The sequence below is a fragment of the Leuresthes tenuis genome, unplaced genomic scaffold (genome assembly GCF_036924035.1).
Source record: "Leuresthes tenuis unplaced genomic scaffold, fLeuTen1.0.hap1 SCAF_8, whole genome shotgun sequence".
Lineage (NCBI taxonomy): Eukaryota > Metazoa > Chordata > Actinopteri > Atheriniformes > Atherinopsidae > Leuresthes > Leuresthes tenuis.
The window spans coordinates 12,760,625-12,822,873 of record NW_027325362.1 but is presented as its reverse complement, the minus strand read 5'-3'; the positions used below and the strand labels follow the sequence as shown (position 1 = coordinate 12,822,873).

Sequence of the window (62,249 nt, the reverse complement as noted above, 5' to 3'; positions counted from 1 at the left end):
TGTGTCAGTGAAACCAACTTTACGTTTGGCTTTTTAATGACAGAAGTATAACAATAGCCCAAGGCTTTTACATATTTACAGAGCAGGGCTTTATGAGAGGATGTAAACTGGAGTTAGAGAAAATGCTCAATGATAGGATTTGCAGTGGAAAGAGAATCAGTGCGAGTGAAAGCAAAAGAAGACAGAGTGATGTAAAGATGTGGAGGAGTGAGAAAGACGGAGAGTGATGTGTTCAATTTAATCTTGGTCTGCGTTGACATGTGGTCCATGATAGATCGAGCTTGTGTGTCCACCTGAGCTAGCTCTGCTTTCTGTCACGCCTCACAGCACAATAAGCCCAACATAACCTCCTGTTGTCCCCTAGCTCCCTGCTATCTTCTCCTCCAGCTGCCCTGATGGAAGTAATAGATCTGCACAACACAGTGGGAGCCAAGTCTGCTTGCGGAATAGCTGCAATTAAATCTCACCTCCACTGTGAGCTGCTCTGAATATCTGAACCGGAGGACTTTACATTAGCACATGTCCTGAATCTTAAATTAAAATGCATTATTTGATGCACAAATTACGGTCCTCATCGTAATCATTTTCCTTTAATTCATGCACATGCACAGCCAACATGCTGAATTTTATAGGGATATTTAAAAAAACATACATCTATTTTTCTATGTAGTGCTTTGTAAAGTGCTGTATTTATGAGTAGTCACTGTCTTAACTGTTATCTCGCACTCAGTTTGGAGAAGCAGGAAGAAGAGCAGATGGACAATCCAAGCCAACAGATACTCAGAACGAAGACTCAAGGAAAATGAATTTTTGTCAAGGAAAAAAAACTCAGATCAACTATTTCAAAGTGAAGGCTATTCCGTGGATTTTTACACAGTAAGACTATATTCATTGGCTTTAATTCAGTTCAGAAGTGTTGCCTCTTCTGCCAGTGTAAATTATGTGTGACTGTGTGTGTCTATTTGTTAGGCAGAGAAAAAATGGCAGAGATAATGTAAATTAAAAGAATAAAATAAAATAATTATTTTTCAGTGTGACAAAACACTGCAATAAACTGGCCTTGTAAAATGCAGCTTGATAAAGTCTTAGTAAGAGTAAAAATGTTCATTCTGGTGTCATCAGGAGAAAATAACACAAAGCATACAGCTGAACTTAGAGAGACAGGCACAGCGAAGGAGAGGCAGAGAACAAAAACAGTTTTTGTTGATTTTGTATCAGTTTTATGAAATATGGAGTCCTTTGACATTCAGAAATGTAAAATCTCAAACATGAGACATCTCAGGTGGATGGGAGCAGTGAATGATGGAAACTGCTGAAGCAACAGTGTTCCCCTCAACATTTGCTCTTGAGATATTTTCTCTTTATTAAATTCCATTGAAATAGATATTACACTGCAAAATATACTCCTAGAATCCTACAAGCTTGAATTGAAAGCAACAAAAGAGTGACAGAAACTCTGACAAGAACGTCACAGAGCTTCTGGATGGCAATAAACATCTAAATTGCCACAGGTTCTGAATCCAAGTGGTGCCAATATCTGTATAAAGGGTACTGTTATGCCTCGTTTCAAAGATGTTTTCTTTATACTTTTAATCACACATATGTATATATTCATTTTCAGCACACTGGACAGGTAATTGAATCATTAGAGTTACACAAAGTTCATTTATTTGCATTTACTGCCCAAGATATTTTGAATTATCTGTATCAAATTCATTTGTACCAGTTACACTGAGCGGTAGGTTTCCCTCTAGTTTTCGAGTGATTTATCTGACTCATCCTAGTTATTCACCATCTGCTCTCGTATCCAGAAGACCATAGCTGAAGTGAAATTGCATGGTGTAATCACATTTTAGCCCTCTGTTATTATGCCTGGTGTTGTCTGAGGGGTTTGATGTCAGCCTACCTATGAAGGCTGGCATCTTATCTTTCAGAACCAGAGCATTAGCTTTCCAAGTTGTATGGGCGAGTAGAAAGTGAGAGACAGAGTGAGAGACACACAAAAAGAGGCAGAGCAACAAAGTGAATGAAACAATCAGATGTGATGCCCCTGACACTATCTGCACTGCAATCAATGCGGATATACTGTAATAACCACAATCCCCCACTCACTCAGAGACACACAACAACAGCTGTCACCCGAAAGAACAGTCGAGTGTAGAACTGTTTTTGAACTATAGCTTAACTACACAGAGGGATAAGGAAGGCATTAAGCTTTTGTCTTTTTTTATATATTTGCTGTACTACACTCTTACAAAATTACACACTGTTATATGTTCACATGCTTTTGTTCCGTTTGCAGCCCAGTAAGTTTACTCTGTCCCTCTCAGTGAAGGTTTGCATGGTATATATACTCAGCATCAATATTAGTCTAGAGAAGTGACATCTATCTTCAGTTATAAGCTATTCATGAACAATGTATGTAAAACACCAAAAAGTATGTTTTAATGTATAAGATTTGATCTAATTTCAACAATGCAGACAACTTATGTGTAGGATAGAAGACAAGTGTCTTTTCTCTCTCGTCTGGTTGAAAGGTTGGTGGCAAAGGCTTCAAAGACTTTGTCATATATAAGTATCTATCTATATATATATTTATATTTTTGATCAGAGTGTATTAATGTATGTATGCATGTGTGCCCATTTTTTGATTATCTTCTGAGTATCAGCTTGTAGCTGCTGGTTTAATCTCTCTTGCTCTCAGACACACTGACAAGCAGCCTACTTCTACTCCTGCCTCAGGCAAGTATGAAAAATTTAAGATTCATATTTCTCAGCTCCTCCCCCGACACTGCTGCAGATACAGGTCCACGCACTTGAACAATTCCGCAAATTTTATGGTGTCTCTGGACACTCAATCCATAACAGAGGTTGTCTAATTATCAATTTCCAAAGGTCTCAGAGCTTGAAAAAAAACAATTACTCTATTTATATTTGAGAACAACCATTTCCCAATGACCTCTTGAGCCAACATATTACATCAGATGATTAAATTACAGGAGAAAAGATTTCAAAGGGTACAATTTAAAATGGAATGATACCGTCATTTGAAATCAGTTTCTACCCAAATGAAGAATCTTCAATTTTTGAAAGTTTATATCTTCACTAATTTCACTCTCTTGCAACCATATTTTGGTTCTGTGCAGATTGATATTGTTGAAAGGTATTTACAAGATATTTTTGTGATACATTTAAAAAATAACTTTTTCAGACCTAGCTAAGCAACTTCAGAGCTGAGATAAAAAAAGGAATATTTCAATTATTTTTTCACTATTGGAGAAATGAGAGAGTGAGTAAGAACTGGACTGCATTTCATTTAAAGTGCACCTAAGGTTTAGCACCTCCGCCGATATTTTCATCTGAAATGCCTCTCTCGGTAGCTCTTTTCATATCTAATAACGGAACTGACCTGCTGTCAGTTAATTAGCTGCTACATGTTCCTCTACGTGTTTCTTTATAGTATCACATACTTTTCTAGCCTTATTATTACCCCATCAGAACTTTTTTGAGACACACTGCTTTTCAGAGGTGAGTCAAATATTGATTATTTGCTAATTGTTTCATTGTGACTTTATTGACATCTTAGGCAGCCTCACAACTCCTTTGAAAATGGGGTTGGAGATAGAAGTGCCAGTAAACGGTCTCACTGCAGATTTCACCACTGCATTAATATACTTGATGGGGCAACCTTGTTCTATTTTTGAAGGAGAGGTTGGGTGAGGTGACTCTGACTCTAAAGTCAGATATCTATCTAAAGTTCAAACTTGCTTAACTTGCCAAGTTATCTGTTTGTGGCCAGAAAATAACTTTTGGAACAATCAGTGGCCTGTGCTGGCAGCTACTGGCAGCTACTGGCTACAGACTGCATCTATTGCCTGTTAGATATTTGTCCAGATTTATTTAAAAAACTAATTCTGATACAATTTGGAGAGTTTTTAGTGATTGCAGTACTGTTTGGTATGTTCTAAAGCTTTACGTTTCATCACTTAACATAATGCATTTTTATTATAAGACCTACATACAGTGCAATTCAACCATATTATAGATAACTTATGTAAAGCTTTAATATTTCATTCATACCAAAATAGATCACAATTTCTTAAGAAAAGAAAAAAAAAGAACTCACTCACTTTCTAAAAGAAGAGGAAGCTGTAATTTTTCTTAATGTGTTTTTCTTGCATAAATGATGCAAAACATATTGCTGAAAGCAACAGTTAGAATAAGTGTCGATTCATAATGCTCTGCAGTGAAGAATTATGGGCTGATGGAGAACAGAAGGGCGCTGCTTGGCCCAGTAAAGCTAAGCTACAGAGTGGCACGAGTGTGGGAGGACATCTGCAGGGAGCAAGGAAATAATGATTAGTAATGTGCATCCACTTATAGAAAATGTACCTTCATTATTTTTTCCAAGACATCTATGAAAACTGATTCACATGCTAATGTGCTTCCTTGTTGCAACACATTCCAGATGATTTGAGTGAATATGCACATCACAGTATGTTATGATGATAGATTAGCATCACTTATACAGAGGCATAATGGCATCACAGAGACGAATGCTTTAAGTACAAAACCAAGATAAAAGAACATAATGCATATTTTATATAGCTTTACTTATTCTCCTCCATGGAGATGTGATTTGATTAATTTGCCTCATTAATTTTATGCAGTACTGAATATTTGAATCCCATGTATTAATAAGATGAGAAGTACAATTTGGTTAATCTTTGCTCTTGCTCAAGATCTTTTTGGTTTAGTTATAAAGTATGGAACCATATAATAACAGAAAATTAATAAATAAATGTTCTCAGTTCACTTGGCATCTTAATTCAAGCCGGGCAATGAGCTGTCTCATTAGGTGACCACTGTCAAGTCCCCACAGTGGAACAGAAAAGGTTTTAGTAGCAGCAACTCTCAAATGCTGCACAAAGCACTCGTGCTCCTTTTCATAGGAACTCGGTTCTCCCTTTTGCTGTGTACTTTCTCAGACATGCACATCACTGTTACATTACATGGCAGCAGCCCTGTAACCCACGCCTCAACCTATGGGAAGTAAGAGGAGGGTAGTGGAGGTGGTTTACTTTAATGAGAAACCCTTTGGAAGAGCACTTCCTTTGCTGTTGCCATCTGCTCACTTCCAAAGGGCCAATTACAGTCCAGGAGGGCTATCCTTACTTTTCACTGGAGAGAAGGTCATAGCAGATGTATTTCAGGTGACAGAACTGTAGGCTGAGAAGTTGCCTGTGTTGTAGAATTGTGTTATACAAATCTTCTTATTGGAGGATGAAGATGGTGGCATGTCTTAGAAAAGGTCAACATAAGAAACACTAGTCCTCTGGGCTACAATGTGGAGGGTTTCTATTTCGGATGGGACCATCTCCGGAGAGCACTATTTATCAATTAAATTGCTATCAACACTGAGGAATTCTCCAAGGTTCTGAAAAGTGTCCCCGAGCTCATCCGGGAGAGGAAAAGAGCGATGCACACCCGCCAGTGCCCATTGGTACAACGTCATACGCACGAGACTACCCGAAGAAGGTAAATGAATTACAGATGAGATGAGGAGGAGGAGAGATGGAAAGCTGAGGATGCAGCTTGGGTCCACAACACACAACCGCCCCACTCGAAGCACTCTGTAAGAGCGGCTTCATCTCGATAAAATATACTGTAACTTCCAGTGGTCTCATCAGCTGACGACGAAGAGATGCGTTGATCCGACTCCTTTACCTCCTCCACCTCTTCCTCCTCCTCCCATTTCTTACGAGGAGAATCCCGCACACTGTTTTACTCCGACGGACAGGCAGACAAGAGGACTGACACAAGCCAGACACGATGCGTGGATATCCCCGCCATGGGACAGCCGTGGGATTTATAGTGTTGTTGAACGCGCTGCTTTTTGCAACGCTGGCGGCAGAAGGAGTCTTAACGGACCATCTTTTGGTTCAGTTGCATGAGGACGCACAGGATGAGGCGCACCAACTTGCAGCACAACATGGGTTTCAGAGTGCACGAAAGGTATGGATGCTCTTATAAAACTGTCACGCAGACCTTGCAGTGAAACCTTAATTTGTCTCTTGGGTAAATCGGTCATGACTCAGAATGTATTCAAGGCTGTTTTGGAGGGTTCGGATTATTTTGTCTCCCTTAGAATAGTCTGACATAACAAACGTATTTGGCAAAGCAAGCCGTCCTTTGAAAAAATATTCAGAGGAGCTTCCTCAGGTTTTTCTTGGGGGTTAACTTGATTTCACTTACTCTTAATTTGATGTCGTCATTACCACTAAAATGCAGGCCCGGGGTAGTGGGTTCTCCACTGGCCTATGGGATGAATTAAAATAGCCCAGTCTAAATTTTGAGAATCTCTGCTCTTCACAGGAAGAAACACATGAAGCCATCTGTGAAAAAGAGAATCGGGTAAAACATCAGATTTGCAAGGTTCTTCTCACTACATGAAGCTGTAGTGGGATCTCATCCTTACCATATTATTTGTTCAACTAGTCCCATAACTCCATTGTAGGGTACAAATAGCTAAGTTTTTTTTTTTTTGAAAACCAGCTGCTTTTGAAAAAAAGAGTTGCACCTTTTAAGATTACATATTTTTAAAAACGTTAAAAAAAAACTTTTCTTGCAGACAGAGTGCATCCTGTATGTCTTCCCCTGCAAATGAACCAGCCTTATACTGTACATCTTATTAAAACGTTTGATAAATTCATGGCATCTCCCACAACATATCAAAAGGTTTAACAAGCCGCTTATGACAGACCAATGGAAATAATTCCCTGACAGTGTGTGTTCCTTGTCACATGTCAAAATAAATGTGTGGGTGAAATTGGCTGGAGCCTTAGTCAGTGAGGCGTAGCAGTGAACAGAGCAGTGTCTGAGCTGCTCTGAATGAGGATTTTTCTCTCTGTGTTTTTCTTTTGCCTCCACAATAAATACTGTTTCAATTTATAAATCAGTATAATATGATATCTGTGTAGTAGTTGTGCAGCATCACCTGCCCTGAGATCTTGTAGTTCATCTTCGACACTTATTCCCTCCCAGGTTATGTAATCTACAGCTATATTTGCCTTAATGGGATGTGCGCCATTAAACAGTGTCTGTGCAATTTAAATTGCCCTCTTGTACTGCTTAATTAACTAAACTTGGACACCATACTGGCAAACACTTGCAAATGTCAACACAATGAAATCTGGGATCAGTCATTAGTCACAAAGTTTAATTACAAACAGGAGGATTCATCAGAAGTGCAATATTTCACACATTTTTGCATACAAATTACATACACAGCTTTTATCTAGAGCAGTTGAGCTAAAAGGCTAAAGTAGATAAGAATAATCTGCATTTCTTTCACAAATATTATATTGGCACATTAGATCTGACAGGCACATCTGAATGCATTTATTTTGTGGATTGACCTGCACCCTGACTGTTACCAAAGCATAAGTAGGTCTTTAATCTCTGCACAGCGCTAGAGGGAAAGCTCTGGATGATGCATCTCATTTTCCTGCCCATGTGATTTATCATGGTTGATTCTAGCACTGTTCCCCTGTGTCTTAAAATAGACCCTTTCTGAATGTCGGGGAATCAGTCCCCTTGTTCTGGATCTGACCTGCTGTCCTTTTTCTGCCTTCATGGTCTATTGTATTTTGATTTGCTATTCACACTTTATGAGTCCTGCTCCTGTGCTTGTTCTCATATCTATTTCTGCTCCTGATACAGTCTTCTCTCTCACTCTTTTTTTTTTTCAAACTCAGCTTCCCTTTGGAGATGGCCTCTTTCACTTCTATCCTCAGGACACTTCAAAGAGGCGTAGCAAACGCAGCACTCACATCAAACAACGGCTCCAGAAAGACAGAAGGGTAAGCGCAAATGCTGAGATGTCTGCATGTGCCTACAGCAGTAAGACTTCCCACTCAGTTTGCATGACAGTTATTATTTTGAGACTTGTATCTATGTAGAATAACGTCCTTCAACTTTAAGACAGCTGAGCATACCTACTCCAGCTTCCAAAAGTCAGGATGTTTCATGCAGCTTCTGATACACAGAAAATGCAAAAGGTACGCACAAAGCAAACAAAACTCTCATGGTAAAGGACACATTAGACCAAAATGCCCTTTGATTGCTACAGAAGGAAATAATTCTTATTAGTAAAAAGGTACACAATGTTCCCTATCAAACTGAAACTACTGCTGAATTATTGGAGCTGTTGCAGTGGCAAAATCATTGGTCTCCACATCTAGTTTGGTGCTGTATTGTGTTTAATTACAGTGGTTAAAACAGTGGCTGTCAACAAAAAAATCTAAGCTGTAGTTGTGATAAGTTGCATCACAGTGGAGCATCATTAATGTTTTCTAACTGCCTTTCTGTCTAGTACTAAGGACAAAAGTGACAGTGTTTATCCCAACGGGGGAATTCGAGACCCTGTGAAATGTCACCAATTCTATATCAAGCTCCAAATGATCATCAACTAACTTTTTCTTTGTAGCTATGTCTTTTTGTCATGGTTTTGGAATTTGTCTTAATATGGCTTAGAATGTGCTTCCTAATTATGTTCCATTTTTGTATATTAATGCACAAAATAGACCCAGTCATTATAGTAGTAAGTGCAGCAGTGGTACTGTATTTGTGATTTAAATGATGAGTTACAAATTTTACCCTTTTTTGTAAATAAATCTTTGTTCGAGCAATATTTTTGTAAAAAAAAAAAAAATCTAAGTTCAATGACATTTTTTCATGTGAATTGTAATGATATTTGTATGTTGTAATCAATGCTTTCATATGTACTTGGAATGAAAAATTGTTACAAGTGAATTATGCTTTTCTACTGGCAACTCTAGCATTTGGTCTAATGCACCATTTTTTTTTTTTTTTTATTTGACCAACAACCCTAAATAATGGAAGCAAATTTGAGTCAACAGAAACCCAAACTATTTGCCTTTTTTGCTTGAAAAATACATGATAAGATGATTAAAAACAAATAACAGTTCATCAGTCTTGTGTCATTTGACTCAGGGATATGTCTACGGATATTTATCTGTTTTCTGTATTATGAAATATAGATCTGCTGAGTTTTCAATCTCCTTACACAACAGTTGGGCTGTATGCGGAGCTCTATGTGTTTAGGCTAAAACACCCTCCACCTTCACATTTCTCATACGATAGACTCGAAAACCTGTTCAAATAATTATTCAGTGACTATTGTTCATCTAGTCTTGGTTTACTAAGATTGTTTGCCACATGTCTATGTCCATTATGGTTGTAATGGAGGTATTGTTGTGTTGAAGCATTGGTCTGTTTGCACAATGAAAGGCTGTGATTGAATCTATTTGTTCCAGTCCGCTTTTGTCTTCTGTAACTCGGTGTTTAGCTCTGTCCGCTGTTGGGGGCGGTTAAAGTAGAGGTCCTGCTGCAGACAATCATCTGACCTCTCTAATTGCAGTTGTGAGAGGTGCTAATGAAAATAAATGCGAGCCACTCCACCGAGCTAATACAGCTACTGGAAATGAGATAGCACAGACATAGACAGGTCTACTCCCCAAATGCTGGGTTCTAATCCGATTCTTGAAGTTTATATGTTGCACTAAAATTTTAGATATCTGTCTATATGTTGACATTATGCATGCAGCTGGTGTGATTGATTGTTGCCTGTTTTTAATTACGTCCTGACTTTTAATATAGTATACTGTGGAAGTCAGTTCTGCACTGTAAAAAGCCACTCTTTGTTTTCATTTCAAGATAGTTGTAGTCAGCAGTGCCTTACAAATGTGATTATTTGCACCTAGTTTGATTAATTAGTTAAAATTTGATTCTAACAGACAAGCTTGCTTCCCTTTTTTTCAGTTTAGATTATCAGTTTCTTAATTGATATGGGGAGGTTACAGCAACCGAGGCCATTTTCTTTTTTTATTACAAAGACAACCTGTGAGCCTGCTTACAAAGACATTAGGCTTGATTAGTGCACATTTGTTAGGTGAAATGATGTTTCAAATTTCCAAAATTAGAGGCTTCAGCAAGTTTGAGGCTTGATGAGCTGCTTGTTATTCAAACACGCTCCACTGTGGCAACCGTACGGCTATAGTAAGCTACACTGCTATGTCAGAGAAGCCTGAGGCTTAAACAGAGGAGTTCGGCAGAGTTCTATTTATTGTTAACTTGCTGTCATAGCATCTGCAAGTGTGTACACAGCTCAAATATAAGAAATTATTCACAGGGATGCTTTGCATGGGAAACATCTTGACCAACAGTTTGGAGTAGTCATACTGACCTTTGAGATATTCGCAGCTATTATTCTCAGCAGTCCAAACTGAATTACAGACATCTCTCAGTGCCATTTGGAGTAGCCAGAATGATATCAAAGACTGCAATGGTTCTTAGGGAAGAAGGACCTAGGACACCAAAACAGATGAAAGTTTCCAAATGAAAAAAAAGATATATTCACATCCTTGTCAGAGTGGCTGTTAGTGAAAGGTGAATTGAATAAATAACAAAATAAGACTGAATAATTCCATTTTTTTTCCAAAAGAAATGACAAAAAGGCAAAAAGGTTTGAACATGAAACAGACCAGAATAATAAAGTAACACAAAGAAAAACTACAAAGACAATCTGACGGTGAACAAATTGAACACAAGCCTGTAACATTGAATCTCTGGTAGTTTGTTATTATTCTTGTTTTGTTTCCTGTAGAATCAATGAAATATATTCAACTTCTAATTTTATGTCAAAATTGCCCCTAGTTAGAAGAACTTAGAGGAGGGGCATTTGTCGCTGAATCAAAACTGCATATAGAGTATATTTAGATTAAGTTAAATTGAACAGATAACTAAGTTTGACTGAATTTGGAATGACTCTAAAAATCCGATTTAGTAGTAGTCTATTAAAAATTCAAATGAAATGTTACACACTCTTATAACCTGTTTAAAAATACCCCATTATCCCAGAGGACCTGTTCTTTTATGGATTATTAGTAGAGCATGTTGACCCACTTCTGACTCGCCCAATTACCTTCTTGTGTCACTCCTTTGCATCTTTCTTTGTGCTTACTTGACATTGCCCTGTCTTGTCTTTTTACTGTACAACACATCTACTCGTCCACCCTACCATCCATCCATTGTCCCTTCTTCTCATGTAAGAATTTTTCGCCCACAATTCATACTCAGGACAAACTAGGAAGTGGGAGTGAAGTGCACAAAAGTGAAAAGTAGAAAATGTAATAAATAGCTGTGAATGAGCGGCATCTTCTGACCATGAAAGAAAGACCCATGAGAAAGCAGAGAGGGAAATGAGGACAAAGAGATTGGAGAGGCAGCGCAGCTCTTCGATTGAAAGTGAAATGAAGCATTGCGAGCAGCCACTTGGCGAAGGTGCACAGTGATGGTGGTTCATGGGCACTGTTGGATGTACTGAGTGGGCAGTATGACATGACACCTCAAGGGAAACACCAACTCTTCAGCCAAGTGATGGAATAAATGTGTGATTGATAGAAAAATGGCAAAGGGAGAATACAGGGGTGATGTGGAACTCTGAATGTAAAGGGAGTTAGTTGACATGACATGTAATATGTCAACTGTAGGACCCTACAATTATTTCCACAATTTAATAATGATCAAAATCAACAGATCTACTCTAAATGCAAATATAGCTGTTTTATTCCGAGGGATAACCTGTCTTTTAAAAGACTTAGTGTGCTGATTTACAGTGTGTGTGTGCCCTCTGATTGCTTTGAATATACCATAAAAGAGGCATTTGGATGAATAGGCTTTGGGCATTTTAGAGGGACGTCTTAAGTGCTGCTCTCTTATCAGGGGAGGTAAACATACTGGACAATGCCTGTTTTCTGAGTCACACTAGAATGAATTTGTTGAGGGTAGAAGAGCACTTCGCCAGCAACCTGTTTTCAAAATGAGGCTTTCAAACATTTTGTCTCATTGTCAGCATCCATGATTCATAGGAATTAAGTTGAGTTAATATTTGTGAATGAGGCTTTTACAGTATAGATTCATTTGATGTGTTGATGGTTCTGTGTAAGGAAATTCCAGTCTCTGTATAGTTACAGCAACACACAAACAAACACACATAAAGCAACTTTGATCAAACTCATTCTCTGTGAGACAGCGTTGACAAGCAGAATGTAGGAACTAAATCGAAAATTGAGAGCTTTATGTCAGGCTTGCAGTTCTCAAACAGATTTAGTGACTTGCCTTTCCTTTGCCTCTCTTTTTTAATCTGTTAAGTTTGTAAGGGTGTCTGTTTGTTAAAATGTACAAAAATCATATAGGATGCATTGATAAAATTTCTAATTAAAGTACCTAAATCAGTGGTCTACTGCTTTTCCCTCTTGTTATTCCAACTACAGACAAAGGATATTGATATGGGATATTGAGTTTTTTTTATTTAGTGTTTTATCTGATAATCACTTATTGTCTCTCTAATGTTATCTTCTAGTGCTTTATAATAGTATTGTGGCAGCTTTCACTAAGTATTTCTAATCCAAAACACAGCTGTTCATCCACCTGGGTTTCTTTGATGATTCGGGAAAACACAAGTGTGTCTGTGTGTGTAATTGGTTTGGCTTTTAAGCAGACTGGAAAGAAAAGAAGCTGTGGCTTTGTGGCAGGTGAGATTAGAAGCCTTGGCTCCAGCTGCAACCCCTCTTACAACAAGAGAAATAATTGTCACATTGATTGACACAGCTCAGTTTCCTAATTCCCTGTGCACAAAGCGACATACAGCAACACCTCAGCCATCATGAAAAAAAAAAGGAAATCCTGTTTTCCTGTTTTTACTCAAATATGCCAGCACAGGGACTAGGTACACATTTGGTGTGCTCTTTATCGGCTTTTTTTTATGAAAATGCTTTCTGAGATCAATATTGACTTTAGATTGACATCAACCTCTCATTTCTCTGCTTTCTTCCCAAGGTAAAGAATGTTGTTGAACAAGAGGGTTTTAGTCGTCAGAAGCGAGGCTACAGAAATATCAATGACATAGAAGTCAACATGAGCGATCCTCTATTCACCAAACAGTGGTACCTGGTGAGTAATCAGCCAGCTAGCTGCTGCATGCTGCCTGACCTTTTGCAACAGCCAACGTTCTTCCACCTTAATCACTAAGGAGCCAGGCATTTTCTATGCTACTTTCTGAATCAACATTGTTATTCATTCTTAGATTAGCCTGGCCAATACCAAGACATCTAATCTTTGCATCCCCTCTGCTTTGTTGCCTCCCCTCTTGTTTACTCTAAATGGCAAGCATGACTTTTGCGCAGTGGCAAGCTTGGCGTTATTCAACGTGTGTGTCATATGAATACGGCGTATTGCTGACATTTACTTTCCCTTTCTTTACCCTTCACTCTCCCACCCCCAAGCAGTCCTTATCCGTAACTTCTCCTTCCCGCACATACACATATCCTATGTGTCAACTAATATCCTAATGGTGGCTCACTTGGGTGCCATGAGTCATGGATGCTCTCCATATTGTTTATGTGATTAGATAAACACAGGGCAGGCAGATGGGACCCCTGGGCTGGATCTTAATGTGGCTGAAGCTTGGCAACTGGGCTACACCGGTAAAGGAGTTACCATCGCAATAATGGATGATGGTGAGTAAGTCCCCCATATGATTTAGTTAATTCCTGTTAACTTAACAGTTAAATAATTTAACAAAATATTGAAACATAGCAAGATGTTGCTTTCCAGAATATGTATGGTTACCACTGATATCTTGTTACAAAGAAAATTCATATTTATTTGGATCAATTAGACATAGTCTATTGAAGATGATTATCTATAACAAAGTATCACCAGAAAAAAATCCCCTCTACATTCCTCAAAAATTGAAATCACCAAATAATGACTTAACAATACATTGTATTGGATTTTCATTGTACCCAATGAGACAAATTGTTGGGGATAAGCAGGAACTATGATTTATTAATGTATGAAATGGCTATCATAATATCAAAGGTAGCAAAGTTCAAAGATGTTCATTTTACAGTGGTAACAGGTATCAGAAGGCATTGAGGTATTTGCCTTCAATTTTTTAGGAATTTGGCAGCTGCAAGTATTTCTCTGTCAGCCATCTCATCAATCATCTACTTAAATATACTTATTTGGAGCTTAATATTACAAATAGATATGACAAATTACCAAACCAGTGAGCTGAAAAAAAAAAGAAGGCACAGAACAGACTGGCCCGATCTGGCCCAATCACAATTTATTTCCAATCTGATTTACAGGTGGGTTGTAACCTTTCAGGTAAACAAATCAGCAACAAAATGTAAAAGCTTAATCTGAAAGTCTGAATGATTGGAAAAAATCTTAATTTACAGCATATTGTTCGTCCACATGAAGATAATATAAGGTGTTTTAACATGATACTGCAAGGGGCTGAAACATGGCGGTCAGCTCCGCCTGCACAATATACATATCTCTCCATTAATGGTCATATGTTGATGAATGCCCGTTGTGATATTTAGTTGATGTAACTCTCTCCCTCTCTTTTGCTGTTGTACTATGTATCATCTACGTTCTTTAGTGGAGGACGCAGCTTCAAGTCTATAAATTACAGGAGGAGTATGTGCTGCTGAGATTGTAGCTTAAAATAGAAAGAACAGCAAAAACACACAATTATTGATCCAGAGGAACCATGTAGGTCCATAATGGCAGATCTTCTTTAACTGAATTAAATAATTAGGTTGCACTGTAAATAAAGAGTAGGTGCTCATGTACGCGCATCTTATCTGCTCACTTTATTTCAATAGCATATCAGAATTTATTTTTCATATAACAGCAACTACTGCTTCAGCACTATTTCACACCAGCTGTTAATTTGTATGTTTATGTCAGAATAAAATCATTAATTGGTTTCAGAATCATTCAGAACAAACACAAAACAGGAACAGTGAGCTGACATCTATTATGTGCTTCTTCTCAAGCTTCATTATATCACTAATTAATGTCACAATCACATTTCAGGTATTGACTATCTACACCCAGACTTGGCATCAAATTATGTGAGTAACTGAGTTTTTGTTGAATGTCCTAATTTCTTTCATTCCTTTGAAGTGCTGTTAATACGTTAAGCTGGGTTCAGGTGCTAGATTTCAGGGGCTTCTTGTGACTTCTCATTGGCAGTGACAGGTGCTCTCCAAGTTGCCTTCATGGCTGCCGAATCTCCTTGTATCCCTGGAGGACGCAGAGACAGGCAGGCGGCCAGCCAAGCTGTTTAATGTTAATGCACATTGCGCCGTGGCAGGCACAATGGCAGGCCGATCTGTCACAAGCAGAGATAATGCCAGGGTAGTTGGCGCTGCATAATGTGATGTTTTATCTCTAGAATACTGATAAAACTTTAAAGGACAAGAGCGATTGTTAAATGGAACACAGGGATGAAGAAGGTTTAGTTTGATTGTGCCATATTGTTTGTATTTTGTGTGATTGCATTGTGCTGGTTTTTTTGTGCTTTGTTGATTCCACAACATCCCCTCTTGATAATTAATGTAATGCTGTGTAGTCTTGGTCATTTCTTTATATATTGATGGTCCTGAAATCTGATTATTTCTGTACTGCTGCTCTGCTTCTGCTCATTGTGTTAAATTCAAATGAGGATTGCATCATTGTTTTTATTTCTGTGTGTATGTATCTGTACACTTGCCACTATGTCTGCCTGTCTTTGCATGTGCCTGCCTGTGAACAGAGATGAGCCGTGGCCCAAAAATAACACTTAAACTCGGCTGTGGTGATGCAGGAGCATGCTCCACTGGATTGATGGATCATGCTGTGCATGGACCTTAAGTGTCTGTTTGTGTGAGTGAAAATGTGTGAGGAAGAGAATGAAACTGCGTGTGTAATCCTGTTTTGTTACTGTTGTCATGGTGTTTTGCAGACCTCCTACTATCAGCTGAATACAAAATTACATCTTATATCATTTTGGGTTCATCACATCTTTTATATCAGGTTGAATTGAATGCGTGACAGATGTCTCTCTGTTTATATGCTCTGAACTACCAAATTTTTAGTCGATGCCATGGCGCTGGGTTGTGTTTGTTTTCCGAGATTTCCCATTTGGTTTCAACAGCTCATAAGGTACATTTTGAAATGGTGAATTAATTGTGAAACTGTGTGTTTTGAGATGAGAAATTTCTAGCGTGGCTGTTCAATTTCATGGCACATTCATCTGCAAATGCCAATAGTCAAAGTACTTTAAATGTTTTTTTACATAAAATAGATATATCTCTTCAGAAACTAGTAACACACAAATGTAACAGAGGATACACTGACATATTCTATACCATGAACAGACCAGGGCCTGTTAGAGTTTGACTTGTTTTCTGCACAGGTGTGTGTTGTTGCTCTTTTTATCTATGTTCTATATCAACACCTGATCAATACTAGTGCTGTTTTCTGGTTCTACAGACTTGGGTTATTTCTAAGTAAAAGTAGGATTGATCAGTGGGTGACCATTTTTTCTGTTATTTTTTCTTCCAAAGGCATAGTGTGAAAGATGAAAATGTGTATTTTTTAGTTTTATGTCCCCCCTGAGAAATACGTTATTTCAAACCGTCCTTTTGTATAAACTCGGAAGTTACCATCACAGCATGTTGTGATTTTACATTATTATGAAGTGTCATACGAATGATGTTCACAAAAATTAAAAAAATAATGATGGACCTTCAGTAACTACTTTAAAACTTAGACTTAGACCCTGTGTTTTAGTTCCTCACATTTTGATTTAATTTCAAAGCATTTAGAAAATTACATGAAAGCAAGGTCACATAAAGAAAGTGTGCATTAGCTCTCCTAGATAATATATCACGTTATTAAAGCCTGACAGACCATTTAATTGTCATGACACATGACAAACGGCTCTAATGGGGGAAAACAAAGGCACATTCGGTTCTTGTTCATCTCCCTTCATTTGTTTCATTCCCATAAATTGCAACAGTTACATTTTAGGAATGAAACTAATGTAAAACATGAAGAGAAATGACAGGGTACTTGCTATACCCTGTCATATATATATATACCTTCTCTGTTTTAAAAATGAACCAGTTTAATGAGGGATTATTGTCTCTGTGGAACAATGTGAAATGTGCCAAGGAACATGACAATACACTCACTGTTTTTATATAGTAAAGATTCAAAGTTTGCATATTTCCCTGTGCAATGAAAAACTTACTTTGCTGTCTACAAGAATGCCAGTCAGAGTAAAATATGCTATATAGAAATACAAATAAAACAACAAAAAATTTGGGAAGTACAAAATTGTAACTGTCATGTTACAAATACATCAAAATTTTAACTGTGTACCGCTCTTTGGCAATTGTTCTTAGTATTAAATTTTCTCAGAAACAAGTACCTACCTAACTCTGCATTATTTAGTGTTGGCACATGATGTGCTGGAATTAAATGCTGGCATCATAGAAACTTCGCCACTGGAAAGACAAAATTGGCTTTTGGCCAAAAGACTGAATTGAAATCTCATTCTGTTGCTTGACACTTAAGTGTACTCTTAATTTTTTTGCAATTATTCATCTTTGTTGCTTTGTTGATATTTATGCATTATGTGCCTCTACCTGCACGTTGAAGACATGTAATAGTTTTCGAGCACTTTTATTTTCCACAGCAATTAAAACAGTTTCAGTTTGATAGCATCAGTGTGATAACAATGTTCTCCTTTTGATATTTCTGAATTTTAAACACATACACTCTGGTCTCACTGTAGTAAGTTTGAGTCATTGCTCTTTTAAGTGCCATTTCCTCTGCGGAGGGTGAACAGCCAAGGGTTGCTGGGGAAAGGTTAGGCGGCTGAGCCCCAGCACAATCAATTACTCTGTACCTGGTTGAACACAGGACAGCATTGAAGAAGTAGAGTCTGATTGATAGAAAAAGATATGAGCTGGAGAAGTACAGTAAGGGATCAATGGACCCAAGCCAGTGTTATTTATTGTTAGGGCTCAGCACCTTTCACTTCATTTAATGAAAAGCAAACAAAACAAAACAAAAAAACTCACTTACTCACATCTCTTCTGACGTGCGTAAAAAAACCTGTTGGGACTATCTCATAAAAGATATTCTGCACTGAGTAATGGTCATACCATTTTAAAGGCAACGCTTATATTTTGTTTTACCTTTTAAAACAGTTTCACCGCTTTTTGTGGTAGCATGTGTTAAAAGTCTCTGGTTTCCCACTGTCTTTGACTTTTTCATGTCTTGGCAACAGATAATCAGAAAGATGATGCTAAAGATAATTACATATCAATGAATATGTTCATTTGACATTTTGAACGGGTTCAATTCCCCTTATTTAACACTCATTCTTTTTAAACAACACAAAGCCATGATTACTTCTGCATGTAACCCCTGTCGCTGTGAGGACTTCTACTTTCCTATAGTTACTCCCTCCACACTTCCATAATTACAATGTTTCTCCATTGGGCCAATAACCTTGTTTTTTGTTTGCCTTCTCCTTTAGCTGACTGAGTCATTCCCCCTAAATGTCAGCCTGCAGAGCTGTTAGGCAGCACCAAAGAAACAGTGTCTCCAACACTGATCTGATGTGTTTAGGTCTACAGCTGATGAACAAGGCTGTGGCTTCTCTGTTCTCTTGACCACACAGGCCACCTGTTGCTGGATAAGCAGAACAAAACAGATAGCACTCCCACTGACCCGAGAGACAGATAAAAGAGATATTTTATCAGAGTGCTTCATTAACGAGTCCCTGGCAGATGTGTCTCCTGTGCCTTTTTTCTCTTGTTTTTCTGCTCTCTGCATACTATTACTTTTGGCCATGTGGAATTAAATAATGGGCCATCCCTGCTGTGACCACACATTATTGCTGCAGAGTAAATATTTGTAATTAAGTATCGCATCAAGGTAGTCAAGCTAATGTTAATGTGGATGTTCTAAACTGTCAGTTTATTAGGAACATCCAGGCATAATGATTGCAGCGTTGTCCAACAATAAATCTGTCCTTCATGAGAGAACAGAGAAAAGCAAAAGGAAAGAAAGACAGAGAGAAATAAAGAAAATGACACAAAGAGACAAAATTGCAAGAAAGAGAGGAAATATCACAAAATGTAATGGTTTCCCAGCAACATTAGTCTTAATAACAATGTGTATGATATTGTATGGTTATAGATGAATGAGTTTGATACATTCAAACATTTCAGCAGAAAAACTGATTTTGTGGACACTACAAAAATGCGACACAAAGCAACCATGAAGACTCAGACGATGGCTACTATGAGATGTGAAATGACCTAAAATAAAAAGTACACTTCTGCAGTGAGTTGCAAAAATCATCAGTATGAAACTCGATATACCTTAAAGAGAAACATGATTATGCAAAACAGCTGCAAGAAAAGGCGTTTTAGTAATAAGCCACCACAACTCTTATTTGTACAATTTAAGGTTCTTTAGGATAGACTCATAATAGCATTGTATCTATACACTTATACTGAACTGCCAAAATTGATTGAATTAGCTTGTATGTAATAGGACTTGAACTGAACTTGTTTGCAGTCTTTGTATTGTATAATTCATCTGTATAACTGCCTTGGTTGAAGTCTGAATGTTAAAAACACCTCCCAGTATCACACAACAAAGTACAACAACACTTCACATAAGTATAGTATAATTTTTTTGTCTTTGGCAGTGCAGACTAGTTGCGTCCTGCTGTATATTGTCTTCATTCTAAACCAACTTCAGCTGCTCCCTGACAACTCAAGAATAATCATATTTTTCAAAATGTCCAGCTATTAAAGTGGGGTTTGTTATAAAGTAGTACCATTGGTGTTAGTTGTAACATCCTCAGTGGTGTATTATCAATGGTTAGAATTCAGAGTCTCCCCTAACTGGTGTATCCAGCTGACAGAAAACACTGTAATAAGGTCAATCCTTGGCTGTGATTTGCTCTGTGATTTGCCCTCTCTCTTGTTGTTTTTCTGCATTGACAGTGTTTTTTTTTTTTTTTTGGTAATTGAATCCATTCGGTTCTTTCAGAACGCTGATGCCAGCTATGACTTCAGCAGCAATGACCCGTTCCCATTTCCACGCTACACAGATGACTGGTTCAACAGGTAAAGCTAGTCCAGAATACCCCCGTTTATATATACACAAACTATTTTTGTTTGCAAATGAGTGTGCATTCTCCCTGGAGTCTGGTAGCTCTCCACTATTGATTTTCTCTCAACATAGTTCCATTAAGCTATAATGATAATGGTGCCATATAAACAAAGCTTTTGTCCAGTAGAACACAACGGAAAACACACTTTTAACTGCTCACTCGCAGGTGATAAGCTAGATAAAAGAGGACCATCACAAGTCTAGACTCCTCTTAGGGAAAAGTGTACCTACTGGTGACCTTCTGTATGATAACAGCTTATCTGCCCCCATCTCTCAATCACATTGTGATCCACTGGCTCTGCAAAACATCCAGGGGATGCGCACGGGCACAGACAAATCTACTCTTTTTCTCCACCTCTCCCTCCCCAATCAGTCCAGACATGTATGTGTGTGCTCCTGTGTGTAGGATTGAGAAGGGAATGCTTTGGTATAGTAGCAGTTGCTGACTGTCGGGCAATTCTCGCTGGCTAATCAGCCAGTTGTTATAAATAGCTGCCTGTCTTTTGCAAAGCATGCTGGGAATTAGGGGTTGACTCTCTGCAGTGCCCCTGTGGGGATCGAAGGGATGGAGAGATAGACGCACATAACATGGTGAACATAAAACTGTGACATGTGCAAACATACCATAGGGCATTCATTTAGACTAGAAATGTCACAGTTTTGCTCATAAACTGATTATTGTCAGATCATATCATTTGTTTGTTTGTTCTAGTCGTAAGTGATTTATGGCAAAAATAAAAAACAAACAAATCAAAAACAGCTATACATACCCATTCTGTTATTAACGTCCTTATTCAAGACTGACACGGTCAACAATTCCAGCTGCTGTGGGAAATCTCACCTCAGATTTACCCCCCAAGATATTACTTACAAATTCATGTAAATTCATGCAAATCTTTTTTTTTTTTCACTTTTCTGTCATCAGTCACGGCACACGGTGTGCTGGGGAGGTTTCTGCAGCAGCCAACAACAACATCTGTGGTGTGGGAGTCGCCTACAACTCCAAAGTGGCAGGTGCGTGTCATGTAAAATCGGCAGTTTGGCCAAGAGAAGAGTAACAATGTGAAGGCAAGAATGTTAAGCAACAGTCATGATAATAGTGTGATGGAAGGCTCAGAGGCCTGATGACTGTGATTTACTGAAGGAGGCACTAAAAGCATCTTATGCAAAACACAGGTTGCCGCGGGAAAATGGTTTTTCATTGTGATAATGCATCTCTATTCAGATTTACTACAAATTAATGAGAGAAAGTGGAAACCACTACAGGACAACACTGTTAATCCAGACAACTCTTTCATATAGATATTTCTTGAAATGTGCTCTGGGAGTTACTCAGTAGTAAAAAAAACAAAGCACTGATAGCACTGTTCTATTTGTGTGCTACTACAAAGCAGACATCACTTCTCCGCCATTGTTCGCATTGCACACTTGTTATATTTCGGTGAGGTCATGCTCTCAATAAACCGTACCCTCCAGCAACAATAAAAGGTAAACCAATAAAAACAGGATTGTTACTCTTCAAGGTATCAGGATGTTGGACCAGCCCTTTATGACAGACATCATTGAAGCATCATCCATCAGCCACATGCCTCAGATTATTGACATCTATAGTGCCAGCTGGGGACCTACTGATGATGGCAAGACAGTGGATGGACCCAGAGAGCTTACATTGCAAGCCATGGCTGATGGTGTCAATAAGGTAATATTGCATCACACCTACTGTGCTAAGACTTTAATAGCAATTTGGAAGTGTGCCGAAAATTTTTTTTGCTTGTTTATTTGTTGCTCTGCACAACAGGAGTTATAGTTTTCTTACATCAGGGTGGAGTTTATGCTTCCTTAAGGTAGTGCCAACAAGTAACTGGCATCTTTTATGCCATCATCTATGAGGGTTTTAGAATTATACTAATCAACTACAAAATTACGAATCAGGGGAAGTGAAAAACGTTAGTTTTCTCATTACAATTCAATGTTTAGCTGGGAAAGCTTGCGTCAATGTTAAAGATCAAGCAAACCCCTTCATAACAACATTGAGCAGCAGCCTTCCTCAACAGGGGTAATATGCTTACCACATTGCAAAACAAGCTTTGGAATTGGTTCATGGAACTTGATACAGAGCTCATTGCATTGATCCAGCCAAATTCCCCCAGATCAAGTATATATGGGAAACCCAAGGCAAAGAGGTTCCATTATACTATCCAGCATTCAGAGGATGGACACCCTCAGATGTTCCATGTCTATGTCCTTTGTTGCAGTGACAGTGAATTGTTAGTCATATGACTCAAAGATTGCTTTGGATTGCAATCCAGCATCGCTTTCCCGATGTGTGATGCTACTTTTTACACCAGCCAAATACACTTAAAGAGTACTTTCTTATTTATGCTCGACCATCAGAGTGCATTTTGGGGGACTCCGTAGCTGATTACGCATCCTGTTGTATGTCCTGCTCAAGGACACTTCAGCGAGGTTAAAAAACTCCCCAAAGCCTGCCAAGTATGGCTGTGTGTACTTCGGACACACCCACACACACAGACACACACATATATAGTACAGAGTTGCCATGCTAACAGCTCCACTGCTAATTACTTGCTTGATTAATTATCATGAACCATGCAGCCAGGTGCAGGCTAGTCTGAAAAGAACCCATCTAAGGCAGGAAAGGTGAAGAGGAGCAAAGCTCACGAGAGTGGCTGTAGCTCAGGAAAAAGAGCAGCTGATGTTTGCCAGTCATGAGATTGGTGGTTTCATGCCGAGCTTCCCCAGACCACATGTCAAAGTGTTCTTGAGCAAGACACTGAACCCTGCATTTAACACAAAAAAAATAAAAATAAATACTAAGAAGGGCCATCAGAGTTTGTTTAAATGGGTGAATGTGGCTTGTAGTATAAAGTCACTCTGAGTAATCAAAAAGACGAGAAAAGAGCTATATACTGTAAATTCAGTCCATTTTGATATCTGCTCACATAAGCATAATTCATAAAGCAGCCACTCCACAATTTGCTATTTAGATTCCAACTATATATTTCATGTGGCTCTGTGTCGACTGTACATAATGTGCAACAGAAGCAACTTTAAGAAACACATTCTGTCACAGAGGAACGCTGATGAAAGAGTGTAGTTTTGATGTAAATAAAAAACACTGTGTTCTGTGCAAAATTAAAGCACTTTATCAAAACTGTGCAGGAGATGGAATGCAGAAGGCTCAAGTCATAGATGAGAGCTCATTGATGCTGAATCCTCTTTTCGCATTCCAAACAGAGAGACATAAGCAAGCAGTAAAGGCGAAGGACATGCTACTCCCACTCCACTTGATCCTCTGCTCTGTTGGGAAACCATCAACCTTTTGTACACACAGGTGCAGCAGCCAGTGAAGATGATGCTCTCTGCATGGCTCAATAGTCAGTTTTTGTTTGGCATTCTATCAGTAACGAACATGAAATTTTAGTCTGTTTGATTTATTTAGTTTAATTTAGTTGTTTCCAGAGGGCATAAAGGGCTTTTGCAAATTGAGATACGGAAAAACAAATAAAAGAGATATAAAATTATGTCAATGTATCTGCAATGAGTACAGAGATGCCAATTTACCAGCTGTGGAGAAAAACAAAAAACTAAAATAGGACAAAATATGCTTGTGTGTCTCCATGGGGTTGCCTATTCTTTTGCAGTATACTTTTGAATTTGATTTCATTCTATTTAGTCTTTGTGTGACCACAGCCATATGTCCTTTCTCTTGCATCACTGTGTTTCTTTTGGTCTCTCAGATCTGAGAAACCTCCATGATTAGCATAACACAGCTCATTCACACCAGAGAACATGTCATATGTACATTTGAAGGCTTGTCTAATATGTCGTAAGGTCACAATGTAGGTTTGTAATTTTCAGATGGCAGCGTATTCCATGATGTTGGGCATCATTCAAGTGACACAAAGGAAATTGTAAAGCATATGAAAATATTTTAACTCCTATCTATCTATCTATCTATCTATCTATCTATCTATCTATCTATCTATCTATCTATCTATCTATCTATCTATCTATCTATCTATCTATCTATCTATCTATCTATCTATCTATCTATCTACCTATCTACCTATCTACCTACCTACCTACCTACCTACCTACCTACCTACCTACCTACCTACCTACCTACCTACCTACCTACCTACCTACCTACCTACCTACCTACCTACCTACCTACCTACCTACCTACCTATCTATCTATCTATCTACATTTTTTTTCTTGTCCAGTTTGTTTAATTTTGGAAAAAGAATCCCATATTGGATTGTGTAATTCACTGTATAATTGTTTTGTATGGAGCACTTTGCTGTTCCTTCATTGTCTGCCTGTGTTCTCCTGAATTTCAATCACATTTAGTCTCAGTTGCTCAATGGCAGTCATTGCAAATGTTCAGCTTCCTTTGGAATGTGACTACGCCTGTGACATATCTCATTAAGGGAGTGTGTGATTAGTTTGTTCCACAGAGCGGGACAAAAGTGGCTAAAATAATTGATTCCCGGAACAATTTGGAAACCACTACCTGGTGACAAGAGATGTCTGATTGGATTGTGGTGCATAAGCAATTCAAGAATGCACAGTGGAGCCCATTTTTAAGCCCTTCAAAGACGAGTTAAAAAAAAGAAAGTAAACTAGAACACACACCTGCTGTAAAATTACAGTGCATTTAATTCTCTTGTTCCCGATTATAATCTTAACTATGTAAATGAGGCAAATCAGTTGTGGGATTATGATCATGTTGTTTTAGGGGCGTGGTGGAAAAGGCAGCATCTATGTCTGGGCATCGGGAGATGGTGGTAGCTATGACGACTGCAACTGTGATGGTTATGCCTCGAGCATGTGGACAATCTCCATCAACTCTGCCATCAACGATGGGCGCACTGCCCTGTACGATGAGAGCTGCTCCTCCACCCTGGCATCTACGTTCAGCAATGGACGCAAGAGGAACCCAGAGGCTGGCGTTGTGAGTGTTTGCATTCAACCACTTATCATATCTGATCTGTAATGTGTTCATAGAATAGTTTCTATTTTATAGTGCTTTTAACATTCAAAGATGATACAGAACATTTTTTCATGTTTTGTCTTTTTAAAAATTCTCTCATTCATAGACTGAACTTTGAATGACTTATTTTCGGTTTACCTGGTACAAGTGTATCCTAGACTTTTGAAGAGATTGACAGAAATTGCTGGATGTTTGTAAGAATAATGGAGGCCGCTTTCTGCGGATACTCATAACAAGCATCACACTGTGGTGATCCCAGCACTTCAGGCAGTGGGTGCTTTGCCATGAAAAATCTTCACGTCTCTTGTGCCTGTTCGTGGTACACATTTTGGTTTTTCCACATAGAGAGAAAAAGATTCACCAAACTGTCTTATTGTATCACTGTCACTTATTGGGGTAAGACCCAGAATTGCCATCCAGGAAACCTGAATTCCTCTCCCATATTTGTTTTGTTGTATATGTCACATCCATATTTTACTCATTGTTTGGTAATGTTTAAGAGCTACGACGACTACTTGATTTGGGTTAAGGAGACATTAACCTCTATTCCCCCTTCCGATGGATCCATCCATCTATTTTCTATACCCGCTTAATCCGTCGGTCGAGTCGCGGGGGTGCTGGAGCCTATCCCAGCGTTCCCTTCCAATGGAAGGGAACGTTGCTTTCCTATTTTAGATTTTCTTTTTTTTTTACTATGCAAGCTAAATTTGGACATAAATCAGGCTTAATGACACTTGAGAATTGTTAAATTGCTTATAGTGCCTAGCCTGAGAGCTCACACCACCACATACAGCAAACCAAGGTCAGATGTTACACAACAAACATTTTATATAATGATATAATAACACTGGACTGGCATTTTCATTCTGAAATACATTTCAGTTGTTGGCATTTTGTCAACAGCTCGTGTCATGAATCACACTTTTAACTGCCCTAAGTTATAGACCCCAGGGAAACCACAAAGAGAGAAACTAAAGTAATGCAAAAGCCAGCTGCCTGGTTAAACCACTATTCAACACTTAAATAAGGTGACAATAATAAATTATTTGGGCATCGTTTGAAATGTGAGATATGGATAATTCCTGACGTTGATGGATCCTGATAGGATAACGAATGCTCTTACTACATATTGTCCCTAGAACTACATATTGGCATGCAGACTCCTATAGACCAACATCCTATAACATGCCGGGGTGTAGAGACCGCAGTGTTTAAATGATTATCCAACTCACCTTTAGCTGCTGACAAAGCCCATGATCTTCTCAAGGGTTTTCCCACTAATTGCAGTTAATCTGTGATCTAATTAAGCTTCAGGTTGAATAAATATTTATTGAACATGCTGATTCTGAAGTTTAGTTTACATACACTCATCAGCCTTGTTTATCCTTTTACATATGTATGTATATAAAAAGGAATAGAATAGAATAGACTCGAATATATTTACTGTATTATTGATTTACTGTACTTAAAGCAAAGATGGGTAGAACTGTGGGACATGTTCCTAAACTTATCATGCCTTCCCATTGAGAATAGTGAGAAAAACATTAAGTTATACAGGTTTACTTTAACTTATACCATATTTTTGGTTTTTGTCTCTATCATTGCCAAAATAAACTATACGAATCAACAGATAAATTGCCAATCCTCATTACCACTGTTAAAATTAAAAAAAAAAAAAAGCACCTTCCCTTCATATGTCAGATGATTAATTTTTTTTCTATTTTTGTGATTTGGCTATTTCAGGCCACAACAGACTTGTATGGGAACTGCACACTACGTCACTCTGGAACATCAGCAGCAGCTCCAGAGGCAGCAGGCGTCTTTGCTCTGGCCCTTGAGGCAAAGTATGTACTCTACAGTTTCTTCAGCAGACCTTTACTAATTGTGATTATTAATTCAGACGGACTGGCTACATAAAACAGTAATAGGTTACCTCATTCACAGCCATTCTGCTGAAGAAGGTGCCGGTCAGACGGTACATTGTGCTTATGTTGCCAGTTATTTGGAAGAAAAATCTTGAACTTTTTTGGGTAATGTTTTGTGACTGCACCTGTCAATCTCTACACATCCTTTTTTCAAAATGATTGTGTGAGTGTCAGAATTTTATAAAGACCATATATAAACCATTTTATAAAGACCATAAACATTTCTCTACTTTTCACAAGGCTGCTTCACTTCTCACAGAATTGCTTATTTATCACAACTGGAACCAGATCAAAGTAAAACTGCTCTCAGAATACAGACTCTTTACCAAGGACACTAATCACATTGGGATCAGAGCTCTTTATATCACAGCACACAGCTAAATAAAGTACAATTTCTCTGCCTTTGAGAAAACTCAGTATTTAGACTTGATGTATTACTCCAATTCCTGTAAGGTTGGAGCAGAGATACTACATTTTAACAGAGTAGTGCCTCATCATCATTTCAATATACTTAAAATGTTAACTACAGGCAAATAGCAATCCAAAAGAATCTGTTACCCAATCTAGAACAACTTGGGCTTTATTGTATGATCTTTGTAAATCCAAACCTTGGCACCTATTTCAAAGTAAACCCACCCACACTTAATTAGACATGTAAGACAAATCTAAAAACCTGGAGAATTACAGCTTCTGAAATCCTGAAGGAGACCTACGCTTTGTGTCTCACATTAAAGGCTCACAAGGTTCTCTCACTATTAACCAACACCAGATCATGGAGTTGAGTAAAGAAACACTGTTTGCTTTGCACACACAATAATGATGTTACTGTTGTGAGGACCGGATGCTCACCCTGTCCGGCGGCAAATAACCCACAAGCCTTTTTTACTACCCAAACACACTTGAACCACACAACAGCAGGGGTCGGTGAGTCAGCCAGAACAAAGCTGTCACCCCACACAGCCAAAAAGATAGAGAGACACAGACAAAGTCAACCATCTGCCCAAAATCACACACAGTATGACGTTTTGACAAGTGAAAGCTTAAAATGGTAGAAAATCAATGAACCAGAAATGCTTCCCAGTGGAAACTGTTGTTTTACTTTTTTATTATTTCTATCTAACCTTTAAATATATATTTTTTTCTGATTAGAGCACTACAGCTAACCTACAATCCTTTTTTCTCCTCCATCCATCTTTTCTTCCTTTACCACTTGCCCTACAAACTCTTGTGCCTGTTTGTCCTTCCCAGCCCTAACCTGACATGGAGAGACATGCAGCACCTGTCAGTCCTGACCTCGAAGCGGAATCAGCTCCACGATGAAGTTCATCAGTGGAGGAGGAATGGTGTGGGCCTCGAGTTTAACCATCTGTTTGGCTATGGTGTGCTGGATGCTGGGGGCATGGTGAAAATGGCCAAGGAATGGAAAACTGTTCCAGAGCGTTTCCACTGCGTAGCTGGATCCATTCAGGAAGCCCAGTGAGTCACATTTCTTCAAACTGTAGTTTTATGTGTACTAAAAGCACTGAGGACTCAAGTACATTGCATATTCTTCAAATTCCAAATGCCCTCTCCAAGATTTTGTAATGAAAACCCTGCTGAGCACAAGAAACACACAGATCTAATTACTGGGTAATCCCAATAGGGCCTAATTTAATAAAACATCTGCGTTGGGAGTATCCTCTTTAAAACCCTGTAATATTTAGATTAACTGCTCAGTCTGTCTGACGATCTTTAAGATATAATGTCTTCATAGCTAGTGTTTGATAATTAAGGCATCAGTCTTTTAACATCAGAGTCGACACAATATAGTAAATATCTCCAACAAAGCATTATTGAAATTATTTTGTGATGTCATGTACTATCATCTTCTTCTATTTAAAACTAAAAGCAGAAGCTATTATGACTTTTCACTTTTGCCCATCTTTACTTCACTTGGACTGTTGACATTCATTCTAGATTAAGATTGATCTAGGTACAAAGTTTGACTGCCATTTGGTTAAAGAGGAATGGTTTACTCTGCTTACCCTTGATTTGAAGATGAAGTGTGATTGATGTGATTTTGTGTCAAGAAAACTTTGGAAGTCAGTTGTTACCAAGTATGCAACTTACTCACACAAAGTAGAAACACCAACGCTCCAGTGCACAAACAGTAGGCATGTAAGTTTAGCAAATGTAGCCATGGAGCACTTAATTTAAAAACTGATGATTGATCAGGGAAGCAGCTGAACAATCTTTGTTTAAGGTGTACCAAACCAATTGCTTGATTGATATGAAGCTAATTTGTTTTGCGGTAAGTAATTGAAGCAAAGCCTTGACAACAAACAACCTCTTTCAGGCCAGTTTGGAGCAGCGACAGAATAAACTCCCTTTGGTGTGAATTTTTAACACAAATTGAGGGAAAAAAACCCACAAATCCTTATACAGCTTATTTAAAGAGAATGATCCAGGTTTAGGTTTTCATCTACCCGTGCTGCTCCATCAAGATTAATAAATTTTGTCCGGTAATTGTAGCTTAATCCTGACAGCTAACAGACAAATGGAAATGATAACATACCTTCTGGCTCAAATTTCTGATTACTCCCTGAATTACTGTGTCACTCTTACCATTGTATAATTCTCAAAGCTGCTGCCAGAGAGACATTTTTGACAACAATCCAGACTAGCCCATGCTCTGTAGAAGATCCTTAGTCTCTGTCCTCAAATTTCTTAGATGTGGGGATTGTTAAGACGTCCTCTCTCACATCCTCCCTGTGCCAGCACAGTATCTCCCTCTTCCATCACCCTACATTATCTCCCTCTCAGCATCTCCTTCTTCTGTGGCCTTGCTTTACCCTTTTCTCAGTGTTTCAACCCGCCATCCTCATTATATTTTCCCTGTTCATTTCCAATTCCTCTTCTTCCCTTTCCCCTGTCTCCACAGCATGCCTTGCAGGAGGGCTCTGCTATCTATTCATCTGTGATATCCTGAGGCCTTGAGCATTGGTGTGTGAGGCATGGTGGTTTCCGGTTGCCACTCCTGCTACTTGCGCAAATTAAAACTGCCAGTACTTTAGCATACATAATAAAGCTGTCAGTGAGTGGATGAAGTTAGAAAAGCAAACAGCATACGGTCTGAGTGCATGTTTACCGCCATCAACACCCTCCTCTTTGTTTTTGTGACTTATTAGTGCAATGCCAACAATGAAGTCACGACAGCATGACATGAATGTGTTCCTGTGTGTTAGTCTCCCTCCCTTGGGTGCAGTGGCGGATAAAAAAAAGGAAAATCACAGCGCTTTTATTTCAAACTTGCATGCAAACAGTGGAGAGGACTTACCTTCTCATGTAGAAAGTCTGCAACATTATTAATTCCCTGATCATTCATGGTTCAGCTGCAGAAAGTGGCTCTGAGCTCTTTGCTGAGACATGAAGAAAGCCTGAGTATCTTAAAATAACTGCTCAATGAGGCAGTGTTTATGGAATATACCAACAGAAATATCTCTCTCTGTTGGGCTTTGAGCTCTGTGTTAAAAGCTGTATCGCTGGCTGTGTCATATTTTTCATTAGTTCCTTGTTTCCACAGCAGCACTGCAGGGCTTTTGCAGCCTCTATTGTGGTAGAGCCATAATTACAACAAGCCCACCTCTGATGATAGTGATCATCAGAGAAAAGCAATAAACACCAACATAGCCATGCTCACAAACACTGCTCAGCATTGATCTGATAGCTGCTATGGCTGGTTGCAGCTTACTTAGCAGGAGTACAACTTCTCATTATCCGTGTAACTGGCACACAGTGCCCTGCTGTGCAGTAGGGTTGTTTTCAACCTTCACAGGAAGCTTCCCCCTCCTTTACCAGTGACCAACTGCTGTAATTACTCTTGCATATTATCTGATGGGGAAGGTACTGATTAATTTACACTCACAGTCATGTACACTTTAAAAACTGATGTTAATAAAAGCATACATACAAAATAATTAAAAAAGTGTTCAAAAATAGATAAAAGTTGTTTCTTTATGCTTAGGCAATTTTTATACAAATCAGCCCACATGCACAGCCCACAGCCCATAGTAAATATCTATTATATTTTGAATACTTTTGAATACAAAAATCATCTGCAGGCAATGACTACCTTACATCTGGAACCCATCAACATGATAAATAAAAAAAGTTTCCTCCTATGTTACTGTTTGCCAGGCTTTTACTAAAACATCTACTAAAACAGATTTATTGTCTATTTGGTGTTTTTTCTGCCATTAGTTTTTTCTCCAGCAATTGCAGCTTATTGAGACTATGTGCTGGTGATTTACCTGACCATTGCAGAATCTTCCACTTCCATACCTTCATATGTCCTGGGTTGCTTTTGCAGTATGTTTTGAGTTAATATTCACCTGTATTGTCTATCCGTATTCAATTTTCTTTCCTGTCTTCCGTCACATTATTAGAAAACACTAGTAACACAGTGACCCAGTTAATCTGAGTTACTTCTGTTAAATGAAACTGTTTTGAGAATGTTTTATGAAAAAAATCAACTCTGCCCTTTTCTGAAAAGCATTTAGTCCGTGTAAGCAAAACGTTCCAATGCTGTGGTAGACATCCTGCCTTGTTCCTGTACCTAAAAAGTAAATCTACTTGCTTCAGCAAGTCCACTGTGATCTGGACAAAACAGGCAGCACAGTGTGAATCATATTTTTGTTCAGGGTCTTAAATACAAGTCAATCTCCACTGTTATGTGTGAAAAAAAAAAGCAGACAAGCAGACCACAGTTTGTGATACTGAGGGGTTGTTTTCACTCTGTATACCTCAGACTTCCAGTACAACTTGAAAATACTCAGATTACTCCGCAGATATTGGGTGCGTCATTGAGAACAGCGAAGTGGTCAACAACTTTGTGACAAAGTGTGGGAGGAATCCCTTCATTTTGAAGGTGAACAAGACAAATGAGATTATTGCGGACTTTATGAGGCCCAGGAATAAACCAAAAACTGTTTCCATCCTGGGAGAAGTAGTGGAGGTCTATAGATACCTGGGGGTTTACCAGGACAGCTTACTGGACTTGAAATGCAACATGGAGGCTGTCTACAGACTGTATTTCTTAAGAAAACTTAGATTCTTCAATATCTGCATCCATATATTGCACATGCTCTTTCAGCCTGTAGTGGAGAGTGTAGTCTGCTTTGAAGCAGTCTAGTGGGGCAGCAGGATCAGAGCCACTGAATAAAAAGGAAGCAAACAAACTGATAATGTAAGCTGGATATGTGCTTTGGACTGCACTAGAGCCAATGGAGATTGTTGTGAAAAGAAGAATGTTGTAAAAGTTGTTCAATATGATGGACAATGCTGCACACTCTCTACATAACATAGTGATCAAACAATAAAGTGTGTATAGTCAGAGGCTTCTTCAGCTATGCAACAACCAAGAACAGTAGAGGAGGTAATTTGTGCAAACAGCAATAACTCTTCACAACTAGTTTTATATAATGACTAATTATGTTGTTTTTATTTCATTCACCAAACGTAATTTTCCGTTTTGACTACACGAGGTGGGTTCACAGCAAAGCCTATTATGCAAATGTCACACTTTGAATCAACACCTTTCATCTGTTTTGTCGTTGTAATTATTTTACAGGAATGGCCCAGTCCTGTCCATGAAACACATTTTGAATCAGTTGCTCAATTACCCATCAGCCCCTATAAAATAACCAAATAATTAGATTTCTGTGACTCTTAACAAGAATATTTTTTCGGCTTAAATGACAGAAATTACATGGTGTCCAACTGTATATTCAATATGTTAGATAAATTGTTTAGTCTTTGGTTATGTCAAATTTCTAAACAACTTAAACTCCCAACCATGAATTGTCTTGTTTTTCTGGGAATGGTAATTCACTACTTCAGTCATCAGCAGAGCACCACTGCACTCACCTCAACGTGCACAGCACAGTGCTCAGTTAATCTTTTTCCAAACTGAGCAGTTCCACGTATATCTTTCATTCGGTTTCTGTGTCTTGTCTTTGTTGCTTTTTTCTTTATTTCCCACCACCTGTGATATGGTCTCAAGTTCTAATAATGTTATTAAACCTCTTCACAGCCTTTGGCCACCACCTCTGCCCTGCTGTGCTCTAACTCTGTCTTCCCATCACCCAAAGAGATGGGAAAGCAGTATGTCTTCCAAATCACAAAGCAACTGCAATGTCAAAACCAGCTTTCATTCTACTCTCTGTTCTGTGAAAAAAAAAATAAAAATAAAGACCTTGAAAGTCCAATAGTTTTAGTTGTTCATACACAGCATACTGTCATACAAATGTATAGAACCATTTAACAGGCAGTGAAGCTTTGCACTACACATTGTTCAATAATTATCTTGTTAAAAAACTAGCAAAAAGCTTATGCTAAAACATCTAACTCTCATATTTTACACCATGAACATTCTTTCCAAAACATTTAATGTAATAACATTTTAAAAGATCAAGGGAGCTTGCAAACTTCTGTTACTTTACTTTTTTATAGTTTGCTCCTCAAAGCAATTTTTTTGATCATCTTTGCTACAGTATTCTTTCTAAACTTCCCCAGTCACACATTTTTTCCACTGGAGTGGTTTGAAATCTTACTGAGTTTTCACAAAATAATAAGGATAATGAGACAAAAGCTATGCGAGGAAGTTAAGGGGAGAGCTCAACTGACACGGACTAACTTTGTGACATCAGTTTTGGATAATACATTGTGAGTTCTTAACTTGAACTTAGAGAACATGTAGCATATAATTATTAATCTGTGGGCTTTTCAGTAGCTGTTTTGGCATTGTTGACCATATCATATAATCATTTTTATGGAAATGTATTTTACAAATTCAAGCTTTACATGTCAGCGTTCTTGCTTTGTTGTCAAGAGAAGATAAATACAAAACAGGATAAGAGCAACCTCATTCTATGTCGTAGTTGGTTTGTTCTATGGCAAATGATGCCACACACTGTTAATAGGCCTACTGGGATTATTGAAGAAGAAAGGGAAGAAAGCATTTTTTATAATGATACCTGTTGTCCCAGTCTTAACTACACGTACAATGCCATCTTCTGGTCATATCTTCTCTAGTTTTTTTTAAAATCTTAAATTTTTCAGTGCTATTGCACGTTAACAGTGCTATTGCATTTTCCCTATTTCTCTGACCTGGGGTTTTAACCTTTTGATTCTTGTTCTTCTTCTCTAGTAAAATCCAGTCTGGAAACAAGCTATTGTTGGCCATCACCACTGAAGCCTGTCAGGGTAAGGACAACTTTGTCCGCTACCTGGAGCATGTTCAGGCTGTAGTCACTGTCAACGCCAGCCGCCGCGGAGACCTTAACATCAACATGACCTCACCTATGGGCACAAAGTCCATACTGTTGAGCCGAAGGCCCCGTGATGATGATTCCAAGGTTGGCTTCGACAAGTGGCCCTTCATGACCACCCACACCTGGGGGGAGGACCCCCGTGGAACCTGGGTCCTTGAAGTAGGCTTTCAGGGTGATGAGCCACAGCGGGGAGTCCTAAAGGAGTGGACTCTCATGCTGCATGGAACACAAAGTGCCCCTTATATAGACCAGATTGTGCGTGATTATCAGTCCAAACTTGCTATGTCCAAAAAGGAGGAGCTGGAGGAAGAGCTGGATGAAGCTGTAGAGAGAAGTCTGAAGAGTTTGCTGAGTAAAACTAACTAACTAAGATTTTACGTGCATGTTTCCAACTCTCTCACTTTCTCTTGTCACCCTCTCTGCAGTCTTACTCTGTCTCACTCTGAATCTCACTCCATCACCTTAGTTCTTCTCAGTGTCTCAGTCATTTTGTCTCCCTCTCCTTCTATATTTTCTCCGCTTTATGTTATCAAGTTTTAGCCTCCTTCGATGAATGTTTCTCGTAAGAATCATGATAAAAGTGTAACCCTCAATAACCTGTTCTACATAGAGAAAGAAAGCTATATCACCTGAATTTTTAATCTATGAAATTGTACATAAACCAAATATAAGCCAGTCTTTCATGCTCTTGCTTTTACTGCCCTGCACCTCTCTTTTGCCAAATGTTGTACAGTTTGTGACTGTAAATGATTTTCTGTGTCATTCTACTTAAAGTTTAATATCTTGCAAACAGAGCAGTGATATTTCTTTCTGTTTATATTTTTGTGAAATGCACTGTTTATATTAACAACGAATAGAATGTGTAATTTACTTTGCAGCATGTGGTCATCATTTCACATCCCATAATCTTTGGCATATACTATAATAAATCTATTCAGCTGTTTATTTAAGTACTTGAGTGATTTGGAACACACCGCCCAAGATACCAAGTAATTGTCTTCTGTCTCTTGAGTGCCTGAAACTATGGGAGAAGCAAAGAGCTGGACAAAGAATATGGCAGAGGATGTAAACTAATTATTTTCCAGCTAAAATTATACTAAAGTGGAGCACCAGCCGCATCCTAGTGGACCAGCAATCAAACTTGATTCTTAACTTTCAGCATATGTCTTTCTGTATTGAAAAGTGCTCTCTAAAAAGTTAATACTCACTTTATAGACACTCATTCTTCATCAAATCTCAGTAGGAGATGTAGGAAAGATACTTATGACAAAATATTGCTTTTCTTTATGAAACAGAAGTTAATGTTATGATGATTATCATATCATTTTTAGAAAGCCTCATTCAAAACTTGCCATTTGTATCTACAGAAGAAAAAAAAAAACAGCAAACACCACACAGTCATAGCATGTGTGGAGATCAGTGGAGATGGAAGTAGTTCGGCTAAATTACAACTAAATGTAATCATTAATAATGTTCTCAGTTAGATCAACTGTAAAAATTAATTTGAGAAGGAAATAGCTTTCAGGGCATGCTTCCACTGCCCCTGAGTGGCCAATTTTAAATTAATGGACACTGAGGAGCTTAGAAAAAAGAAGAGAAAAAGAAAATTGCTACATGGCGAAACAAATAAGAACCATCTCAAAGAGCTTTATCCGATCACAAATGACATGATTGTAAAACTAATAGTTTTGGTGTAGAATTCTATTCGCCAGATGAATCAGTTCACTTTGCATCGATTTGTTTTTCTACAGGTTTTTTTTTCCTGAGATCACCTTTTTGTCTTTGTGTCGTCTTCTACCTGTCTGAGTTTCTTATACTGCTGCTTCATACCACTAGGTGGTGTTGTAAGAAAGGTAATTAAGTGCAGAGAAGCTGCAGAGATCTAAAATGGTGCGGACATATCTACGTATGCTTGTTGTAGACTACAATTTACTGTGACCAACTTTGGTGTGCTACTGTTAAGTAAAGGCACTTGTTCTACATTTAAGATTGTGCTTCATTCCAGTTCCACATAGACCGTCATGATTTATATTACATTCAGAAAGCACGACAACAGACAACAAATTATTGTTTTAGTCTGAATGCATGTAAAAACACTTGTTTTTACACACACTAAACTTCTAAAAAAAAGGCCAAACACGTGCAGATAATACAGTTGGAGTCCGATGATGTATGATGATCTCACACAGAGAAAATTAGAAGAGGCAGAGTGTCTTTAGTTTTTTTTCTCACAGTCTCACTCAGCATTTCAGTGTTGGACGAACTTTGGTTAATAACTCGATTCCATTCTCATGCTTACAGACCATTACAAGAAAGGTGGGTCAGTAAAATGACCAGCTGCTGTATCTGTAGCTCAGTCAAACTGTGCATTTAGTCAAAGAATGTAAGATTTTCTTCTTGATCGCCATTAAATCCAATTTCATAATGTCTTCCTACTGGTGTACTTTGACACACCTCTGACACAGAATGACCAACTACTGGCTACCCATTTTTGACCGGTCAGCTGAACAATCCCAGCAGAGAGGGCACTTTGGGAGGGGGGCCTTTATGTGACAGGACAGATGACAAGAGGTACTGTGTATTGTACAGAACCCAGGAAAACCCTCTATAGTTGACCCACAATTCTTAACTTGTACATGAGCATATTATGGGCTCTGTGTGAAGTGTATGGGGTACTGGGACAACTCAGTCTTTTGTTATTGTATATAAATATACTTATGTCCCAAAGTGGTTTGATAGCCAGAGAGCCATGTGGGGTTCATCTACAAGTAAGTGTCCATCTATAAGTAAAACCCAACAGAACATGACATCAGTCAATGTTTGTGATTTTTATTATCATTCGATATCAAAGCAAATTTATACACAGCAAAATTGTGTTAAGGGCAGGCAATGGCATCCAATTGAACAAATTAGCTTGAAGGGGAAAATTGGAGTTCTGAGAGTTCAGAAGGGTGGCACAACTTCAAAGTTTTTTTTTTATCTCTTTCTTTCTTTCTCTTTTTTTTAACTGGTGGCATAAAGTTTTAGCTGTTCCTCTCCCAAGTTTTCAGACAGAAAAGGACTCACAGCATGAGCATTGGTGTAAGCTGAATAACAACAGCAATACTGTGGAGCTATCAAAAGGTATTCTGGACTCAGGACCAGAGACAGCAAGCAAATGGAAGAGCTGTGGATATCAGAGCAGGAATGTGTTGTTGGTCTTAAAGCATGGTGCTAAAACAGTGGTTTTAACATGTAGGACTGTGGTTTCAGGGTTTCTTCTTGCTGGACTTCTCAATCATGGTTTCCACAACCATCGAAGTTTCCTCATAACCTTTAACTTTGCGACCATTGCCAGAGAACTTCTCCACAGACTCCACAACCTCCACCTTCTCATAGCTCATGGCATCAGGGGTGAAGCTGCTTGAACTGGTGGTGCTAGTGCTGGAACTTGAACTGGTGGCTGGTCCACGAGGCGCAGGCTTTGGTGCTGGCCCACTTGGGCCATCATCATCTCTATTTTTCTTGGATTTATTGTGAGCAGGGGTAGGATCTTGGGAGCTTGAGCCAGATGGTGGATGGACAGGGCTTGGATGTTTTGAGTTCGGATGTGGCTCTCCATTATTGTGTTTAGCTTTTCCGTCATTGTCCTTGGCTCTTCCTCCCTTGTTATTGTCCTTTCCTCCTGTATCACAGGGCCGGTCGGGACTAAGCGGCCTGGGGTCTGTCATAGGCTGAGGGGGTGGAGGAGAGGGTGTGCTATGTCCATAAGACTCATATGGCGGTGTCATTCCATTGCAGATAGTGACAAAGATGTGGCCAGCTGATGGTGTGGAGGTGTAGAAGCAAGGATCCAGGTAGCTGCCATCACCGCTAACAAGGACATAACGACCCTTGGTGTAGAAATCAGCGATCGGCTCAGGCCTCTTGTACTTTCTCATTCTGTCTCTGACGATGTTACAAAGAGTGTCAAAGGCTTTGCTTATCTGAGCTCCATCTGGGACGTCTTGTGGAGACACTCCAGTGTGAAGAGGTCTCTGCTGTTTTCTCTTCACCCTCTCCTCCTGCACTTCTACAGATGGAGTCCCCTTTGTTTCTTCATCTTCAGCCTCTCCACCGGCTCCACCACTTCTCTCATCCTGAATACTTTCAATTACATCTTTCGGGGTCAGCTCTTTCTTCTTCAGGACCTTTTTGGCCAGTATCTTCTGTCGAGGCTTAATGCTTGTGATATCTTGGATAGCCTGGGTGATATCTGGACACAAAATAAGTCAGTTCAACTTCCAAGTTATAAACTGTGTCAAAAAGATATGAGTAAAGGTTCTGATGTATTCAGGATCCTTACCTCTCCCCCTGCTTGATGCAGTAGGTGTGTGAGTGTAGCGGTAATTAGTTGTGAGCAGGGTAATGGGAGTGCCAATTATTGCAGAATTCAGCCTGCAGGAAAGAAAGCATTGAAATGTCACCAATGCAGCAGTATTATACTCAACAGCTCTGCTAAGTAGGAAAATCTAGTTTGAAACTGATGATTGAGGCCCTTCAAAATGAGGAAAGGACATAAACCCATTTATTTTTATTTTTTCATAGAGAAAAGTGTGATAGTGTAATTGGGAAAAACATTTGTTGTCACACAGTGCCATCTGCTGCCGGATTCACGGTCTAAAATTACAGACCACCTATGACATAATGTGCAGAGCAGACCCTTTCTACCTGTACTGTAAAAAACTAAACAGTTAGAGGGTCTGCCACTGATTAGCTGAATCAGTCTAAATGGAAATATTTGTTACTGGGATAGTCAGACATACTATTGCTATACATCAGGCGTGTTTTTCAGAATGTCTAAAGAAACCCTGCCTCGGTCCAGGTTTTTTTTCAAGGCTTTAAATCCAGGCACAGATTTTTCTACATCCATGATAAGAGGTTAAAACCAGCAAGACTATGTAACAATGACTTACATTTACAGTCATGTTCCGTTTTTGTTGGATAGAATTTTTTTTTCTCTGCAGCTGTTTGAGCAGACAGTAAAGAATTCAATTCCCACGTGCAGTTCAAGTGTGCCTTTGTGATTGTCAGAAACCAAAATGAGTCCATAACCTACCTGTTATCTTCATTCTCTATGATCCTCTTGTACCTCTCCAGTTCGTTCTCAAGAGATGTCTGGTACATGGCCAGGTGGCGACATTCACTGGTGAACTTCTCCAGAGACCTCTCAGCTCCGTCAATGTCCTTCCGCAGAGATTCGATTTTTTCATTGAACATCTGGATTTCATTGTCGTAACTCTCCTGTGTGTTTTTGATGCCTTGCTCCAGCATAGCAGTCTGAGAGAAGAAACATGTGCAGGGATTAAGAAATTATCATATGAAATAGAGATTTTACAGCCCCTTTGAGAGGCCATACTCATTTCATTACCATCACTGTAGAAGTGGCACAAAACAAATCATGAATTCACGAGAAAGCATGAAAAAGGAAAAAAAAAAGAAATCCGAATTTGATTTGTGTCCAACTAAATACTGTTTTTTTTATCAGCTGTATGAATTAAAGCAAATTCCATAGAAATTAATACACATCCTTCAAATTTGTGATTAACATTACTAGTACTCTGTTTCACCTTGCGGTGTGGAAATACTTACTTCACAGAACCCAGAATTTCCCTGTAATAATGTGTGCATTGCTGACATCTAGTGGTAGAAGTACAGTGTAGCAGCTTGTTATTTGTACAATATCAGAGGCGGGGAAGTGAAACTCTTAAATACCTTTTCTTCACGGATAGCTATTATTCTTTCATCGACAGATACAATTTAGTCAAAGAGGCAAAATGGAAAAAGAAAACACTTAGAAAAAAATCATTTTTACTTTGAACTGAGAAACATCTAGAAAAAATTTTAGTAATTTGTGTAATTTTTCTCCCAGCAGTAATTGTTGGAATGGGTTTTGAATGATAACACCAAAGTTTATTTATTTTTGTCTACACATAACAACTGAAAAGAAAATAGTTCATTTCATTAAGTAATCGATACAAAACAATACTATTCTGACACAATGATAATCAAAGGGAGGAGTCATTTCACTGGATCCAGCCTCTTAAATGTGGATAGGTTTTCATTTACTTTGTCTTCTTCAAAAGTAAATGCAATGAATTTGGGTTTGGGAGTTTTGGATGGAGAAATGTGAACTTCCAAATAGTAAACTTTGGGCTGTTCTTCGGCTGACATTATGATGAAAGGACATTTGTATTTGTAGTGATTGCATAGGCTCACTAGATAATAGGAGAGATCTTGGACACTTTTTCTTACTATAAACACATTCTGATTCCTTTGATTAAATGATTTTTAACCTGTCATACAGTAAATATCAGCTTAGCGGTTGGTTTAAAAATTTGGGGGAAACCTCCCTGTTGTCATGGTGACTCACATCATTCTGTAGGCATTGCTTCTGGACTTGCAACTGACAGAGGGCGCTCTTGTATTCCTCCAGCTGACTCTTCAGCCCTGGTATTTTCCTCTGGGCCAGCAGCTTCTCCTGCTCCTTCAAAGATTCAGCACAAATTAATAACAACATGAAAAGCATTGTGTGCTTCAACAGCATGAAGGGAACCCCTCACCACCACCAACCCCCTACCCCTCTCAGCCCCAGACACACCCCACACATGCACACAAAAAAATGCAGCCTCTGACTGAGTGATGAAGTAAAAGGCATCGAAGGAAATGGTAATAACAGTGACCTTTTCTGTAAGCTCAGCATTACAAGTGCACTTTTCACTTCCCAGGAGTTATATGATCAATAGGGAATGGTTTATTATGCTACTAAACGCATGGTAAATGACAAGTACTGTGTAGTCATGCCATACAACATTTTAAATGATTGAATTTATAGAATGTGATGATCTCATTCCCCTTATCCTGATATTTTGGATAATAAATGATCAAAATAAATGTGCAGTTTGTGAAATGTCAAATCTGCAGACAATATGGACTAGCATTGAAGTGAAATTAGGATGACATTTTCATTATTGATTTCAATTTGAAGTTATTAGAGTTAGGTATGCAAATTAACTGTTTGAACTACTTGCTGACACAGGTTCAGTGGTGGAGCACATACACCGTGTAGAAAAGATGAACTTAACTACCACAATGCCCCACTTTTTTTTTACATAAGATTTGATGCCTTTAGTTTGCTGTTTAGTCGCGTCAGTTCTTGGTTTTGGATCCAGATGTTAAATGTAAAGGAAAACCTGATCACTGCCCATTGGGTGGTGACCATGAAACTCATCTGTTATTCTGTGGCTCTGCCCTGCATGCTGCATGATTCCAAGGCTCGATCCCACTTTAAAGAGGGGATCGAGCTCCCCTCTCATTTGTCACAAAAGAGGAACTGCAATTCTTTGAGCCAGTCATACAAAGAATCGCAAATAATGGCACTTGTGAGTCTTTTTTTCAACCTTGGAGGTTACATCTCTGTGTAGACTCTTTTTTTTACCATACTAACAGTGTGTTGCATTAGGGAGATGACAGGCTAATAAAGCTTATCTAACAAAGGAAACAAAAACATATATATATATATGTAACTAATCAATGTTAATATGAAACTCTCCAAGTTGATTATTTACTTTAACAGAGGTTAACGGGTGAGAATATGGAGAGTTTGACACATTTATGTGTCAGTATAGTGAAACATTTTGACTCATATTATGATACAATAGATGAGAACTTCTAACCATTTTGAATCCCCTACAAGACGTTCTTAGTCGATTACTTTCAGTAAGACGATTTCTTTTGTTTTACTTTCTCAAACTCTAGATTTAAATGTGGAAATTCATTGTCTAATAAATAAGCACTGAGTAGAGTGGCATAAGGCTTTCTTCTTTTATATGCTGATTCTTGCACCGTTGCAAGGATCTGTATCTCTTTGTCATTGCCCATGAAGTCTTGACTCAACCAATTAAACCATTGGGAGTATTTGCTTCATTGTGAACCCTGACACTTTCAAACTTGTGGTCTTTCTATGTGTCTTGATGAAAGGCTGACTGTCTGTGTGGGCTCACGTACCCACAAACATACACAAAACACAGGGACAGGCAACCAGTTAGACAGAGAAGCCAGTAACCTTATCAACCTCAGAGACGTAGCGGGGCTGACACACACGCAAGTACCATCTTCTCCCTCAGGGAGAGTTGTGCACACACGCACACACACTCGCACACACACTCGCACACACACAGACACGATGACAACATTAGTGACCTCACCTCAGAGATGCCAACTGACACATTGGGAACAAGTGGAAGTGTCTGGTTGATTTGCTGCAAAATGTTTACATAGGTCTGGATCTCTGCGAGGTTCTGTGAAGAGGAATATATTAAAAAAAAGCATAAAAATGCAAATGCATAACAAACCTAATTTATTTTGCAGAGTAAAACTTTCTTCTCTCTAAGTTCTTGTAAATCTACTTCAATCTTCCCATTGTGGATTGGATATATTAAAGAGAATTCAATAAATAAAGCCTTTCATTTAGCTGAAATATACAATCCAAGACCTCTTTGTGACAAAGCGGCTCTCTTTTGAAATCCATTTGTATGAGCTTGATGTAAGACTCTGATAAAGAGGAGCTATTTTTCTGTCATACCAAATAATACTTCAAAGCTCAAGACCACAAGCCCAATGTTCACGTGAAATGACCCCTAATCTTTTCCTCATAATACAGTAATTTCAGTGCCCTTTGATATACTGCCTAAACATTGCTGACTCATGGATAAATTCATCATGAAAAGCAGCACTGGATGAAAGTAAAAAGAGAGAAAATTCTCTGGCATAAAAAGTCCATTGACAGTACCCCTGATGCATAGAGTATGGTGCTTTTTGATGTTGTTTGTTTCAGCATTTTTGCAGCCATTGTGTCAGACCTTCCAGCTATTTTTACTGTACAAAAGATAATCTTTCCGTTTTTGTCTGTCCTTTTAGTTTTTTAGCCACACGTCAGAGCCTGTGATGATCAGTGTTACATTTGCTCTGTAATGCTTTTCTCCCCACACGCCACAAAAGTAAATTGTTGCTAAAGCCCCAGAAACATCACAACACATCTCTGGCACCTATTCCAAGGCTTTAAGCCTTGTCATTTAGAGGGATACTGGCCTGAGGTCAGCTGTGTTCAAAAGCAACATCAAGAACCACACAGTGTTATCTACAGTTCTTTGAACTGGCATTCTTTGATGTGGCTTAATGTGACTTAACCAATAAACTGCCTGAGATAAATAGTGAGGTGAAAAAACCAAATGGGATCGCCCATTAAAAGAGTGATTGATAAGGGATATGATGTGAGTTTTTTTTTTTAATCTGGCACTGAAAAAAGTTTCAACAGATCTGTTTACCACTTTTCACAAAACAGATCAATACCTCACGATCATTTCATTAACAGGCTGATTTTCAGCACAGTTCCAGTTGCTTTTTGCAAACTTCCATCTGATCAGTCTTGGATTACCACGACAGCCTTTTTATCTGACAGCTGCAAAAATTTTACTCCACACTGTGTACAACTCACCTGGGACATGGGATCCCATCACAAATGTTTCATCCTCTTTGTCTCATTCCCAGTTTGTTTGTGAACAGATTTTGCTGATTATTTTAAAGGCCCCTCATGGCCTCTTTTCCAGCTACATGCCTGTCCTCTTGGTACTTCTTTATTCTTTCTATAATTTTCAACTATGAGCAAAAGGGAATCAACTGCAATAAGATCCTGATTTGCCCATGGAAACCATGTTATGATTATAATCTATATATTATAATTTATTTAAAAGTACACTAAGTTATCTTCTGAAAGAAATTAAAGTCTCTCTTTGATAGAACTGCAATGCAGCAGGCATGTCAGTGACTTTCATTAGTTTTCCTTCAAGAACTATTTCTGCAGTACAAATTCTGCTGAGAGCACCTCAAATGTGACACATAATGGCTTTGAATGATGAACAGAGGATGACTAAAGACGTTTTTAGCTAAATATTTAGGAAGTCCAAAGTGAGTTTGATCATGAAAAAGGCAAAAGGGTGACTGGTGAAAGGTGAAAACAATAAACAAGGTGACCTTCTTATGTCTGTCTCTGGTGGAACTGATGTCATCCTGCAGGAACTGAGACTGGATCTGATACTCCAGGTTTCTCAGCAGAGCATTGTCTGCTTCCTGCACAAGGAAAGGAGAGGACAGACAAGAGTGCATTTGGGAATCCAAAAGTAAACGGTAAAAGGTACATCATGAACTAATGTGTTGAGTTCAACGAAGGCCATGAAACAATGAAGTGACCAACTACATTCAGACAATGATACAGATTTCACTGTAAAATCTTCCATATTAGTCTTCTTCACAATTAATTTCCAAATAAGATTTGTTTCTTTAGGCAAATTGGTTTCATTTCTTCAATGCATATCTAAAACAAGGTACAACTGATTTTTTTTCTATTTGAATAGTAAATCATTCTAATGAAGAATCAATAAAATGTGTTGATATATGACCTTTTATACAAATTTGTACAACGATGTAATTCTATTCATACAATACCTTGTTCAAATTTTCCAGTGTGCCTCGCAGCTGCTCTTGATAGTCACATTCATTTTTATATCTGGAAAATAAAACATCTTAATATTAATTCTAATTAAGCTTTATTTACAAAGCGCCTCATTGCAAATCATCTATGGGCAATTTTACACAGAAAAATAATATACTGATTTCCTATTATCAATCATGTAGTGATATTTGATCATGGTAATATAAAGCCCACACGACAACATATGGTCATATTATGGTACGGTATTCATCTCTTAATTAAGGCACAAGACCTCTGTTTGTGTAATGTTGAAGAGTGGTGTAATCCAGACAACTTAACAAGCTGATTCTAAGAAAGTTGGTCAATATTTTCATTAACTCATCAGTAACGCAATGGTGCTTTCTGCAGACAACTGATTACGAGACGCCTCTGCACAGCTGCAATTACAGCAATGGCTCGCCTTGATTAGAATAAAACATGTTTTCTCTGTATTTCTGTATTTACAGGGGCTCCGCTGATGTTTTGATTTTTTATTCTATACATCAAATATTGTCTCTTAAGAATTCTGTAGAAAATGGAAGGGAATTATAAAATGTTCCCTCTGCTTAACTGACCTTACTGTCAACAGATTTAACTGAAATTCATAAATTAGTCATCATGAAAACACTGTATGTCTGGTGGGGTATGCAGAATTATATCAAGTTGTTTTTTTGGAAGATATTGCATGGAAAATTTTTCATTGTTGTCTGTTTCTGATTGACATGTAAGATCAAATCATTTTTTGATAAATGGAGATGTTACAACCTATTTTAGGTTAATGTAAGATGGGATTAAAGGCAAGTCATTGAATTCCATGTCATCTGACAATGTGCATCTGATTGTTTTTAGTCTCATCTGTTACCTGATAAGTATAATTCTTCTTCTTTTCACCAACTCTGAGAGAAAAGTTTGACCTTTGACACAGATAAACCAACCACTATCCATTCTCTTACTTGCTGGTAAATTCATCCAACATGCGGCAGGCCTCCTTCAGCTCTCGCTCCAGCTTGGAACGGTCGGAGCACAGCTCTCTGATGCGCTGCCTGTTGACATCAATCTGCTCTGTAAAGGCCTCCTCCAGGCCGCTGGCTTCCTCCATCCTCTGCAATGTTTCTAGCTGCTTGCGGAACACAGCGTTGCGCTGCTCCAATACTCGTGCCCTGTTGATGTACCGAGCAAAGCGGCTGTTGAGCTCCTGAAGACTCTCCCAGCCCTGGATGGCTGAAATGCCTGCAGAGCGCTCAGAGTCCTCAGTGTCCTCATCAAAGACATCTGAGCGCTCATACTTTTCCTTGCGCACCTCGCGCAAGTAGCTGGTCCTGAACATGGTGGCACTCTTCTCTCCTCTGGGCTGATGGTATCCCTTGAGTGCTTGGTCCCCTTCAGCACCTTTAATGTGTGAAAACTTGGGTGCTCACCCTTTGCTGTCTCATGCTAGACTAAACGCTGCACAGCACTGGCTGGGGCCGAAATAGCCCCCAAAACCTCCCCTTGGCTCTCACAGTGTATGCTATGAGCCTGGGGCCTTCCAGAGTTTATTGTTGCCTTTGTGACAGAGATTTGAAAAGCAGTACTGCTGATGACAAAGCAGAACCACAAAAAGAAACAATCGGCTGGTCTGCGAAAGCTCTGGGTTGTAACCCACCATTATTTTGGTTCTTAGTCAGCTGCTTTCTATATCCCTGTTTGATATGGCACACTGGATGCTGGCCGATTGCACCAGAGAGGGGGAATTTCGTGAAGTGCAGCACTTGTGGGGACTGTGGTGAGATAGAGTCATACTGTGGTGAAAGCAAATTGTTTTTCATTTGTCTGCTTTGGTTCATAGTCTAAAAATCATTACTAAAACATTTTATCACATTTTTTGATTCACACTAGACACAGCTAGCAATTAGGATTACAAAATACACTGAATGTCCTGGTTTTAACATCTAGCAAATGTATTTTTCTAAACACATTATGTCCTTGTTTAAAAAGAATTAATCAGAGGGCCCATATTTAAACTGAAAGTAGCACAGTTTTGCCAGGAAGATGGATCTAAAGCATTGCGGGTATATTTTGATCATTAAAATGAAAGCCTCTTGTCTTTTTTCAATACAGTTTGATTTGAATTGCTATATTTCTCTTTTTTCTATTTCTATTTCTATTCTTTCTCTCATTGTGACCTTTAGCAGAGATGAACATGAGTAATAGAAGAATGAAGAAGAGACAGAAATCCTCTATGTCTTCCTTCTCAAAACAAGGTCAAGTTAAGTGTCTTTTTGGGCAAATCTCTTTAGTGGTCTGAAAAACAGTTGAATGGAACAAGTGCCAAAAGGCTTTACATCTACATTTTAGCATATTTTTGCCCCATATAAGCCCAAAGCTCAATGACATTTGATAAGTAGAAATAAAGCTACACTCTGGAAATTAAGTAGCCAAAATTTTTACTCTACTGGAACCACTGGCTTAACTACCAACATAAAAAAGAAAGGAAAATGGCAACATACTGTCTAAATTGTCCCTAGGAGTGAGTGGTAGCATGTGTGTGGTTGTTTGTCTCATTTGTCTCTGTGTGTGGTCCTGTGATGGACTGGCAACCATAGAAAATGGATGTTGTACGTTAACAGGCCTGTGAAGTTCTATTTCAAGTCAATTTATCATAAACCAAACGTGTTGTTGCATTCTAAAGTATAAATCCAAGATAGAGAGACAGACAGACAGACAAGACCTCAAACTCATCTGCACTCAGTTAGCTTAGTTTTAGATTTAATTTCGATAACTGCATCTGGGTCTTCATAGAATTGAACTTTTGACATTTTCCTTCATGCTTTGACTTATGTGAGTTTCCAAGGCTCACCCACGTACAGACATCTTTTGCAAATTAACACACATGTAAATGACGTAAAAAAGCAGATTAGAAATCATAAATGCAAGGATCTGATTGTGCACTTATAAACCTTTAAAAGATCCAATCCTAGTTTGACAAGCATTCTCTGCTGAAAAAGACCACAGTGTCTGAGATGGAGTGATTAAACAAAACTACACATATGATCTGAAAGCGTGATACACAAAAGTGTAAATAGGGATATACATCATCTGGTTTCTCACATTTCACATGGATAAATTACATACTGATCATTTGGATAAGAGCCAAACCTAGGATGCTAATGTGCATGGAAATGAATTAACTGACATTGCTGTTAAGTATGAAAATATTGTACCATCAAAGAGACCATCCCAGACAGTTATTGTGCACACCAGTGTACTTTTTTATTTGTGACAAATGTCAGCAGAATTTGACAGTGTCATTACTTCTTTCGCATACTGAATATGTAGTGCTACAGACATGAGGAAATGTTGAGTGACATTAAAGGACTTCACTAACCTACAGCCAATTAGAGAATGTCCTGATACACACAGTATAATTTTGTGAAAAATTTGTAAAAAAAAGGTTGTAAAAAAGGATTCCCATTAGCAGATTATTGTGCAAATGTGTCATACATAGACAAACGAAGGCAACTGCACATCAAGTAGCCTTTTTTGAAAATTTCCACACATAGAGATATACTTAATGAGTATACTGATAAAGACAAATGCAGAAAAATATATCAAAATGTGAGTTAGAATGGAGAAAGGAGTTACAGTGCTTTTTAGACAAATATGAACTCACAATGTTAAAGTTCTGTTGTCCTCAAGAGAACCAAAACTGGGCCAAAACAGGAAGCTTTTCTTTAAATTTGTCAAGAACGATGCAGGAAGGGAGGACCCAGAGGCAGAACTTCGAAAAACAAACCAGGTTTATTCCAAAAACAAAAAGGCAAGGCAAGAACATAGGACGCAGCTGACCAGATTATCAAAAACACTGAGCTCTGAGAAATAACAAAACAAGACTATGACTAGGAATAACAAGACTGTGAGAAACAAAGCAAGACAAAAACAAGACTATGAGAACAGAGACTTTGACTTAACTGTGGTTATGAGGAAAAAAAAACCAGACTTAACATTACGTGACTGTTACATGAAGGGTAAGTGAGGAATTCGCAATGACTGTGAGTGAACCTGAAAACTAAATACTGTTGGAGGGTGACTGGTGACGAGGTGCAGCTGTGGAACAGAAACCAGGTGACTTGAGTGAGACTAAGTGACAGGGGAAAAAACATGACAAGAACCTGAAAACATAACAAAGATCCTGAAAACATGATAAAAGACCTGAAAACAAGAATAATCAAAACACAAAACGTGAGAAAATTTAAACCAGATTTCAGATGCGCGCGTGCATGGACTCTGTTTTACTGCCTCTTACTCTCTCTTAACACTGCTACCAATAAACTACCTCCCAACTGTCCGCCTTCATGCAGACGCCATAGATTAAAGGTCTTGTGCATATTCTCCATGGATGAAGAAAGCGCCTTGATGAAGAACGCCTGAACAAGCTCTCCTTTCCATTTATTTTCAAAGGTTACGAGTGGCAATAAATTTGGGGACTGGGTGAGATCAGAGAGCTGTCCATAGCTGGAAATGAAAGTCTTGTGTTTATCCTGCTAGTCAGGCCTCCTGGGCTGCAATGGCAGACGATGGCAAGTAGCTGAGCAAATGGAAATTATTTAGAGGCTGATAAAAAGCGAATAGGAACATGCAAAGACTTTTCCTTTATCCCCTGTGAAATGAGGATGGGATACAGTCAAGGAAACAAGAATTTTCTCATCCTGTATCTGTTAGATGACAGGAGGATCCATCCGCTGTTCCACTCGTGTATCTTGTCATTCATTATTGTGTTTCAACTGCACCAGGTATGTCTACCTGTCCGTCACACTCGATGCGAAGACACAAAAAGCCATCCTACTGCTATTGACAGATGTAATGTAGAAAATGACAGTCCCAGTTTTCCAGCATAATATAAAAATTGATCCCAGAAAATGTCATCAGTGGTGCCGTCTGTGTGTGTTTATCTGCTGTTCAGGCTGGCTGACCACAGAGAGACGCTGATGAAAGCTTTCCACAGCTCTGTCTACACTGGCCCAGCAGGAAAAAAACAAAACAACAAAAGCAAAGAAAGCTTTATTGATGCCTCTTACATCATTTTCAAGAGCTATTACAGTTCACTGTGTAGCCAACCAAAAGAGAAAAAATAAATAAATTAAACATCTTTCTTGACTTTGAATATCCTCTATGAGTTATTGTACTTTTTGAGAGGAGAGCACCTGCAACCAGAGATCACATGACTACCAGCTACTGCAGTTCACGGTAACATCTTTAACATAATGATGCACTGATGATAATTACAATGTGTATATTTTCAAACATTCCACGATTGCGGAATTTAAGTAGTTTTATCAACAACTAGTTGCCGTAAATTTGAACTGACCATCATCTCAGATAATGAGCGGGCAAGTTTGCTTCTTTAATACATTCAAGCTTGTCTATTTTTTCCACTCTCATTTAAATCAAAATGCAACATAAAGATACACAAATTGTGTAAGCAGAATTCAAATATTCACGTAATGTTACATTTTAAAGATAGAAAACAGTGAAAACTTGTGGGGCGAGGCATTGTTTTGACATTATCATGCCCAACTAATTACATACTGCTACTGGATCAAGACTCTTTGCATAATTTTTTAATGCACAGAACACCTCCTTATCAACACTTTCTGTGAACTGTTCTTCAGCAGAATATTTCCAGTTACACGCTTGCAGCAGTAAGTACTATTTACTAGCACCGGCTGTGCAAGTAGTAAATAGTGACAGAAAAACATCATTCTCTAAGGATGAACGATCAATAACTAACATAGGTCACATAAGAAGACATCATTGTTGTTCCATTTTGTTGTGCTTTTTTCATTTCTTTTTTTTATCCATCAGAGATTTCAAATTCTGATGACGTATATTTGCTTCATTTATTCGCTTCATTACTGAAAATATTCATATAAATTATATTATTATGATCATATCATTATTCATAATCATATAAAGTAGATTGCTTAGTGTTAACAAGATGTCTTTTGACTAGACCTCTTATAGATGTGTGGTCATTACTAGATTGACTGGGAAAACAAACTTTGCTCATGGGAGTTTATGTTAGAGATAACAAAGGTTGACAACACAGATACTGTTCCTAAAGCTTGGAGGTAGTAACATTGTGTCAGATTACATGAGTGTAATAATTTCAGATCCCACATGGTCAGTGACAGCTATGTAATATTAAAGTAAATTGTGAGCGCATGGCAGACTTATGATGTTTGCCGTGGCTGCTTCAGGTGACATAATGTCAGAGCTCCGAAGAACATTTATTGTGTTGACACAAGCACAGCAAAAGAGCGAAAAAGAGTCAGAGATGATTTTGTGTTATGTATTTTCTTCGAGTAGGTCTTAGCCACCTATATGTATGTATGTATGGAAGATCAAAACAAACTGGTGTAAAAAATGTTTTAAAAAACTACCTAAATGTGTGATTTACACAGCTGTTCTTGCTATATTTAATTTCCGTGTTCTCATACAAAGTCACTCTTGTGCTTTATGTGTGAAACCCCTGTCAGGGATCTTTTCATAGCAAAATCTATTTGTCTTAGTGGCATTTGAGTGCATCTAGTTAATCAAGGTTAGCAACCAACCAATCTTCACAGTAAGAAGAGTTAGTGGAGGCCAGAAACAAGGCTCAAAGGAAAGTGATGAATGTGTTGTGTGATATACACTGTGTGACAAGCAAGTGTTACATGTTTTATGTGACTGAGCAGCTATTTGCTTTTCATTGAATAAAATATATGCTTTTGGGATTTTTTTTTCTTGTGTTCTGTAGCCTTTTGTGTATGTAGAAAGTCCAGATTTAAAAAGCCCCAAATCTACACCAGTTATTCTCTTAAAGACACAAAAAAGATGAATGAAAGGAAAATTAAATGATTTTTGGAATAAAGTGACAGCAGCAATATATAGTATCAGAAAAAAATTGAACACTGAAGCATGTAAAGTATAGACTCCAAAAAGCATATCATAAACTTTTAAATAAGCATATTAAAGGGATCTTTAAAAGTGGCTATTTGCAGCTTGTTTTTTCTGTCACTTATTTCACAACAGATATGTTATAGTGGGTACTACGGTACTCATTAGAGTGTAAATGAACATTTTAAACATATCCACGGGAGATAAAATGCCCTCTCACTCTGTGAATTTATGAAGATATGACGAAAGAGGTGTGACACTGGTGTTCCAGCTACAGTAAAGTGCACCCCCCTTGGGAAGACCATCACACCCTGAGATCCAGTCAGTCATATAAACCGCATGCTTTAAGCATGGCCGGACGGGTCTGCTTATATAGAGTGCTTTTATTGTGTGACTGTTGTGAATAACGTGTTATTTTCTATCCTTCACCCCTCCTCCATTCTCTGTGAAAATAAGATCTGGGCACATTTTGGATTTATAGACGTCCGTCAAGCAGGTGAACTTTCAGCCGCCACCCGCACACGCACGCAGAAGAGCCCCACCCTCTCTCTCACATCCTGAGAGACGTATGTGCAGTTTCTCCACTGCGCCTCACTGTCAGATTGATCACTTCAGGCGGAGAACAAGCACACGCAACTTTTCCCTTTAAAGAAGCGTCAAGGGGAGCGCTGAGCGGTCTGGCAGCTGATGCAGTCACAGTGCAGCGGGGCTGATGAAGCGAGCTTGTGTCTCCACTGCTTGAATTGTCCTTTGGCACAGTATTTCAGCGCGTCTTGGAAAAAAGGACAGATTTTTTTAAATCCGGATTTATAGCCCAGAAAAAGTCCCAACGTGTGTTGGTAAGTACTGAAATGTACACAATTAGCTTGAATTAACTGCTCAACTGCTTGGAGAAATTAAAATGATTGTAGAGACCTAACTTACTGCTACTCAGCTGTGAAATGTTTGCTCCCACAGAGCCCATGATTCAAAGCACATCTTTGTTTATGTCCAACAGATATCAATGCATTCACTTATTTTCTGAATGGCAGCAATTTATCTGCTTTTATGTTTACTTGTGGGAATCTTAGTGGAGAGGATATTGAGTCACATTTTAAAATCCAAGCAGTCCTTGTCACTCATATAGTTTATTGTGTAGAGTTGATCCAGCATCCAGGATGTAGTGCTGCCTAATTACGTTTTTATTCATTTTATTTTCACTGATGCTATACTGCTTTTTCCCAGTAGGTTTCCATTGTTGTGTTGCTTACATTATTTGCATGCGGTGGGATTTAAGTGACTATTTTTGCAGCAAATTGAAGTGACAAAGTCCTAATGAATCGCATAAAGGCCTTTGCTTGAAGTAATCACACCACCCTCGATTATACTTAATCAGGGGAAACAAAATAGAGACGTCACACATGCAACTGTGATTATGCCTTAAACACTGAGATCGTTTCATTTGACTTGATAATGTCTTGTTGTCTGCAAATCCTGACCATGAATGTGTAATGCTGACATGGGGACTTTCTGTTCCAGGTGAGGATGTGCCTCTGTTTCCAAGGAAGATTCAAAATATTCAAATTTTCACATACACACAAAACATTCTAATTGAGGAAGGGAACACTGACATCATGCACATGAAAGCATCATCACTTTTCACTTAATTTGCTGGAACATTTTTTTTCTTTCTCAAATCTAATTTTTCTGAACAAAAAAAAATAAAGGTGCATGCAAAGACATGGGCGACACAAACATCAGCCACATGATAGCAGCTTCTACAGAGATGCGGGACAGTGTCCCAGGTGGCCAGTTGGATCACTATGTGGACAGCTATGACATGGACTATGATATCCCTCTAGATGAGATCCCAGACACAACACAGGGCCAGGCCTTCTTTGTGGCCACTATTGTCATTGGTGTTGTCCTTGTGTGCATCATGCTTGTTTGTGGGTTGGGAAACTTCATATTCATTGCCACACTGACCCGCTACAAAAAGCTCCGCAATCTCACCAACCTGCTCATTGCTAATCTGGCCATCTCAGACTTTATTGTGGCAGTGGTGTGCTGCCCTTTCTTGGTGGACTACTATGTGGTAAAACAGCTTTCCTGGGATCACGGATTGGTGTTGTGCGCTTCTGTGAACTATCTACGGACGGTGTCCCTCTACGTGTCTACAAACGCCCTGCTTGCCATTGCATTTGACAGGTAAAGTGTAGAGATAATTTTTATATTTCTGTGGTGTGTGAGACTGTGTGAATGTGTCCCTGTGAGCATGTTCAATAAGCCACTGCTTATTGTAGAAATCCTCCAGCATTGTCTACTGAGATCTGAATCAATAAAGCTTCATTTCAGTAATTGTATTTTTTTTTTGTCAATATATTCTCCACAAAGAAACACAAAAAATGGTAATAACCACATGTCTGTACAGCTGGAGCTGATAATGACATGGCAACAGAGGATATAAACTATTTGGGCAGTCCTCGCTCTAATATGAATTAGGTCTTGGTTGACTTAGTTTATGCAACCTGCCAGTTTTCATTCTCTGCCCAGAGGATGTTGAGTGGTACAGGCACTGATGGAGTGCTTTTTAATTTATCTCACTGGTAGGTACTGCGAAGAGGTTTTTGAATTTGGACCGTTAACAGATATCAACATTTTCGTTTTTGGAAGCAAATGCACTTTTAAAGAAGATGTTTGAACATGTCATACAGGTTGGACTTTAACAAACCTACCCACTGGTTGTTATGGTAACACTTGATACAAAGAACATCTTGGTTGTTTTTGACAGAAAAAAGTAAGCACTGGGAGTCAATGAAGAAGAAGTGAGAATCAACATCAAGAACAAATGCATAATTATTGATTGGTAGATAATTAGTTCCATTATAAATGTTGATCCTGGGCAATGTGCTGTAAATTGGATGAGTTCATAGAGAGCATACTGAGTGAGAGTAAATCGTTAGGTAAAAATTAGTTCAATGATTTATGTCTGTGAAACGGAGCAAAGCCCACTCCCTTTAAAAGACGTTCTGACTCACTTTTACTTATTGCCCTTAAGAATCTACTCTTTCCGTTGTTACTAAGGCAAATGATGCATCTTATCAAGTGTTCATGTTGCCCCTCTTAGCTTTATGACTGTCTAACTATTAGAAGAGTTCCTAGTGATACATCACACAAAGGAATTCCTAATTTTCCTTAAGGTTTTATTCACCAAGCTGACAATCAGCCCAAGGGCATGTCCGAGCATCAGTGAATGTCTGTCTTTCCTGTATTTTTGATGTGTTGTACACCATCTGCACTGTCAAACTCTGTCAACATATTTTTCATTGCATTGTTGCTGGCAGAGAGCTCACTCTGATTAATCATTCAGCGTAGTGACTGATAGCTGTGTCTTCTTGCCCAAGTGTCCACAGGACCACATGTCCTGGTCAGCTGTTGGATGTTTTTTTTTTGTTTGTCTGTTTGTTGGTGTTCTAGTGTTCTGTACCCAAACACTTGTAAACATGAGCAAAGTCAGTGGGGGTCTTTCACAGCTGCTGGTTTTCATGGCAGTATGGTGTATAAGGGCCCTGGAAAAAAGTAAAACCCTGAAACATTACTGGAGTTTTACATCAGTAAGAAAAGTTTTTTCAGATTTTTAAAATCTTTTTTTATATGTTTTTGAAATTGTGTGTTTGTTTTTCCAACATTAGTATGCCCATGCAGGTTTGCTCATATTGGCCGTGTGGTGGACTGGCGATCCGTCCGGGATGCAACCTGCCCCTTGCTCACATGGAAGCTAGATCTATCCTCTAGATAACATCAATTTTTCAGCTCAGATGCAAAGCAGTGGCTCACACCTGGAAATCAATCCTACACAAAACCAAATCTGCCTGAGATGCACACTTTGCACATCTAAAACAGCAATATAATTTAAGAAATACTTGTATCTGAAACTGAATCTTACAAAGAATCAGAAATAGTGTTTCCTATTAATCTGATATCAATAAAATCCCTAAAGAGAAAAAGGTCACATATTATCAGCAAACTTGTTGTATCAGTACATTAAGTATAGTGAATGATGGCACTAAAGATGAGCACCAAAACAATGCTATGTTAGTATTGATAATTTTTTTCCTCGATGTGTTGGAGTGAACAAGATACAATTCCAAAAATACTGTGATCCCATGAAAATTTGTAAGTGGCATTAATCAGTGATACAGTCCCCTGTATAGTAAAACCTAACAGCATGCTGCAATAGATATCATGGGACTCTGGTTTATATTGATGTACACTTTATCAAAATGAGGGATTTCTGTTTGTTTACACTACATTATCGATATTTCAAAGGGCATGTTAAAATGCGTCTTGATTTATTTTTGATTAGTTACTAGACTTGAAAGCTCAACAAGAAACACTCTCTGAAAATCTGTTAGACATATATCAGGTAGACTTTCTCTCATGAGTCATCTGTATATCTGTATCTATGCCATCTATTTGATCTATTTAGTCCTCCTCTAGCACAGGCTGAAATGTACTTCAAAGAGGCATTGCACACCAATGAATTAAGATGAAAATAATATTTTTTCACATGTAAAGTGAAGGAAAAAAATTGTGAGTCCTCACATAAAAGATCCCCTGGATAATTTCTTCATAAATCATAAAACAACCTGCATTGGTGGCTCGAAGTAATATCTGAAGGTAGCAACGTACCCGTCTTCCCCAAGACAGCAGATATGGATTCCTTAATGATGATCTGTTGAGCTGAGCAGCAAGACATTTTCCTCAAAAGCTGAAAGACTACAAAGTAAAGAGCAAGTAGAGAGTTTAAAGAGTGACTACAGGCTTCACTGAGGTGGCAGCAAGGATATGAATCATTTATATTCTCACTCAGAACCTACAGGGTGTTTGGAAAAGCTAACAAATTTACCACATCAACTTAGAAAGTGATTATTTGCCAATGTTCAGAACTTGCCACAGAATGGCAAAAAAACATATTCTTTTTATGTATTTGAACTTGTTAAAGGTCGGTTTGAGCAGCTGATGATGAGAAATGGCAAAGGAGCTCAGAGAGCACTAGCAAATGTTTGTACTGCTATATGCTTAAAGGTCTACCTAAGGGGAATGGGATTTAGTGGAAACATAATGTCTGTATTTGGTTAAAAAAGCAAAACTTATGCCACGTTATTTAGAGAAAAAGAGAGTTCACGACTTTGCTCTCTAAGCCCTGAAACAGCCAAGTAAAATCAAACACCATTCAATTCCCTCTGGACGCCAGTGCCTTCAGAGTCAAGAGGGTCTTTAAATGGGATTGAGCACAACTGCAATCACAGAGGACTTCCTAACACGTAAGAATGCTGCTGAAGTTACAAACAGAAAAAGGAAAAATCTTACAGTAATCAGTGAAATTGTTAGCTGCTTGCATGGACCAGCATGGATCAAATCAGAAACTTTTACAAATTTTAAAGAAATGTGAGAAAAAAATATTTTTCATACTCATAGTGTCAGGAGCCTGTTTGAGGAATGTGTAAGTTTGAGGGGGAGTTTAGAATATTTGCGTCAAATGAGACAGATGAGACATGTGAAATTGATAAAATACCAAACAGACGGATGAAATAAATAGGACACACTAGGACTGGTAATCTATAACATTTAAAATGATGATTTATGAGAACCAGAATGCCAAAAATGATTAAAATTTTCTGGGTGATACATAAATAATGATACTGTAAAAATAATGGCTAAACCAAAAAGAAAAGAACAAAAGGAAACAACAAGGTGCATTACAATGATAAACAATGATGAGCATAAAAAAAGAGTAAAAAAAGAAAAAAAAAGAGTCAGCCACCTCTAACACAAGGAAATGCAAAAGTGCAGCAGTTACACATGAGTAAACACAATGTCCACAAATTTACAAGGAAGTTTGCTTCAGGTTGAGGTTGTTATATGAGCTTTGTGGTTTGATTTGTGCCTAAAACGTAAAGCAACGTAAAGCCTGCCAAAGTAATTACTTTGAAGTAACAAGAAACAGCTTACTGAGTGCAGCATAATAGGGAGAATCCACAGCATTGCTGTCATGCAAGTGGGGGATAATTAATTTATGTGTTTGTATTTTTTTTGCATCTGAATTTGGACTCTGTTGAACTCTGTTGCTCATGTGGTAATTGTGTTTGTGTATAGTTGAAGACACCTGAAAGATGTGAGAGTGAGATTTTCCACAAAAAAATAAAAGCACACTTGATTAGATTTTTTTAAGGTGGAAACTCAACTATATCACATAAGGCTACCATGTAGTGTTAACACTGACATTTTCATCAATATTGTCATATCTAAAATTATGATTATAATTACTTCCACTCTGCACATTGTCATCATTTTATGGGTTATAAATGTCTCAACAAGCCATGTACTATTTCAAATCATCCTGAACCTCAAATGGTGCAAAAGAGTGAGGCATTTATGACTTCTCTTGTCACTGACCCTGAAGTGAAAAAAAAATTGCCTTCTGAAAAGAGAGGCTCAGCTCATTTGTCCCAGTCCTTACATTTTAGCAGGTGTCTGTGAAACAGACATTTATACATTTAGAGTATTTTAGTTTTGGCCTAATAGTTTGGACTTGTGCTTTTGATGGCAACATTGTAGCCAACCCAAGTGCATTCTTTCTCCTCTAATTAATGTCACACTCAGTGACATTCCCTGCTCTTGTCTTGGCTCCAGCTTTCAGGCACTGATGTGATTGGAGCCAGTGGCTCTTACTAAAACAGCTCAAGACCACATTTGTCCTTTGCTACACTCATGTCATGTTTCAGGGGATTCTGAAGGGCAAAAGTATTCCACCTCAAAAGAGTCCTCTGTCACAAGGGCCCAACTCCACTGTGTTTTCTCTGCTGAACTGAGCTGCTCCAGCCTCAAACATTACCCAAACCTCCTTCCATCCTTGCACCTTTCTAAACCATTTGTTCACTTTTTAGCATTTTAAAGACGTTCAGTGGATGTAGTTAGGCTTGGAAATATTATCAAGTTATGTTTTAAAAAGAATAGTCTTATTCCTGCTAATATTTATGGTTTTCTAATATTTTAAATGACCTTTATAATTACACAGATGTCACAGTCATCCATTTTTTATGTATTAATATTATTCAAACTATCAATTTGTCATTATGACAAAAGTTCCCATACTGAAAAGGTTACCTATTTATATGAAGAAGGTGCTCTCCGTCTCAATTGTTGGAAATGTGGGGTGGAAAAACCATTTCCATTTTTCCATAAAACTTGCTTTATATGAAACACTCAGCTCACTGAATAATGGAGCACTATATATTGAACTTAATTCTTCCATGTGTAGCTGGGAACCATTTCGTGAATCTTTGAATTGCACACAGCACTCAGACTGCTTAAAAGATTGCTTGATATCATTGTTTCATGGGTTTATTGCCTGTCTTCTGAATGATAGACATTATGTCTGTGTCCTTTCAGGTACATGGCCATCGTCCATCCTCTGAGGCCTCGTATGAAGTACCAAACCGCCTACTGTCTTATTACAGGAGTCTGGATTGTTCCCATTCTGATATCAATTCCTTCCGCTTACTTTGCCTCTGAGACCATGTACCCTCATAGTGGCACAACCCCAGCCACTCACAAAGTCTTCTGTGCACAGATATGGCCAGTGGACCAACAGGCCTATTATCGATCCTACTTCCTGTTTGTTTTTGCAGTGGAGTTTGTTGGGCCTGTGATTGTCATGGCTATGTGTTACGCCTGCATTTCCCGTGAGCTCTGGTTCAAAAACGTCCCAGGTTTCCAGACGGAGCAGATAAGGAAGAGGCTGCGTTGTCGCCGTAAGACTGTGATGGTCCTGATAGGAATTTTGACAGCGTACATCCTGTGCTGGGCACCTTATTACGGCTTCACCATCCTGCGAGACTTCCATCCAACTCTCATATCTCGCCAGAGAAACTCATTGGTGGCTTTTTACATCATTGAGTGCATTGCCATGAGCAACAGCATGATCAATACCTTCTGTTTTGTCAGCGTCAAGAATAACACAGTTAAGTACCTGAAGAAGATTGTACTGCTACATTGGAGATCAACATATGTCCCCTCTAAGACCGTGGATGAAATGGATATGAGGACATCCTCCATGCCTGTGACCGAGGAAATTGAATGCATTCACCTGAGGTGAGCAGAAGAAACTGTAATCACACAGATTTGAACTGTTGCTATAACAAAATCTACATCATTGGCAGCATTGATTTTGACATGGCATTTGTTGCTATTATTGTTGTTGTTTGTTTGCTTGTTTTATCACATTCTAGAAAAAGTTAAGAACTCATAAAGTGCAATGAAAGCTCAGCGTACTCTGACTATTTGCTGTGAGAACATATTGCATAGTCAGCAGTATGTACAAAAAAAAATCTGTAAAATGAGATTGTGACTGTTGTAGCATTTATAATGTGACTGTAAAATGTACATTGTAAGATATTGGTGTATCTGTTTTATCAACATAACAATGAAGACTTTATTAATTATTGCTTGCTAATTCTACTATAATGTCAACCTTTGCATCTATTTTATTTGTTTTGTTTTAAAACAATTTTCAGTAAGATCAAATAGCTTGTTACTAACTTGAAGTGTGTTATTTTCTAATAGCGAACAATTAGTAATATAGTAAGATATGTTCGTGTCTTGTTGAATGTATGAACAGTGAAATATTTTTCCTAGACTATGTGTCCTTGAAAATAGATATTATATTGCATGCTTTCTTCGTAGATTCATCTATTTTTGTGTGGTTATGGTAATAAATAATGTCTAGCTGAAAACAAGACTTATTTTATTTGCTCAGTGGTGCTTTCCCTTGAATGTACTAAAAGTTTTAGAAAAATTGCCAAAATAAATTTTTAGAACATTGAAAGTTCACAGATTTTTCTGTCCTTTTTTTGTTTTTTGTTTTAATGAGAAAAGAAAAAAAATCTGTTAGCAGCAGTGAGATTTATTGGTTATTTGCAATTCAAAATACTGAGGTGGAACAAGTGCCACAATAAGCACATCGTGAGATTCTTTGTGCTGTTCCTGCAAATGTGAAAAGAATAAGAAGCAAAGACATGGACCTGAATTCTCTGGGTCCTTATGAATAAATAAAGTGTGCGTTTATATTCTGTGGATCAGTTATGGACAAACAAATGATGATACCGAAGGGCGTTGAAAAATCCAACCAAAAATAGCAGCAGAAATGCGCCCGTGAAAAAAAGAAAGCAAAAAAACCCCAGAGATTTTAGTTTTCTCTTTTTGGATGTGTGTCACGTAGTCGCCTTCAATGATTTTCAGTTTATTTTCGTTGTAGAACATACGTTATGAATTCTGCTTATGAATTTTACAACTCTCTATCTGTCCATTTTGGAGTTGAAGCAGCAATATTCTGACTGCTTTTGTCTGTCAAAAGATATTTAGGGAAAACTACAGCAATCCATTAAACATCTGCAATAGTTGAGATACATGCATAAAACAAGGATTATTCTTTTTCTTTTCTTTTTATGTCAAATGGCAACATGTTTAATTTCTGTCCAGTGTCACTTTCTGGATATGTAGTGGCAGAAATGTCAGTGTGTCTCAAGGCCTCTAATAATTCAGACAGTCTTCAAAATTAGAATCTTTTGCTTTACTGAATATGGGACACACTACAAAAAGGAACCTAACTCCTCAGAAAGTTGGCACTTGAACATTATATAACTTAGAAGCAAAGGTTGACAACCTGAGTGTGGTCTCATTCACAAAGCATTATACACTGCTGTTTTATCAGGACCCCTTTGTGTCATACTGCAACACAATAGGTACCTTTCTACCATTCTTATTTTCATGTACATGGTCAATACTATGAAATGATGCATTTAAAGCTAAACCGTGATCTAACTCTTGCACGAAAACCAAACTAATTATTATATAGCATTGTATTATTAATTATAATTAGGAATTATAAAGTCATTTTGTCTTCTTCTAACATCCACAAAAACACTGTGAAAAGGATCCAGGGGGATGCCAGGTGGTGTTGATCAGCTGGCTTAGCAATAATCCACATCAGTCCAAATAAGTTCTAAAGTTGCCTCAATTTTCAACTTTACAGTTAAACTAAACTTGACTAAACAGTACCATCTCACAACCTTTGACCCTTTATTGTGTCACTACTATGCCTATGCATTGTGAACCAACTTGACTATTTCACAGTCTGATATTAGCTGATATGGGACTCATAAGAGACTCAAAACACCATCTGATAAAAAAACAACCAATATACCAAAATTAAATGAATCCCACATTGAATAACTCATCTCATCTCAGGGACTTTGTGGCTCACTTATAAAACTAGATTTGCTCCTGGAATCTAATATTCCAGACAGAATGTCACAACACTAACGTCACATAACATCTTATATTCTCTTAAGAGAAGCTAATG

The 62,249-nt window shown here is 38.3% G+C and overlaps 3 protein-coding genes across 3 annotated transcripts; 2 read left to right on the top strand and 1 right to left on the bottom strand.

Annotated features, from left to right (window-relative positions):
• The first annotated feature begins 5,553 nt into the window (after nucleotides 1–5,553).
• Nucleotides 5,554–36,362, top strand: pcsk2 (proprotein convertase subtilisin/kexin type 2). The gene is made up of 12 exons (XM_072390883.1): nucleotides 5,554–6,015; nucleotides 7,758–7,862; nucleotides 12,922–13,035; nucleotides 13,493–13,601; nucleotides 14,977–15,014; nucleotides 20,005–20,081; nucleotides 21,053–21,141; nucleotides 21,651–21,826; nucleotides 24,891–25,106; nucleotides 26,889–26,989; nucleotides 28,319–28,546; nucleotides 34,257–36,362. The coding sequence occupies exons 1-12, from the start codon at nucleotides 5,833–5,835 to the stop codon at nucleotides 34,744–34,746; spliced, it is 1,926 nt and encodes a 641-aa protein (XP_072246984.1). The 5' UTR covers nucleotides 5,554–5,832; the 3' UTR covers nucleotides 34,747–36,362.
• Nucleotides 36,363–37,424: 1,062 nt separating this feature from the next.
• Nucleotides 37,425–46,345, bottom strand: LOC140312578 (filensin). The gene is made up of 8 exons (XM_072390357.1): nucleotides 45,880–46,345; nucleotides 44,902–44,962; nucleotides 44,431–44,526; nucleotides 42,606–42,698; nucleotides 40,772–40,885; nucleotides 39,458–39,678; nucleotides 38,705–38,796; nucleotides 37,425–38,614 (listed from the first exon to the last, which is right to left on the bottom strand). The coding sequence occupies exons 1-8, from the start codon at nucleotides 46,251–46,253 to the stop codon at nucleotides 37,629–37,631; spliced, it is 2,037 nt and encodes a 678-aa protein (XP_072246458.1). The 5' UTR covers nucleotides 46,254–46,345; the 3' UTR covers nucleotides 37,425–37,628.
• Nucleotides 46,346–53,372: 7,027 nt separating this feature from the next.
• Nucleotides 53,373–60,281, top strand: prokr1b (prokineticin receptor 1b). Its single transcript, XM_072390356.1, has 2 exons — nucleotides 53,373–54,031; nucleotides 59,279–60,281. Exons 1-2 carry the CDS (start codon nucleotides 53,565–53,567, stop codon nucleotides 59,982–59,984), a joined length of 1,173 nt encoding a protein of 390 aa, XP_072246457.1. The 5' UTR covers nucleotides 53,373–53,564; the 3' UTR covers nucleotides 59,985–60,281.
• Nucleotides 60,282–62,249: the final 1,968 nt, after the last annotated feature.

Excerpts from the sequence above, each read along its gene's own strand:
- LOC140312578 (XM_072390357.1), bottom strand. The coding sequence starts at position 46,253 with ATGTTCAGGACCAGCTACTTGCGCGAGGTGCGCAAGGAAAAGTATGAG. Across the intron at positions 44,963-45,879 it reads TTGGATGAATTTACCAGCAA|ATATAAAAATGAATGTGACT; the intron begins GTAAGAGAATGG and ends TTTATTTTCCAG. Across the intron at positions 39,679-40,771 it reads AGCAATGCCTACAGAATGAT|ACTGCTATGCTGGAGCAAGG; the intron begins GTGAGTCACCAT and ends TTCTTCTCTCAG.
- pcsk2 (XM_072390883.1), top strand. The coding sequence starts at position 5,833 with ATGCGTGGATATCCCCGCCATGGGACAGCCGTGGGATTTATAGTGTTG. Across the intron at positions 13,036-13,492 it reads TCACCAAACAGTGGTACCTG|ATAAACACAGGGCAGGCAGA; the intron begins GTGAGTAATCAG and ends TTATGTGATTAG. Across the intron at positions 28,547-34,256 it reads GGATCCATTCAGGAAGCCCA|TAAAATCCAGTCTGGAAACA; the intron begins GTGAGTCACATT and ends CTTCTTCTCTAG.
- prokr1b (XM_072390356.1), top strand. The coding sequence starts at position 53,565 with ATGGGCGACACAAACATCAGCCACATGATAGCAGCTTCTACAGAGATG. Across the intron at positions 54,032-59,278 it reads CTTGCCATTGCATTTGACAG|GTACATGGCCATCGTCCATC; the intron begins GTAAAGTGTAGA and ends GTGTCCTTTCAG.